The following is a 70,944-nucleotide window of genomic DNA, read 5'->3' as shown; positions in this document are numbered from 1 at the left end:
TGCAAGACCTACCTTCAACCACCAGTTCAGAGGCACTTACTTGTGTGTGTGTGTGTGTGTGTGTGTGTGTGTGTGTATACATGTGTGAACACACGTGCACATGTGACAATGTATTGGGAGCATAGCTCAAATATCCCTTGCACACACACAGATCTCCAGAGAAAGTAGGAATGCTGAGTACACAGAATTATTTTTCCAATGTGAAGACAAAAAAACCTCTTCTTCCATCCAGAAGGCTGAGTCTTGCAAGTGATTAACTGTCTGGTGATCTGTGTTATCTGTCTGGCCAGGCCATAGGCCATATCACACTCCTACAACTAGGACTGGAGGTGGCTAGTAATCTCAATGACCCTGATAGCCACAGGCTTCCCCAAGCACCCACAACAAGAACCAGAGGTGGCTAATAACCCAGATAATCTCTATGCTATCTGTATAACCGAGACCAGCCCAGACTTTTCCTTAGGCCCTTAAGGTAGTACAGGTATCTTTAGAACCCATTTTCTTGGAAGACATGACAGGTTACCCTGAGTTGAGTTTCAATGTAATTATGCTTCCTTGTGCATCAGAATTGTATTTCACCGGGAAACTTTTTTTCCAAATTGTATTGGGCTTAAATACATTGGTAATAAACCGCCTATTATTAAACTCCCCAAGTCTGATCCAAGTTGATGAATTCAGTTTGCACCAGGATTTCATTTTTATCTCTTTGAGCAGTTTGCTTCCCTGTCTGACACCTGCAGGGACCCCCTCACCTGTGGGGGTCCTCACATTGTTGGGGACCCATGTTGGGGTGATATTTGTCGGGGTCTAGCCTCAACAGGTTCATACGTTCCATGGTAGGGGTGGGTGGATTAGGAATGTTAGACAGAAAAAACAGACACAAAAGAAAGAACAGGGACACAGAATAGAGTCACAAGGGCAACCCAGTGAATACTAAATTCACCCCATTTATTTTCCATATGCTTTCTATGCCCCAATCCAAAAAGGGGGAGAGGGAAGAAGGCAAAAGACTCCTTTACCATGATACAAAGAACAGAGCAATTACCTCCTCAATACCTGAAACACTAAGTAACTATATCCTGAGTTAAGCATTCTGTTGTTTAGGCAGGACATGCAGTGACCACAACCTAGGCCAGTATCCTGTACGTAGCCACACCCTGGGTCAAATCTCCTGTTATAACCTCGAAGGATCAAGAATATATCTGAACTCTCTGACCTTCAGTCAAGGTGGAATGGATCCACATCTATGGGCTCTGACTGACAGCACACGTGTGGTTGTTCTGACAGCACACGCGTGGTTGTGCACATGCGTGTGTAGGCAGAGGCCAGAAAATAAGATCAATAACATTACTCGGGATCTGTTCACTCTGTTTTTGAAGACAGTCTCTGATTGGTCTCAAACATGCCAGGAGCAGGATGGATTGGCTGGCCAGTGAGCCGAGGGACGCTTCCATCTTTGCCTCTCCAGTATAGAAATACAGGCGCTCACCACCACACCCAGCGTTTTTCACGCCGGTCCTGAGGATCAAGCTCAGGTCCTTGTGCTGGCACGGCTGGCACTTTGCCATCTGAGCCATCTCCAACGCCCCAGGTGTTTTCTTCTAACACATGGGCTTGGGTCTTTATTGACTCCCTCCCAAACTCATCTTCTTTTGATTAACTTGAGCCAAGCTTGATGTTGTGACTTACACATCTTTCAGTGGAATATAAGCTCCAAGAGAAAAGGGGGTTTTATCACAGAGTCTCTCAAATATTTGTTGGAAAAGTTGGTCTCATGGTCTGTTGTCAGTTAAGTCACGGGAATCATCATTTTCTGGGCTTACCATTCTCCCACCATTATTTTTTAATGGTTATATAGTATTTTATCTTGTGGGCACACAAATACTTATTTTTCTAACCTACCATTGTTAGATACTGCACCTGTTTAAAGTTGCTAGGGCAACAGTAGGCAGAACACCCTTGAATGTTCACACGTAGCATTCATATTTCGGCACACCTTTCCCTGAAGATTAATTTATACAGTGGACTTGTTGAGTTGACTGTGTTCACTTAATTTTTTTTTTGAAATGGGGTCTCATGTAGCCCAGGCTGGTCTTGAATTGTATCTGAAGAGGACTTTGAACTCCTGATCCTCCTACTTCCTCTTCTCAGGTGCTAAGATTACTGGTGTCTGCTGCCAGGCCCAGCAAAGATGTAGCCCAGGCTGGCCTTGAACTAGAGACTCTCTTGCCTCATTCTCTTTACCATCTGCCTACTGGCATGTGTCCCACAGCCAGCTTAAAATGTATTTTGCCAAATTGCTATCCTCTTTGATTCAACCCATGTCTTTGATCCTTTTCTGTGGGAATCTACCAGCATGCCTATTTCTGATAACTGAGAAAAGATATGAACCCTAATGTTATTGTTTGCTTTAAGATAGGGTCTCCTGTAGCTCAGACTGGACTTGAACTTGTTTTGCAGCTGGATATGACCTTGGACTCCCTATTTTCTTGCCTCTACCTTCAAAGTGCTGGGATTATACATGTGAATTACCAAATCTAGTTTCCTTATTTTTGTTTTTATTGACATTTTCTTTCACTATTTGTGGGGCTAAATTTGCTAGCCATTTGCAATCTGTCTTTTTTGTTTTACTTAATTATTTTTTTTAATTTAAAAAAATTTTATTTTAGTGGTGGCGCACACCTTTAATTCCAGCACTTAGGAGGCAGAGGCAGGTGGATCTCTGTGAATTCGAGGCCAGCCTGGTTTACAAGAACTAGTTCCAGGACAGGCTCCAAAGCTACGGAGAAACCCTGTCTTGAAAAAGAAAAATTATTTTATTTTATTTTTGTTTAAGATAGAATCTCCTATAGTTTAGGCTGCCCTGGAATTTTCTGCGTAGCCAATGATGATCTTGAACTTCTGATTCTCCTGCCTATATCTCTCAAAAGCTGTAATTACAAGCCTGAGCCAGCCATCAGAACCTAGTTTCTTCAGAGCCTCATGCATGCTAGGTGAGCGCTTTACCAACTGAGCTGTGACTCCAGCCAGGTAGGTTTCTTTTACTGTATGTCTGTGCACTACCGTGTGTGTGCCTGATGCCTACTGAGGCCAGAAGAGGGCATCAGATCCCCTGGAACTGAAGTTAGAGACAGTTTGAGCTAGTGTGTGTGTGTGTGTGTGTGTGTGTGTGTGTGTGTGTGTGTGTGTGTGTTATGAATCAAACTCAGGTTCTCTGCAAGAGCAGCCAGTGCTCTTAACTACTGATTCATCTTTCCAGCCCCTGGCAAATAAGATCTAAAATCATTTTTGTTAGACTCGAAAAAGAGAACAAATTAAAGAAATGTGACACTTTGGGGAAAATGGCACCTTTGTAATGTCCTGTAAATACATGATGGCTTCCTGGGGTGTTTTTGAGACAGAGTCTTCCTATGTATAGCCCAGGATAGCTCAGACTCTCCGTCCTCTGCCTTGGCTTCCCACATGATAGGATGGAAGACATGAGCCACAATGACCAGCTTAGAATGATTAATGGCTTCATTAGTCTGTACCCCATTCACTCACATCACCTTCCTGGACTTTCCTGGGGATTTAAATCGATGCTTAGCCTCTTCCTATCCCAGCAAGCCTCTGCTGATTCTGATACCAGAAGACTCTATCGAGGGAATTGTTCCCAGGGCCTACAGAGGTTCACATCTGCCTTGTGATTTCTCCTTCCTGAAGCAATTCTACAGCACCGACATTGTCTTTGCAAATTCCAGATGGCTGGGTTACTTACGTGCGGGCCTGCACAGTGAGTGACAGGGGTCATGGCAGAGTGACGTGCAGGCCTTCACACTGAGTGACGGAGGTGACAGAGTGTCAAGGGAGGGTAGCCCTGTGGTTTTCAGTTTGACTCTCCACAGGTGTTGGTGGCCTAGTCATGTCTCTCACTCCTCACCCTGCTGCCTCTGGGAATTCACCTTGCATCCCTGTGCCACAGGGCTCTACTCGAGCTGTACCCAAGTGTTTAATGTTCCATCACCTCTTCCCTGTTCGGGAGTTTTCACTATGCAGATTTTGATTATTTTTTCCTTTTCTGGAAATTATTTTGTGTGGGACCGACATGTCGAATGCACTGGTCTTCGGACGGAGTCCCTCCTCTGTGTCAGGGCTGAGCACTTGTGGTCGGTTCCGGTGTTTCTACAAATATAAGGACATTCTCTTTCATCCTTTCTGGGGTTTACCCCCTCCCCAAACCTCAAAGACACTAAAATAGCTTCAGAGATGAGCTGGTTGAGGTTCTGTTTATGTTTGCTACTAAAACTCAGAGTGGTTCTTGAAGTTTGTGTGCCTCTTTGTAAAGAATTAGCCTTTGCTTTCTGCTTTTCTCCATAAAATTTTTTCTATCTCTAACTTTAGGAGGAGAGAGAGAGGGGGGGGGAGGGAGAGCACTGAGCACTGACTGTTCTGGGCTCCTTGCTCTTCCTCCCCTGGCCAGCAGCCAGGAAGCTGAGTGTGCCTATCCTCCCTCAGTTCCTCACGTGTTCTGAGAATGGGGTGCATCTTTCAAGTTCCAGGGGATGCACCACTTCTTAAGAATTCTTTGACCTCCCTCAACCTCTGTGAGTCCCTCCTCCATTCTAACAGGATCTCCCCCTTTTTCTCTCCCTCCCTTTCTTCTTCCTACGCAGACATGAGCTACTCTGAAGGCCCTGATTGCCATCTTCAGCCCTGTCCTCAACCCTAGCTCACCATGCTCCTTTAATGGCATACCAGAACAGGGGGTCTTGGGCAAATGTATAGAGACCAAAGGGTGCAGAGGTGGTGGTGGCAATAATATGCTATGCACATATAATCCTGATTTTTCTTGCTTTGCGTTAACTCCTAAGTAAAAATGCTGACGGTCATCAATGGGTAAGAACTTTGTGACTTGGTTTGCCAAAATATCTATAGGATGTCAGATTCTCAGACACCCACATTATCTTACAATCTCTAATTTATTGCTGGAAACCATGTGGCCTGAATTGAGGTAAGAGAGCTTGATGCCTCACTGGCTACTCAGGAAAATAATCTGCATCTTGAGTCGATGGAAAAAGTGATGGTGTTGCTGGAGTTTTATATAAAAGTCCCAGTTCTGGGAATCCCAACGGATTAAGTTCAGCTCCCCATCCCAATCCAGCAATTAAAGAGATGTGTGCAACCGGGGGTATGTAGTTCAACTGGTAGAGTGCTTGTCCATCAAACACGAAGCCCTGGGTCTCCTTCCAGCACTATAGACTCGGTGTAGTTGTGGATGACTGTAATCTCAGCACTTGGGAAATAGAGAATCGGGGGATCCAAAATTCAAGGTTATCCTCAGTTACATAGTTTGAAGCTAACCTAGAACATTCTGTGTCCCCCCCAAAATTTTTTTTAAAAGAGAGGGACAAAGATGAGTAGCAGTGAAGGACAGAGAAAGGAAGTCTAATCAAAGTGGCCCTGTTGGGAAGAGTAACAGAAAAGCAGGGACCCAAAGTTTATATCTGGAGAACTTGTGTGAGCCTCAGTTTAAATAGAGGATAGGTTGGGTTAAGGTGAAGATGTATACATAATTAGGCAGTCATAAAAGGCCATTGTCTCAGTTCTGGTTCTTTGAGGCGAGCTGAAGAAGTCTTTATCACTTTTATCCCTGAAGATTTCTGCTCCCGCGCCAGGGTAGGGCCTCGCCTAGGTAATTGCTGCCATGTGGTGGGTTATCTGTTCCAGTCTCACTGTTGTCAGAGGATGACTTCAGCCCCTTGTCCTAAAGACCATCAACTAGTCCTGTCCTCCCTGGAATCCAAAGCAGATAAAGGAAAGAGGGACTCAGAAGGGAGACATTAGGGAGGCAGAAATTGAACCGTAAAATGGCGAGTACTCTCCTTCAGTGGGGCTTCAGGGATCCTCTCTCAGGGATCAAAGGTGGCAGTGAGGGTTAGAGGGAAGAGAATCCTATGCTATACTTTCTGGAGGGAGGTGACAAGACCACCCTGGCAGCTGCCTCCTGTCTCCCCTCCGTAGACAGTCAGGGAGTGCCAAACATGGCATAAAGGGCACCGTTTCTTCTTCCTTGAATTATTCATCTACATCTGCAGCTCCCCCTACCAAGTGTGTGTCTGTCTGTCTCTGTCTCTGTGTCTTTCTGTGTCTCTGTCTCTGTGTCTGTATCCCTGTGTGTCTGTCTCGGTCTCTCTCTGTGTCTCTCTGTCTCTGTCTCTCTCTCATTGGTTTGAATGACATATTAAATCCTTTGTTGCTGAGTGGCATAAATTTTTTTTTTACAGTTTTTTCGTCTTTCAGACTTTTTAATGGTGGTTTTAACATACAGATGTTTTAAATTTGCATGTTTCAGAACTTCAAATCTACCAACCTTTTTCTTTGTTGTTTCTACTTGGAAAAACTTTTCCCATCCCCAGCCAATACAACATTCATCTATATTTTCTTTGACTTCCTTTGCCATGTCTTTACATTGTAGTTTGTCTTGCAACAAACTCTAACCTTGCATAGCCAAAGAGACGTGCATAGAAACATTCTTAGGACCCTCCCTGTGGGAACCAGCGGTTTGACCACTTTTCATGCCTGTAGTTGTAGACAAAGGAGAATCTACAAGGGCTTTGATTTGTCTTCCTGTAATTCTGCAAAAAAAAAAAAAAAAAAAATCATTAATTCCTCAGTCATTCAAATTTCTTTTTAAAGGAAAAAAAACAGTCTCTTCAGTTGTTTGTCTGGAAAGCTCATCCAAGAGTTTCCAACTAAAAGAAACCTTTCCAAGTAAATGGAATTACTTCTCAAGTAATTCTTGTGATGGGTTGGACAATGGCGGTTCCCTAAAGCAAAGAGCTTCTCAAGTTGTTCCACTATGACTCTTCTTTTTTTCCCCAAGGAAAATGGTTTTTAAACTAAAAAAAATTACTTTTACTTATTTATGTGTGTATGGGGGGGGGGTATCTCGTGCCATGGTGCGCATATGGAGGCCAGGGGGCAATTTGTGGGAGTCCATCCGCCCATGTGAGTCTAGGGGATTGAACGAAGGTCATCAGGTTTGGCAGCAAGCACTTTCTTTTTTATTATTATTATATAATTTTACAAATTTTCACCTCCTCCCACTTTCCTTCCCCTCCTCCATTTCCCCTCCCCCTCCCTTTCCAGTCCAAGGAGCAGTCAGGGTTCCCTGCCCTGTGGGAAGTTCAAGTTCCTCCCCTATCCTTCCAGGTCTAGGAAGTTGAGGATCCAAACAGCACTTTCAACTGCGGACCCATCTCATGGGTAACCTTAATGTGTACTTCTCTGCATTTCTCAACATTTCTACATTAGACAAGTTCTAAATTTTTTTAATTTACTTTTACTTTAAATTTTGTGTGTGTAGGGGGACATGGGGGTGGAAGATTGTATATGTGAATACAACGCCTGCAGAAGCCAGAAGAGGGTGTCAGAGCCTGGGGAGCAGGAGTTATAGGCAGCTGTGAGCTGTTTGGCATGGGTGCTGGGAACTGAACTCAGGTCTCCTCCAAGAGCAGTATGTGTTCCCAATCACTGACTCATCTCTCCAGTCTTCAGTGATCAACTTTATTGAGAGGATACCCACTGCTATTCCCTGGAGGATATGAGCTAGACATTACATTTTCCCAGTTGTTGCTTTTTGTCTTCAAAGTCCTTGCTGTCAACGGAGTGGCTCTTCTCAGTGGATTCTTCACTGAGTTTCAAGAGTTTAGCCGAGAGCCAAACATGGTAGTTCATGCTCTTGCACGCCCAGCACTGGGGAGGCAGAGGCAGGTGGGTCTCCATGAGTTTGAGAGTAGCCTGTTCTACAGAGTGAGTTTCAAGCCAGCCAAGGCTACACAGTGAGACCCCCCCACCCCGTCTCATCAAGCCTCGCCAGCCAGAACTTTCATTTCCACAGTGAGAATGCATGAGGGACCAGGCATGTATCATGCTGTGTGCTCAGCTCTGTAGCCACAAGCTTTCAAGGGCTGAAAAGACCTTGAGCAATGGAGCAATGAGGGAGACAAACCGAGTTTTTGGCTGTGCACAACACCAAATCCATAAGGACTCCTTTCTTTTCTTTCTTTTTTTTTTTTTTTTTTTTTTTTTTTTTTTTTTTTTTGTTTTTCAAGACAGGGTTTCCCTGTAGTTTCTAGAGCCTGTCCTGGAACTAGCTCTTGTAGACCAGGCTGGCCTCGAACTCAGAGATCCGCCTGCCTCTGCCGCCCGAGTGCTGGGATTAAAGGCGTGCGCCACCACCTCCCGGCAAGGACTCCTTTCTTTTAGCATAAAAAGAACTTACTGAAAATTGTTGTATAGCATTTATGGGAGGTTCAAAAAAGAGCCTTAAATTTCCAAGAACAGCTCCCACAGTCATACACCATCCATTACTTTGCTACTTTCCTGCCAGCAAGATGGATGCCATGGGCAGGATTTTCTCCCATTCATTCCTAATTTTTGGATCAGAGGCTCATGAAGACGTATCTCATTGGCACAATCTAATTCACTTACCCATTCCTGGATTCAAGGAAGGCTGGACAAGTGAGTTTTCTGGGTCCCACCAGAAAGAGGTACTTACAATGTGGGAAATTATCAAAATATGTTCAAAACTGATAGGAATGGCTATTGATGCTTCTGAGTAATAGAGCACTTGGCCTAGCATTTGTGAAGCCCTGGGCTCCATCCCTAGAACTGAAAACACATTTCAGACGTACAGATACCAAGGGGTCATGACTCAGATGTTCTACATGCAAGATCATCAGATCCCATCCATCTTAAGCTGTTTCTTATGGCCATCAGCAGAACACACAAGGAGATGAAGGCTGGTGTAGACACAGAGGCTTGTCACTCAACTGTGATGATGAAAAGGCAGCAAATTGTTGCTTGGTACCAGAAGTCTCTAGGCCAGTATCTACTTGCATCAATGGAGACAGAAAAGGGCAGAGGTCTCCCCAAGGCATCAATGCCATGATAGAATCCGAGCCATTGCTGCAGCTGGTATCCTTTGCTCAACTTGGATGACTGGTGTCAAGTTTCTGCCACTCTGACAAAATGCCTGAGAAATATCAACTTAAAGTTCTGTCTTGTTTCATAGTTTCAGAGGTCTCAGTCCATACTCGCTTGGCTGTTTCTGGGTCTGAAGAGAGGAAGAGCTTCGTGGTGGAGAGGAAGAAGATCTGCCCATCTGTGGCAACCAGAAAGCAGAGAGAAGGAGAGAGAAGGAACTAGAGATAGGACACACTCTTCAAAGCCATGCCTTCAGCGCCTACTTCCTGATCCCAACCTTTCCCCATAGCCCGCTCAGCTATGAACTCAACAAGGGCTTACTCTACTGATGAAGTTAGCACATGCACTCTCTAGTTACCTCTCAGTAGCAGCGCCACCTAGGGGTCAATTCTTCAGGGGACCCCCCCTTCTTTCTAAGCATTTGCACGAAGGTCCAATATGAATGTTCCTCCCTCTAGGAGATCTTCCCAGGGTTATGTTAGGACAGTCCTTCTGTTTCTAGGCTTGACACGCTACACAATTGTTACTGCCTTCCTACACCCTAACTCCTACCAGGAGATTGCACGGAACATACAGTAGCTTAAAGACTGAATGAACAAATGAATGGATGGAAAGCCACAGCCACTGTACAGTTGGGTGCAAAAGCCCCTTGCACTGACTTCTCTTTTGCCATGTTCCATGGTGGCTGGACCTGTGAAGTCTAGAGGTCTCCAAGTCACACCCACCTGGTTCATATGGAGATCTACAAGGAGGTAACTCAGTACAGAAAAGAACAAGTCATGCTCAGTGGAGGGGAGAGGTCTAGAGGGAAGAGAAACCTGGCCGTGATTCCACAGCCAGCTCAGAGCCTTCCCATCTAGATCCCTCTCGAGGGAAAACAGAACCCTACACGGTTAAGTTGTAATCATAGGCTTTTGAATTGTAATACTTACAAGAAGCAGGGGCATCTGTGGGAAGAGAAACTGGATGTGACATTCTGCAGGAGGCCAGGCTAAATGTGTCCCATGACATCACTCTGGAGAAGAGGCTGCCAGAAGCCACCCAAAGGCCTTGATGCTCCTGCATCTTGGTGCTGCAGAGTTCTGGGCCCAGAGACTGCTGCTAAGCTCCCGGGCCCCCTGCTCTGTTCTGGGCTATTCAGTTAGTCCCTTAGCCTATGGAGACACTGTCTGATTGACTCCCTAGGTCAGTCTGACTTGAAAAGATCCACTCCTTTTGCTCAGCCTAGAAGTTCCTCTTGCCTGGGTCTCCTCCTGAGCAGGCTTTCAATTAGTTTGCTGTGGGAGGAGCACAGGGACACTGCTGTGTCACCCATTAGGGAAAATCCTGCCACATCACCTCTGTGATTCTCTTGTGGAGGTGTCTGCCAAGTTTGGATTCCAGCAAAAACCCTTGCCAGCAAGAGCCTGACTTCAAGCAAGAGTAACCCTCCTGGGACCCAGTTCCTGTAATGGGGTAGAAGGGTCTGGTGTAGAGATTTACTGTAGATATATCTGCAGACTGTACACACATGCTAAGGTTCACATGCGTAGTCCTGGATATATATATGCCAATACTAAAGGTGCAGGACAACCTCCTCCCCACAACACACACACACACACACACACACACACACACAGTGTTGCAGCCCAGCTGTGAGTTCAAGTGCACAGAGAACAAGTGATCTTACCTATCCACCCTTGCTTCCTGATATCTGTTGTTTGGTTTCTCACACTCTTCCTCCTGGTCGGGGTCCTGATCTCAATTAGTGCCTGGCTGCCTGTAGAGAGGGCTGGACTGCCTGAGCGCTGTCCTCGGTGCTGGAGACCTAGTGGGTCCTGAATGCTTGAAGAACACAAGGAAGAATTTTGAGGGGGAACTACATGAAATCCACCTGAAGATGTCCATGGAGCCCCCATCAGAATACCTACCTTTATTCTTTTGGAAAATCGCAGAATCAGGCTTCCTCCTTTTGTTCCCAGACAGAGGAATTCCAACACCATCAGCAACTTGGTGGCTTTTTAGCCGTTTATCATAGCTAAGGAATCTGAGCTCTCATGTACCACACACATAACCATCCCTGCCTGTGTCCTCGGAAGGCACCTGTGATTCCATGTGGCTGCCTGTGGCTTCATGTGACATGCCTGAGGATTGGTAACTGACTACTTGGCAGCTGGTGAGTCTTACTGTGACCTTGTGTGGCCTCCAACCTGACCTTGCGCATTCTCATTAAGTCTGGGCATTATTCAATTTAGCCTCACCTAGAGAGGCCCCTATCACTTCCTCCTCTCTCGGGCTTGCAGATGTGACTCCCAGTGTCTACAAAATCACGTCCCAGGGGGCGTCCGAGTCAGCCGGGAACTGGTCCATCATCATGTGTATTTCCTGGGACAGAAGTCCTGGACCCCGCTGCCACTTGAGCCTGCCTCGCCATAAAGCCCTGGCGGCGGGTCGTGCGGAGGTAAGGGTCGTTCGTGGGTGGAAGGGTGAATGGCAGCGGCAGTGCACCCGTGAGCGCCCCCTCTCCAACCCGTTTCCCCCGGAACGTTGCGGGGCGGGCGGGCGGCCCCTCCCCCAGTCGGGCTCGGCGGTTCGGACGCAGCTGTCTCTTCTTCGCCCAAGAGTCCCGGCCACGCTGCGGGGCTGGGAGTCGGGTTCCGTGAGCAGCGCGCGCCGCGCCCTCCCCCTCCCGCCGGGTCTCCGCAGTGGCGCGGGGAGGTGGGGGCTAAAAATACCCGGCGGCGGCGGCGGCAGCGGCGGCGGCGGCGGCGGCTCTGGGGCTGCGGGGCTGTGGGCCCGGGAAGCAGTGCGGCCCGGACTGGGCCCGCTCGCCAACATGCTGACCTTCTTCCTATTGTCGGGGGGCTCTCTCTGGCTATTTGCCGGTAAGTTCCGGTCCAATCCCAACCTCCATCTCCGGGAAGCTGTAGTATCTTGGCCCAGGGTGCGGGTGTGACATCCCCACCTTGCGGAGCCCTCCGCTGTGCTGCGGCTGCTGAGCGGTCCCTTCAAGGTCCCCCTAGCCGCCTCCCAATTCTGGCGGTGGCCCCGGGTCTGCGTTGGGGAAGCAGCTTTGTCAGCCCAGAATAAGGGCCTTGCTCACTGAGACTCCCACAACCTCGCTTCATTCTTCAAGCCCCTCTCCCCCTGTGGTGAGGACCGGTGTTCAGATTAGGCCCCGAGCCAAGGGAAGGGCAGACTTTACGTGTCGTGTCCGTGTCCATCTCCAGAGACCAAAACCCAAGGGTGTTGCCCCCGAGGTCCCGCGGTGGGTGAACTGTCTAGCCCGAGCTGACCTGGGGGCTTCCTGATTCCAGCCAGAGCCTTCCCATTACCGGTCACTACTGCTCTTTAGCCAAAGGACAAGATTGGCTGGTTACTTGCCCCTTAGCTCTGCCCAGGGCTGTGTCCTGGCTTCCTCTGTTCCTCACAGGAGTTAGCTTTCATCCCTGCACCCTCTGAGGAAGCTAAGGGACCCCTGAGGAATCCCTGCTTAGCACTCTCCCCAAATCCCTACAACCACACCTGGACTCTCTCCATAGGCCCATCCCTTCAATACTTCTTCCCCGCGCTGGCCTCCTCCTCTCCAGGTCGCCAGCTAGTACCTTTCCAGGGTCTCCAACCCAACCCTGGCCCCAGACCTATGCAGAATAAGCCTGATAATTTATGTGAAAATGCTTGACGTTTAATGTGGTTATATCTGGCTTAGGCCCGGGAAAATGCTCTATGCATGCTAGTATTTCTTATTTGATATTCAGACAGTTCCACTGGAGTGGTAGCAAAGTTGTTTCTGAGCTAAAGGAAGGGCAGAGGTTAATCCTTTTGTGAGCCATGTGTTTTGCTTTTTAATATTCATAGCAAAACCTAGAGGGTTGATGGTACCTCTTTTATTGTTAAGGTTCAACGACTGACTTAGCCAATGCTGTATGGATAATACCCAGAAGATTGGCATTTGAACTCAAGTTTAAGTTGATCCACCCATACCAAGTGTCTGCTTAAATCAGGCCTGAAGGTGGTGGGGAGGATGATGGGCCTTGTAATTATTTCCCCACCCCCACAATTGTCCTGAGTTAGGCCACAGGGACATTTTCCCTGAGCTGGGGAGAGTAAGGCCTCTCTAATCCCCTCAGCTCCCTAAGCTCCTTCTGTTTGCCAGTGTCTGGTGGCAGGATGCTCAGGGCCGCTCTGGTCTTGCTGTGTGCCCAACAAGCAAGGACAGGCTAGAGCTGGGGTCATGTGTAACCACCAGTGGTGGTGGTGGTGGTGGTGGTGGTGGTGGTGGTGGTGGTGGTGGTGGTGGTGGTGGTGGTGGTTATCAGACTATTTATTGCCTCCATGATGAGAAGCCTATGCGCCCCTTCCCAGTTCTTGGCTGGTCCCCTTTGTCCTCCTCCAGGAAGAACCCCACCCAGCGTGTGTTCAAAGCTTTGGTCATCTGTGGTTTCAGGAAAGTGTCCAGAGGCTACAGAAACACACTTGTGATAGGGGTCATCAGTAGCCCGTGAGAGACACCCCATACAACTGTCACTGAGACAGGCTGGCCTTCTAGCATGCCTCCTTGAATGAGAAAAGGGGGATCTGCTTCACTGAGGGGCTCTACAAGGGCCTCGGAGAGTCAAGCAGAGCTTTTCCTGGGATGGGTGGCAGCTGCTTCCACTTAGGCCCAGCTGCTCTGTTTGCTAGAAGGCTGAGTATGACTTAGGGTTTTCCTTGTATGCTACGCTCCCGATGAATTGTGGGCTTTATAGAGCATGTGTCTGCCCTCTGTGGGACTGGATCCCAGGCTTTCTCTGGGTGGAAAGGCATGAGAAATGCATGTTAACACATACATGCATACACACACACACACACACACACACACATATCAAGGATGAGAATTCTACTTTGTAGTGCAGGATACCAGGTTCCTGCCACTCAAGCAAACAGAAGGGGACACCTGAGTCAATGTCACTCATTATGTGCTTTTTACTACTTATTGTATCCCAAAGGAAGCAAGGCTTGATCTGGCAAAAGTTGACCTCAAGAGTTCTCAGGGAAAGACGGAGGAAAGAGCACCCTGGAAGACAGCAGCCACGCCTCTGAGCTGCACAGTACTTGGCCATTTTAGATCTATCCTGAATGCTGAGTTGTAAACAAAGAGACAATGATATGGATCTAGCATGAGTCAGGTGCTCAGTCTGATAAGAAATGTGCCCTCCATACACCCAAGCACTCAGAGGACGTTGGAATCAATGGGTTGGGACTCCTGCCCCCATCTACGACACCTGCGTGCAGACTGTAAAGAGGGGCTATTCCTGATGGATATATTTCTAAAAGGCACCCCTCCCTTCAGATTGATGTAGTCCTATACTCTTATACAAGGTCCAACCTGTTTAACCTCAGACCTGACCCAACAGTGACATCTTTATGGGTTTCTGCAGGGATGCAGGGCGTTTGTCAGACAAAGGTAGGCCAAGTGTCAGTTGAAGGAAGTCAGAGCTGTCAGAGTTATGCAGAGAGAAATGTGTGATAGGGCTGAGTCTTCAGCGTCTTCTTCCTTGGGACCTGGGTTGTTGGAACATGGAGAAGAGGGTTTTGTCAGGGGGTACAGAAGAGCCCTCTGCTTAGACACAGTGGCCAGGCTGAGTCAAGAGGAAAAGACTGGAGGCCAGGAGTGTTGTGCAGGACTGTTATGTTAGCAGAGTAGATGCATCCTGGGTTGCCCTGTGTTGGGACTGGGCTCCATAAAGAGGCAGAAATGAGCCTCCAGCCCTGATCGCTGCTCTGGGGACATAGACCTGGCTCTATTGGAGTAAGGCATGGCTATAAGAAGCTGAAGTGACAGGTATCTGGCCAAACAGGTGCAAACATGTACAGGCTGGCTCAGCTCAGCTGCATCAGAGCCCACCCCAACCCCAGGCTCCACTAGGGGAATGACTGGCTTGAAGCCTGGGGATATCGAAGGAAGTCCCAAAAGGCCGTTAAGAATTGGGACTGATGGTGGAGCTCCTGGAAAATTAGGCATTTGAGGCCTACCTCCCAAAGGAAGAAAGTTTGAATTTGTACCCAATTATTTGCCTTGCGGGAAGATTCTGATCATTTAGCTGCCCACAGCCTGCAAGGGAATGGTAAGGCTGCACGTGAGCAAGAACTCGCTGACACCAGGGGGCAGCATGACCTGCCATCCTGTTCTTGGGTGATTTTCTGGGATTTGTGATTCTAAGAGCTCTTAGGTTGACCTTCCTGAAGCTGAACCTGGCTCAGTGATAGAACTCAGGGCTGTTCCATACACTGGGTAAAAAGAAGGAGGTTTGTCTTGTTTGCAAAAAAGAAACAAAACTTTTCTACGGTAGAAGGTGTGCTGTCTATCTACCCAGCACCAGGCACACAGTAGACGCTTAGAAATTCCTTGAATTAAGGGAGGAGGGGTGTAAACATATTGTCTGCATTTCTGTTTCGCCTTGCACACACTGTATGTCAATCACCACGTTTCTATGATTCTGCAAGCGTCCCTTCAACCTTCCCACAATGCTGTGCTGCTGTTATCACCACTTACCTCCCCCCCCCCCCCCCGTGAAGATCTGAGACTCCGAGATATTTAAGTAGGAAGGCAACTGGTACAAGCTGAGGGTCAGAAAAGTATTCTCAGACTTGCTGCCCAGAGGAGAGCCAGGATTCTAGCGAGCAGAAATGAAGTAGAAAAAGAAAAGGCATTCAAAGCAAGAGGAAAGATTGGCGATGGGAGTGTCTGAAGTAAAAGCTGAATGTGGTGGCTCATGCCTATAATCTCAGCACTTGGGATGCAGATTCAAGCAGGGCCAGTTCAAGGATAGCTTTGACTACATAGTGAGTTCCAAGTCAGCCCGGGGTACGTGAGATTATCTCTCAAAAAAAAAAAAAAAAAAAAAAAAAAAAAACCGGGAATGAATGCTAACTGCTCTGCCCAGCATAGCTGAGAGAACTCTCCAGTTGCAGGGACAAATTCTGCTTTGTCATTGATATTGTCAAGGTTGGGATGCTTAGGGGCTCCAGAAGGGAGAGAGGAATAATGGGTGGATGGATGGATGGATGTGTGAATGAATGAATAGATGGATGGATGGATGGATGGATGGATGGATGGATGGATGGATGGATGGGGGGATTAATGAGGAGGTTACCCACAACTGCAGGATGAATGGCTTTGTAGACGGAAGATTTCTCTGGGGGCTCTTGCTTTCTTGGACTCCAAGGTCTAGTCTCTTTGTAGACAGGCAACTCTGGGTACATAATCCAGCATAGCTGAGAAAGAGCCCCAGTCAAGGTCCTTGCCTTTGTTGATAGCCTGGTATGACAGTCTCAGCCCCTGACCTTGAAGACAGGGCAGAGTTCTCATTCACTATCCGCTGGACCTACCTCAGATTTTTAGGGGAAGGAGTACTATGGGAAGATGCTGCTTGGGCCTGGATGGTTACCTTAGACTGCCTGCCGATGGCTTCCTGTCACTCACTCACCTATCAGGTGTGGCCATAGCCAAATATTACCCATACTCATGGGAAACTTGGGGTCTAAGAGAGATACAAGTGAGAATAAGGCACACATGTCGGGACAGAAATTCTGAACCGAACTCCCCTATCTATTGGAAGGTCTAATCAATGATTTCAGATCCCAAATCATTTCATTTCAATTAGTCCCACCTGACCCTATCCACCTGCTCTTCCCAGAAATGTCATTCCTCTCCCTGCCCTAGACGAGGCATTCAGCTGGAGGACATCTGTGGAAGGTTGGGAGTGGCTGGCTCCTGGCTTGTGCCCTGTCCAGTCTGGTCTGCATTCCAAGCTGTCTGCCTCTTACAGTTTTAGAGCAATAACAATCAGAATCTCACTTTCCAGGCCCTGGGATAAGCAAATCCAGATTGGTACCCATCGGACCCAGGAATCAACCTAGTGATTGGTGACCACTGGGAGAGGCAGAGGGGAGAAAGAAAGCAACCCTTGGTTGAATGAACAGCTCTGAGACAGACCACATTAACTCACACCCAGAACTCTGTCCTACTATGCAGATGGATCTGGGAGGAACAAGTGGAATGGGCCCATTATCAGCACTATTTCTCCCTCTAATATTGGACTGTTGGGCCCCTGACGCCCTGCGAGATCTACCTGCCCACCTATTTCTGCCCTAGTTCTGCTCTCAGACCTATTATGAATACTGTCAGTAGGTTCTGAGGCATGAGCAGAAAGGCCAATCAGCATTGAGATCAAACCAGAAACTGAACACCAAGGTCAGCCAGAGGCTCTATAGCAGGATGGTCAGAGCCGAGACACAGAAAGAGCAGCAGGGTAGGGTGTGGACCAGTCAGTGAGATCAGATAGGGAAGTGGCTAGAAGCTGGACAGGATGTTCTCAGGCCAATGGAAGGGAGATGCTAACCAACATGGAGAGAGGCGGGTATCAGGTAGGATCCATTCAGGGTGGTAGAGACCACCTTGGCTTCAGAAGTAGCCTCCCCTCTACTCTGTTTCCAGAGCTGGGGCTACATGAAGCTCTGCTACTCTAGTTCCCTGCTTAGCAGGCAGAGTTTCAGTGGTGGCGGTGGTGGCTATACCTCTCAATGGATAGGATATGGTTTTCTGGGGCACACCTTCAACTCACTCCTACTCAGCTGCCACTCTGCCGTCTTCTAAGCCTGGCATGTCTGGGGACAGCAGTCCTTTCCTTGACCAGCAGACTAGCTGAGGATCTGGGTATATGTGTTCCTGGCATCCTTGCTGTAGTCCAGGCAGCAGGACTGATGTGACTTGTAAAATTCCCATTGCCTCCTTTCCCTCTGCCTCTTGATTCTCCTTCATGGAGGCACATCTTAGCTTCATAAATATGCTATGTGACCACAATCAAAAGTAGGACAACTAGCCGGGCAGCGGTGGCGCACGCCTTTAATCCCAGCACTCGGGAGGCAGAGGCAGGCGGATCTCTGAGTTCGAGGCCAGCCTGGTCTACAAGAGCTAGTTCCAGGACAGGCTCTAGAAACTACAGGGAAACCCTGTCTCGAAAAACCAAAAAAAAAAAAAAAAAAAAAAAGTAGGACAACTAGAGATAGCTGGCGGCAAGTGGTCCATTACCTACCAAGGATGGACCTTTTCTTCAGGCTGCAAAGCCAACGATGTCATATGCCTTGGACTGTGGAAGATCCATCTAACATGTTTCACCTCTTGTGTGACTCCAGAATGAGCTGTTAAGTGGCCCTACCCTGGATGTCCTCTCAGACTAAGTGATGCCTGCTGTGTCACTGATTCCTGAGAGGAACCTCACATGGGTGCTTGTGGGGTTCAGGATTTACTCTGTGGTTGATGGACAGGTCTTGGTGTGACCCTGGGGTATCAGAATGCCAGAGGTAAGGAGTCAGAGAGACAGTGTCCCATTGTCATCCTCATCAGCCTGAGGAGTTGCCCCTTTTAAAGACCCCACACACACTTGTATCAAACCAGGATGCCTGGCTTGTGTGCAGGAAAGAATTTCAGGACTAGCCAGTTTATAGTGCACGGTTGAGGCTTACTAAAGATACTTTAGCATAGGCATAAGCCAATGAGTTAAGAGAAAGGGATGTGCTCCAGCTTCTCAGAGGAGAGTCAGGGTGCGTTGTCTGCACCACCTAGACACGCCGTTGCTGTCAAGGTATAACTCAACAGGTTGCTAAGAAGACTTTCACCGCATTTGCTGTTCTCTCTTTCGATAAGTGAGACGGCTCTGACATGTCCTGGAGGAAGTTACACTCTGATCAGCTGAAACCAGGCACCGCTGGGGGTGCACAAGGGCTTTAATACATGTCCTTTCCACGTAAATGGAGTTTCTGGTGAAATTCCCAGAAAATGACAGGTTTACAGCTGGGAAAGAAAGAAGTCTTAAGCAGCTGCTGATTCTGTTGGAAATGGCGCTTATGTTGTTTCCAGCATGAGGCTCCGACTGTATCCAGAGTCAGGAGGTTCCTACCTCTCCTCATGTCCCCCCCAAATTTCCCTGCCTTTCTACCCTGCCTCAGGAGAAGCAGCATGGGCACCAGGTGGGGGATATGCGTGGCCTCTGTCCTTAAAGGACTTCTGCTCCTCCCTCGACGTTCACTGTGAACACCACAGGGGTTGTCCAGGTCTCCTTACATAAAAAACAGAAACAAAAACACCAACCCAACCCAACCAACCAACCAACCAACAGAAACCCTTGTTTTTACAAAAGGCATCGCTGCTTTTGTAAAGGAAAAGAATCAACAGAGCTTCAGAAGGGGTGATCCTCTATGCTGTCCTGACCCTCACCCTCATGCTTTCTTTCCTCAGTGGCCACAGAAGTTTCTATTGCCCTTTCCAAAGATGCTGAACTTTTATTTATTTATTTTTTTATGGGGAAGTCAGGATTCAGGGATGGGTACCCTCAGTAGGTCAGCATGGAACAGCCTCCAGCAACATTCCCTGGGCCGGCTGGGGCCTCACTTTGCCTGGGTCTGAAAGAGATTTTTGTTTTCTGGTGAGAACAGCCCCAGCCTGACCTGGCTGCAGGAGCCAGCCACAGGAGTGCAAGCCCTTTCATGTGATGGGCCCAGAGTGGAGTGAAGCTGGACAGCCAGCAGCCAGCCCTCCCCTGCAGCTTGGAAGGCAGGGCGGCCATTTGCATATTCCCCCATTCATCCTGCCCTTGAAAAGGAAGCCTGAGTTCCCAGTCCTGGGCTAAGCCAAGGACCCAGTGCTGAGCTCCAAGTTAACCCTGTGGGCCTTCACTGCCACTGAGCCAAGACTGCAAGTGTTAACCAGCCCTGAGCTCCAGCGTGCTGATGCAGAAGGGAGCCAACTTTCATTGATCAGCATTGCCTTCTGCTGCAATGGAGAAAATTTCCTTTTGTTTATTCCCATGAGAGCCAGAAAGTATGGCAATTTATCTTTGTCAGAAAAACCTTGAGCCTGAGAAAAGACTGAGTCATTGCTTAATGTGTAAGGTGTATACACACACACACACACACACACACACACGCATGCACTCTCTCTCTCTCTCTCTCTCTCTCTCTCTCTCTCTCTCTCTCTCTCTCTCTCTCTCTCGTACGTATGTGGAATTGTGGGTAAAGGAACAATATGGGTTCCAGGCTACAGGAGCAGCACTCATGGCGAAGACAGAGAGACACAGTTTGCCTGGGACACTTTTGTATCCCCAGGCCTCAGGGTCCTGGATGGTGGTCAGGTGACCTACAAGCTGTGCTTTGGAAGGCATGAGGCATACAGTACCAGCTGTGATCTCTTATGTTCTGCGGTAAATAGCCAGCCTCAGCTTCATGTTCTGGTCCTTGGTACAGCCAGTCTTTTGCCTCCTTCCCCGCACTGAGGGATCTTGTCAGGTGCCAACACCTTACAGGCTCTTCCTGTGACAAACCAACCGGCTGTGTCACTCCGCCTTAGCCCAGCTGTCCTCAATGTCCCACCCCGCAGCCCCATCCTTCTCTTAAGGACATGTGTCTGGCATTTCTTTCTGAGCAGGTGTCCCCTGCTCAGAACAGCAGTGTCCTTAAATGACAAGCAGGCAAGCAGGTCCCTTTTTAGTTTCTCCCTTCCGCCTTAGTAACCCCAAGTGTGTCTCACCTCAAGGAGCACGGTCCTAGCTAGAGAAGGCTGTCCCATCTGTGCCTTGGCCATCTGCAGTTGGACTCTTGACCATGTGTTTCTGCCAGGAGACCAGATGTGTCCTTCACTGAGCTTGAACTTGGAGCACTTATGGTGCGTCCCCAGTCTTGGCTAGCAGTGGAATGGATCCCTGGCCCCGAGACCCAGGCATTAGCAGTCCTACTGTGGACATATCTGAAAGGGAAAAGGATCGTGGTGTCATCAAGGACTTGCCTTCCTACACAATGAGACCTGGCCAGGAGTATCCCTCTGCCTGCATGGTGATCATGGCCCTCACCAGTATCCCTGAACTTCTGCCTACTGTCCCAGAGTGCAATGTGGAAGGAGGGCTATTGGAGCTTCAGTTTGTCCACAAACCCTTAGTCCATCACAGCCGTCAGTCCTGTTTATTCTGCCCTGTAGATATCTCCAAAGGGGCCACCGCTGTTGCTGCTTCTATCCCTCTGGCCTGGGATTTCGCTGAACCTGACTTACAGCGAGGGCAAGGCTTATCTAGGCGCCTGTAAAAAGACACTGTGTTTCTGTTTGCTACGCTGATCTCAAGGCTGCTTCTGTTTCTGAGTCTCTGGAAGGGCACTCTGAGCCTGGCTTCCCGGTCTGATCATCACAAGTCTGCCACCATGGTCTCTGGCAGGGGTTTGGGCTGAGTGAACATTTTGAGAGATGCTGTCTTGAGGATGGCCGTGAAGGCTGGCGAAGGCAGGCGATGGAGGCGTGGTCACGGTGAGTTGGGGTAGCCAGGGAAGTGGCTCGTCGCAGTAAACCTCAGTTGGACCTTTCATGTAAGGTGCTTTAATCACCCTTAGGAGAGAGCTATAATCAGGCTCCCCAGAGTGCTCGGGAGTGAGCTACTTGGTAACACAGCAACCCTATCTCACAAGGGACAAAGGAGCTGTCTCTCCTGGTAGTGCCAGAGTTGGGAAGGGTCTTGGCTCAGTCATCTATGGCTCCATGAATCTAATTAAAACCCAGGAGTAACATGGAGTGGAAGCCCCTCTGTCACACAGACTTGAGCTTGAATCCCTGTGCAGACAGGAGAGTTGCTAGGCCTCCCAGAGTCTGCTGCCTGGCACTGTAGGTTGGGGTTACTCAGATGTGCTGGTGAGACGGGAGCTTTTCTTGACCTGGCATCTGGGTCCTTCTTCCTGGATTAGAACTGCTCCCACGGCTCTATGCCCTGCAGCCCTGCACTTCCCACCCACCAGAACTCTGGTTACGGCCACTTGATTTCCCGCCCCTTAAGCTTCCCCAAGAATCACTATAGGAGGGCAAGTTGTTCTCTGGCCATGCATACTGTGGGACTCTTGTAAACATGTGCACACACACACACATGCACGCACACACACACACATGCACACATACACACGCATGCACACACACACGCATACACACACACACACACACACACACACACACACACTGAGAAAATGTAATTTAAAAAAAAAAAAAGTAAAGTAGAGGACCCACTAAAGAAGTGGAATCCAGGTGATTGATTGCTGAGACCAAGTTCCCTGACCCCCAGTAGATGTCCTAGGTGAGTGTGTGTATGCGCGTGTATGTAAAGAGGCTTTGTCCTCTGAGAGCTCACAACCAACTCCCCTCCCAGACTGAAGACAATGTGGGGTCAGGGAAGGCAGAAGGCTGAGGCCCTGGCAAACTGGCAGAGTGAGAGTTAAAGCAGAGTTGCTTAGCTTTGAGCTGGCCTGAGCTAGTACCGCCCCATGTGCAGACGAAGGGGGGCCAGTGGGGACCTTGAGGGGCCAACAGCTCCTCACAGAGCTGCTCTGCGCCCACAGCCGCCAGGGAGCCACTGTTCCCACAGTTAATGCCTCCACTACCACCCAGCTTCTCAGGGCAAGCGGCTGTTGCCATCAGCTGTCCCCAGGGGCAGGGCCTTCGCAACTTTTGTGCTTTGATCAAGATGTGGTAACCTCTTTCCCTGGGCTCCACAGGCCTTAGAAAGGGAGGCTGGTTCTAGCAGGACCAGCTCAACACCTGCTCAGTGCTCGGAGCCTGCTGGAAGGTAGGATGTGAATGCAGCGCCGTTTGCGAGTTGTGTTTGAGCCCCTTTGGCTGGCAAAGTAGTGAAGTAACGGATCCAGTTAGCTGCTCTCCACCGAATACTTCCTTTACCGTGTGCCTGGCACCTACTCCCTGCCCGTGGCCTTATGTGAGAAGAGACCCTGAGGGGTTTGGTGACTTGCTCATGGCCACATCAAGAATCTAAGTCAGGATTTGAGTCTGGTCAGTACAGCACTGGAATCCACCTTCTGACTCTGTCCCCAGCTTGTTGACTAGAGGGCTGCACCCTGGGGCCTGGTGAGGTCGCCATTTGAGCTCTACGACAGGAGGTGAGGTGGTTCTTTGGTGATTTCATGGCTTGGTTCAGGTTGCCGTCTATTACTAAAGGCCACTGAGGTTTGCAAAGGTCCAGGATCCCGCTGGATCAGGCTGTACTGATGCTGAGAATAAGTAAGGGTGATTCTAAGGAATTCAAGAGAAGATTCAGAGGAATGTGGACATCCTTAGGGCTAACTTGCTGAGTTTGGACTTTGGGTCCTGAGACAGTAGGGAACCAGATGAAGTTTTTGAACAGTGGCATGACAGAGTCACATCTGTGTGACAGGAAGTTAACTTCAGTGTAAGTGTAAGCACAGGTTAGAGAAAAGAGATGGTTAAAGAGGCTAGCCTGGGAATCTGGGCTGCTTTGGGTAGTGATTGGCCTGGGGCTCTGGGATGGGGGAATGGAGAGGTTTGGGTGCGTTACAGGGGTAGTGGTTCCACACTGAGGCATCAAGGTAGCCTAGGAAGTCATGGAGTGCCGGGATGGGAGGCTGCAACAGCAGAGAAGTCTCTCAGAGCTGACTCTCCCAGGGCCGTTTCTTCAGGGTCTGTGCTTGGTACTCGGAGCCTTCTTCTTTATCACCTTGGAGTCAATGTGTATCCCACCATGGCTCCCTTTGTTCCGACCTCTCCCATCCTTTTTCACAAGGAAAGTAGGCTTGTGCCACCCACCCTCCAGGGTGAGCTGGTTGGGGAAAGCCTCAGGGTCTCCAGCATGGGCCACCACTAGGTATTCCAAAACAATCTGTTTTGGAGGGAAAAGCTTGGGAGGAAGCGAGTTTCTGCTGAGGGTTGGGTCCTCAGTTATAAACACCCACAGCAGCTTGCTTGGCAACGGCAGCACCAATGGTCCCTGGGGTGTTGTCTGTAAACCCCCACCTGCCATAGCTGCTGCAACCAGAAAAGCCTCCTGGGGCATGGGAAAAGGCAGCTGGGTTTAGACCTCAGGGACCACCCCAGGTAAGAGGAGGTCAGAGAAGGCCAAGGCCATGTAAAATAACCAGAGACGACAAGCCTCCCAGAACTAGTCTCTGCTCTCCCCTCCCACATGCCAAGGGCTTGGTGGCACACACTGGCTCTGAAGTCAGTGTCCTCAGAGGACCTGGACTCACAACCCTGCCCTGCAGTGTCTCCCAGCTCTTACGGAAGCCTCAGAGTGAAAGTGAGAGCCTCTGACTGAGAAGGTAAAGCTGGAGAAATGAAACACTCTCGTTGCCACGGAAGGGTGCAGGCCAGACTTGGGCTCAAAGGAGCTGTGGCCGCTGTAGTTGGCTCCTTAGGTGGACAGCCACCTGAGGAGCTGTGGGCTGTCCTTCATCTAATGCCCTTCACTGCACCAGATGGGAGGAGACTCATGGTGTGTGTAAGATGAAGAGCATATGACTGGATCCACAGACTAATTCCATGTTCAGATTCTGGTGGCTCTTCACGTTCCCACCACCTCCCAGGACCTGAACCTTCTGACCAGGCAAGAGCTGGATTTTCTAGGTGAACAGTACTGCAAAGGAGAGGAGAATTGTGGGAATGAGTCTGCATTGGCAGGAGTGGGGTGGCCACATCAGACAAGGGGGTGCACACTGTGTCCTTGACTTGCGGAAATAGTCTGTGTTCCACTTCCTTACAATGAGTGTAGGGGCCACAGTGAGGACCAAACTGTGTGGTGTAGAGGACAGGTTTTCTAGGAATCAGAAGTTCAGGAGGTCTAGACAAGTCCCCTCCTGACGCTCAGAGAATGTCCTCATAGGCTTGTGATAGTGACCTTTGTACAGGGTTCAGGGGCTCAAAGGCTGGATTACCGAATAGAGTACTGGGTTCCCCACACATCCCAGGCACTCTCCAGCTTCTTTCTGCCTGGGACACCCTTTTCTCTCCATCCTTCAGCCTCCACAACTGTGCTACTTCCTGCCACCAGCAGCCTGCTCTGCCTTGTCATAGCTGAGTCAGGCACCTCCTCTGCCTTCTTGTGTCTGATCACAGCCTAGGCCATACTGTACAACACTGCCCACTCCCTCATGTCTACCCTGCAACTCTGAGAACAGACGCCATGTGGAGGCTGCGGGATACATGGGCGGGAGGTTGAATGGGTGACCTGGCCATTCATGTCCTCTGTCCCCTCTCCCAAATGCCTAGTTTATGCTACAGTCTGAGGTCTGTCTGTGAGCAACTGCCAAGAGCCAGGGATTGGTGGTCTCAAGATATTCTTTCAGCCTTTTTAATAGTGTTTTAAAACATACAGTGGAGTCCTTGAGGGCTGGCTAGGGGCCCAGAGAGTCAGTCCATTTCACTAAAGGAAACAGTCCTCGGCTCAGCGCCCACCCCAAGAGCTGGTGGAGGCGTCTAGTAGTGAGCCACTCATCTGGTAGGTCTGACAGCAACTTGGTCTTCCCATCTACACTTTCGGTAAGTGGATGTCCTGAGAAGAGAAGGCCAGCTGGCCATCTGCCCAGAGACCTCCCTCCATAGAGAGACTTTGCTTGGTGAAGGCACTGTGGTTCATAGCTGTGCCTCCATTCTGATGACAAGAACAGCGCAGTGTGTGTGTGTGTGTGTGTGTGTGTGTGTGTGTGTGTGTTTCCTCTGGGATGTCTTCATCATTGGTCTCACTTAAGACTGCTGGTGGGAGCTGGAGAGATGGCGCCACAATTAAGAACATTTACTGCTCTTCTGGAGGCCCAGACTCAATTTCTAGCACCTACATGGTGGCTCACAACTGCCTATTACTCTAGTGTCAGAGAGATCTGATGCTCTCTTCTGACCTGCATGGGCACTAGGCATGTACATGGTGCACAGATGTACATGTAGGCAAATCACTCACTTACATTTAAACACCAAAATGATTGCCGATGAAATTGGGCTTCAAGCTCCACAGATCCGGGATGATGCCCTTGCCCGACTAGGGGTCCATTTTCACAGCTCCCTAGGAACACCCATACCTGGAGATTGGTGAGTGTCCCTTTCACTCAGAGAGCCTGCACTATATCTGCAAAAGTACACTCCGTGGAAGCACAGGGCCTGGGCCAAACTGCCTCTGTCTAATGTTTCAGCCACCTGCGTCAGGCCTGTCTCTGCTTCTATTTCCAAGGCTGAGCAGCCTCCATCTGACAAGCACATATGTCTATAGGTCTGTGACTATGCCATGCCCAGTGGTGCTGTGCCCATTTCAAAGATGGGGAAGTAGAGGTTCAAAAAGGCTGGTTATGCTTAACCATGTGTAGTTTATAGATGAACTAGAAACTTGAACTGAAAAGCTTCCTTTCCTCTGTCTACAGAGTGACTTTTTGCCTATTGCTGACCTCATGCCATGTTATAGTTTAACACAAATACTATATACTGGAATTTAAGCTCCTTCCTCCTCCTCTCTCAAATGTCAAGTAATTGTTTGCCTATCCCTTGCCTCCGGAGTTACCACTGTTGACATTTTTTTTTTTTGTTGTTTCCCAAGAAGAGAAACCATACCCACTGCCTCCATGATGTCAAGGCCCCTGAGGAGACAGCCTGAGGACGGTGTAGGGCAATCCAGAGCCTGTCCTGTGGTCACTGGGATGGCAGGCCTATGAATATCCCAGGAATCTCTAGCTCCGGGTCTTACTGGGTAGTGATGCTAAGGGGTCCCAGTGTGGATAGCAGCCCCTGAAACCTGAACAATTCCTCTGTCCCCTGTCAGTCCTGAGCAAGGTGCAGAACCTGGAGCCCAGCAACCTGCACCTGCTCTGCCAATGTGCCATTACCCAACAGCTAGCAGGAGGACACATGAGATCTCTGGGAGATGATGCCCTTCTCGCCTTCAGGGCATCTTCTGTGTCTTCCTGAGAGGTTCGTTGTGTTCCCTTGAACTGCAGAGGGTGGAGGTGCACCCTGACCACCACCTGCAGCATCAGAGGAGGTGCTGGACCACTAGACCCATCTAGCACTCCAGCCTTTCCTTCTCAGCCTTGTTTATGTTCTTCTTCCCATCAGTTTCATACTTAAACATTTCTTCTCCTCCATTAACTGTATCCAGTAAAGGATGGGACCACTATGCTTCTTGGCTTCCTGTGTTTGGTGGTACAGAGTCCTATAGTCATATAGGTCATTGTCTTCCAGTCATGAAGCCTGGATGTATCTATCTGGGCTAGTGCATGGGTTCTGCCAACGTCCCCTTCTCTCTACCCTTCAGAAGCAAAGCCTAGGGCTGGAAGCTCAGAGGTGGATCAGGTAGAGCCTGCATCCCTCCACCCCACTTATCTTCTACATAGTGATGAGTGCTTCTGAGGTCTGCCCATCTTCTCCATCTCCTAGGAGCAAACATAAGCAAAGATCTGTGACCAGGGTAACAAAAGACCCTAAGGCCTTAGAGACTCCATGCCCAGAACTGCCAGTGCATACTGGCCCTTGGAAGATGTGGAAACAGCTGTTAGTCATGGCCCCAGGCCTAGGCATGTGGTTCTCAAGAAAACTGGCCAGATGCCAGGCCATTAGATATAAGTACTGAGGGCTCTAGTCTCTCAATGAAAAAGCATCTGCAGGTGTCCGGCTTCTGGGATGTTCTGGGCTGATCTGGGTTGCATTAGGAGACTGTATATCTGACGACTCCAGGGCCCGACCCATCTCCTAGGACCCCTCCATGGCCTGCCCTCCCTCACCTGTCTCTTATTTCCTACAGAGATTGTCCTCTCACTTCTGGAGAAGATGCAGACCCAGGAGATCCTGAGGATCCTGCGGCTGCCCGAGCTAGGGGACTTGGGCCAGTTTTTCCGCAGCCTCTCAGCCACCACCCTCGTGAGTATGGGTGCGCTGGCTGCCATCCTCGCCTACTGGCTCACTCACCGGCCAAAGGCCTTGCAACCGCCATGCAACCTCCTGATGCAGTCCGAAGAAGTGGAGGTGAGCAGAGCGGGAACTGGCCCGTCATTCAAAGTAGCTCCAGAGGGTAGAAGCCAAACCTGGAACTCATTTGACCCCTGGTGGCCCAAAGACTACTAGTGTCCCCTGGTAACCAGCCACATGCTCTGCAGCAGCCTTGGGCAAGGTCTCCAGCAAGGTGGTCCTCAAACCCCTGTAACATCAAAAGAGGTGCTGGTATGACTAGACTCATCTAGCACTTTGAGTCCTTCCTATCTTAGCCTTCTTTGTTTTCCTCTTCCCATCAGTTTAATGCATAAACATTTCCCTCTGCCCCATTAATTGTATGGACCATAGGCAGAGCCTGGCCAACCACTGGGCTAAGCGGGTCCTCAGAGACTGCGGGGTAAATTCACTTCAAGTTCCTGACTCCAGTCCTGGCTGACAGGAAACAGAGCTGAGCTCATCCCAGGACCCTGCTCCATCACAGAACCTAGGCTCACAAGGAGGCTAGCAGCAAGGAAGAAGAGTCACTGACTTGCCAACAAGGGGCTGAGATATGCTTCTCCAAACTTATGGATTTTGTTGTTTGTTTTTTTATTTTTTAAAGATTTATTTATTTTTACATGCATTGGTGTTTTGCCTGCATGAATGTCTGTGTGAGAGCACCAGATTCCCTGGAACTGGTGTTACAAACAGTTGTGAGCTGCCATGTGGGTACTGGGAATTGAATCCAGGTCCTTTGGAAGAGCAGTCACTGAGCCATCTCTCCAACCCTTTTTGTTTGTTTATTTGTTTGTTTTTGGTTTTGTTTGTTTGTTTGATTGATTTTTCTTTTAATTCTGCCTGTGTTCTAACCTTTAGTGTGCATTCCCATGAATAGTATGCTCATATAATTCATAAGACACAAAAGGCCACATGCTGAGAAACTTCTGCCTCCTGCTGCTGAACTTTCCGTTCTGTGAACAGTTCTGTCCCAGCCAGGAGCAAACAGAGAGAGAACCCCCACTCCTAGCTTTTGTTGTTGGTTGGTTGGTTGGTTGGTTGGTTGGTTGGTTGGTTGGTTTTCTCTAGACATGGTCTCATGTAACCTGGACTGACCTCAAACCCCTAATCCTCCTGCCTCTGCTTCCCCCAATGCTAGGATTACAGGTGTGCATCACCACATCCAGCTCCCCAGTTTTAAATGAGCTCATGCTACACATGCTTGTGAACCTCACTTGATCATACATGTCAGTGACCACCAGCCTGGCAATGTTTGACCAGCTGGGAAGGGCACGGATCCTTGTCTAACAGGGATCTGGATTCTCGGGCTGTGTTCCTAGTAGAAGGACTGATGTGTGCGGAAGCCCAGGTATACTTGAGAGAGTGTGACATTGGGAGGTGGTGGTTTGTGTTTGGTGCTGAGCAGCTGGAGAGGATCTGGAAAAGGCCAGCAAGATGGTGATGAGAAGGGAGAACAGAAATCCTAGGCAGGAGGCCTGGCAGTGCCTTCCTAAGCTATGTAGTTCTTGGTTGGGACCCAGCATGTCACTGAGTCCTCAAAAGAGCGCCAAAGGGCTGGTGGGGTGGTGCAGAGAAACTGTCAGGAATAGCTGAACGTCGTGGAATTATTGGGGACTTTCAGTAGAGAGATGCAGCTTGTTTGTGCTATAGAAGGGTGGTGGCTGCAGAGCAGGTAGGAGGAGGCAGCTTGGGGCTCCTGGGTTGGGTGATAGTGACCTGGTGGGGCTCAAGGTAGTGGGAGGGATGATTGCAGTTCAGTCTGCAAACCTATAGATTGGGTGACCATGCGGATCCCACTGAAAGGACAGGGCGCCACCCTTTTTCTCTGTCCCTGTCCATCAGGAACATATGAGTGGCTGTGTGAACTAGGCCAAGGTGACAGGGGCAAGAAATGAGGTGAGAGAGGCAAGCACTCTGGTACTTCTTGGAACACACAAAATTCAGATCATTTTACTTCCCTGCCTTAAAACCCATCTCTGGTTGGCTAATGCCCTCGCCCAAAGTCTATCCCCCACTCCTGGGTTTGCGGCCCTCTCTAGACTGCTCTCACCTTAATCCATCTAGAGTTCCACAGATTACCCACAGTTCCTCAGCACCCTGTGCTCCTGTGCCATGAGTGTGTGCTTGCTACCGCCTGCTGTACATTCTGCCTGGCCAACTCCTATGCATCCGTTAAACTCCAGCCAGATGTCCCTGCCCAACACACAAGCACCGCCCCCTCCCCTGGCACAGTCTCTTGCAGCGTCACATCTACTGTCCGGGTATAAAGTGGGTCTGATTGCATGTACCCCTAACTTCCCAGGTCAGTCTTTCCCAGGCAGTACCGCCAAGAAGAACTTTCCACTCCAAACAGCTGAGAGCTACCTGTGGTTTTGCTTTTGGCTGTTTGTTCTGTGACGCTAATTTTTTTCTCCAGATTCAATGTTCCAAGAATTGGCCGGCTCTGGGCCATCCCAGGATAGCCCAAATAGCACTGAGAGATTAGGCAGAGCTGTGGTACTGAAGAACTCGGGGCTTGGGGGCCCTGGGGAGGAGGAAGGCACCGACACCCAACTCTTGTCCCTGACCCCATTACAGAGGGCCTTTGCTTCGTCCCTCTCTGGATCAGCATTGCTGGGCCCAGGATCTTGCTGCCTGGTGTGTCCTTTCATGCACTCTTAGGCTTCAGTCCTGGGAAAGTACCTTAGAGCACTATCCTCAGAAATCCGTGCTAGCGTGCCAACAATGGATGCCAACCTTCTTAGCTCAAGGCTATACGCAGCTGACCTAGGGCATAGCAATGGCTGCTGGGTGCAGGGTACCTTGGGAGGTTGATCCTTTATCGAAATGATAACAGACTCCATTCTATTATGGAACCACATCTTAAGAGTTCTTGATAATTATGGACATTCTGTGTACACTAATCTGGTATACAAAGGCTGTGTGCTTCTTTGGGAGTGTATATATGTGAGACTCTGTTAAACTGGGCCTGTATGTAGTAACTAGTTATGTTGCATGTAGATGCATACAGACTGGGTGTGTATGCTCTCTGCTTGAACAGGCCACGAATATGAGCACTTTCAAGCCCCAACTATGTGAACCAGGAATGCATCCAATCTGTGTACACACCAGGGCCTATTCCTAATGTCCCTGCTCACCTCAACTTGTCTGGTGTGTCTGACTTCTAGGACAGTGGTGGAGCCCGGCGATCTGTGATTGGAGGGAGCACACAGCTGCTCACCCATTACTATGACGATGCCCGGACCATGTACCAGGTGTTCCGCCGGGGGCTTAGTATCTCAGGTGAGGAGTGTTTGGAGACTTGTATCAGGCATTGAACAGGCTTCTAGCATGGTACTAGGGACACAGTAATGCCCAGGTCAGCAGAGAGTCTTTCTACCAGTTAGAGAGGCAGTGACTGCCTGAAGTCGGGCCTACTCTATACACCCCTATGGGCAGCCCCTGGGGAGCCTACTGTAATACTGTCAGCCATGGCTGAAGCCTGCACCCCTGAGACGCCTCAATAGTCCCAGAGTATGAGTCAAAGGGAGACGGTCATAGAAGGCTATCCTGCTCCCTTCCCCTACTGGCCTCCCCAAGAGTAAGTGCCCTTTTAGTTCTCCCATTGGAACTATCACCATAAATCACAGTAGGAACTGGGTACCGTGCTATCCCACCCACAGCCTCCCAGATCCCTAGGGAGAAGCTGTTCTTGCATTCTTATGACCTTCTTGGGCCACAGCAGGTGAGACAAACTGCATGAGGGAAGTCTCCTGGACCCAGAGGCATCCACAGCATGGGATTTGGTGGACAGGGGCAAGTGAGTCCACCCACTCTCCCCCCTAACGCAAGGCCCACTTGTCTCTCTGCAGGGAATGGGCCCTGTCTTGGCTTCCGGAAACCAAAGCAGCCTTACCAGTGGCTTTCCTACCAGGAGGTGAGTGAGAGCACAGGCCCCACCTGTCCAGCCCTGCAGGCATGGTACCCTTGTTGGGTTAGGGGAGGCCTAGGTGTAGCCAGCTAGGTCCCAGGAGCCTCATTTCTTAAAATTAGTCTTTACATGGAAAAGTTTTACATATACATATATATATATATATATATATGAACATAATATGAAAATAGAACAGTGTGAATTCAATGTCTGGTTTATCTGAACAGGTATGAGAAAACTGTTTAGAAAACATACATAGTGACAGTCAATTCAGGTGTTATCTGTGGTAAAAGGAAATCTTTTGAACGTGGTAAAAAAATTAAATGAAGCCATAAAGGTAAAATAAACAAAATAAAATATACAAATATGTGTGTGATATTAAAGTCTTCTTATTCAAAATCTTTGGAGAAATCTATTACACTAAAAATTGTGCCCATTTGAAGCCTGATACATATTGTCTGCAAGAGCCTTGCTTTTTTTATCCTCACAGTTATTTTAAATTATTTGATGGTGTCATGATGTATATAATGTATCTGAGTTGCTTTTGCCTCTCATCACCCCCTCCTTGAACTCCTTCCTGACAAGCCCTGCTCCTACCCTCCTGTCTGTCTGGTTTTTGTGACCCAGAGTTTCAGTAGGCTTGCTTACATGGGAACGAGTAGAGGGTTAGTTATAGGAACAGGAGCAACTTATCAGTGTCTACACCACTGAAGAATATGACCCCACCCCTATCACCAGCCATTGACATTGGTCGTCCCCCAGGGGATAGGTGGGCTTCGTGAACCCCTCCCACATCTGCAATGGAATATTGACAAGCCAGAGGGATCACTTTTTACTGTTTCCCCCCAGCGTTCACACCTAATTCCTCTCCTTAGCCTCTAGAGGCTTTCTGCATGCCTGGGTGGGGAGCTCAGAAGCTCAGACAGACATGGGAAAGCTGTGTGGACAAGCCCCATTGAAACCTCCTCATTTCTCCGTCCCGACCTCACCCACACCCATCTGTGTGCAGGTGGCCAACAGAGCTGAATTTCTGGGGTCAGGACTTCTCCAGCATGACTGTAAAGTGGGCACCGAGCAGTTCATTGGTGTTTTCGCACAGAATCGTCCAGAGGTGAGCGTCGGTCCAACTGCTTTCAGAGGCATCAGTAGACTAGGGAACGGAAATCCTGTTTCCACTCTTGGTAGGGCCTGGGGTCTGACAAAGAATAGAGACCTAGGGCCATGGCACTACCACCTGCATCCCCATCTCCCAGGCCCCATCCACATTGTACTTGGAGCCACGGGGGAGGAAAATCATGATAAAGAGGCCCAGGCAAGGTCAGGCAGTGGACATGAAATCTAGAGGTTGCACACTAGCATAGCAAGCATGGTCTAGAGGTCTTTAGGCTAGCCTCAGCACACACTGGCTTACTGGACCTATCTTATCTCCTTCCCCCAACCCGAACTTTGCATTTCTATAGTGGATCATTGCAGAGCTGGCCTGCTACACATATTCCATGGTGGTGGTCCCCCTCTATGACACGCTGGGTCCAGGGTCTATTCGCTACATCATCAATACAGGTGAGCCCCCACTCCCATTCCCTCCTGAATAAGTAACTAGCCCTCATCCTCCAACCTCTTAAGTCGTAATGATTGTCAGGCGTTCATAAAAGGCACTTTACCTCAGTTCTCAGGAAACACTTAGCCAGACACCATGGAAAATATCTGAAATCCCAGCACTTGGAAAGCTGGAGGAGGAGGGTCAGAAGTTCAAAGCCATCCTCCATTGCATAGCCAGTTGGAGACCAGCCTGGGCTATGTGAGACTCTGTCTCACAATTCAAAAGCAAAACAAAATAAAACACTAGGGGGCTTACATGATGGCCCCTGATTTGTTCTCCTGAGTCTAAACTGTCCTGAAGCCTCCGTCCATAGGTCTGCAGGGCCGTGACAGAACTTCTAAGAGACTGTGGCCATGTAATGTTACTACAGCTTGGCATCATCCTTGCCATGGTGGTAAATATCCCAGACGGACCTGGACTCATGGGGGACTGTCTGGAGGAAAACTGACCTATCTGCTGCAGAATGCTTTTGCCTAAAAGCCTTTGCCCTTGACTCCTCCTAGCACTAATGGTACACGTGATGCACGACCCTCACGGCCTATGGTAGACATTCATTTACACACAGGCTGGTATAGTGGCCTGTCGCGACCTCCTCAGTCCCAGCCTGCACCTGCTCAGCCTGACTCTCCCCTTTGGCCTCTGCAGCGGATATCTGCACGGTGATTGTGGATAAACCTCAGAAGGCTATACTTCTGCTGGAGCATGTGGAGAAGAAGGAGACCCCGGGGCTCAAGCTGATCATCCTCATGGAGCCATTTGAGGATGCCCTCAAAGAGAGAGGGCAGAAGTGTGGAGTGGACGTCAAATCGATGCAGGCCATAGAGGTGAGAATCTGCATCTAGGATGTTTGCTGGGTTAGAGCTGGCTGGCTGCCACATCACAGCATTGGCCACCCACCCTTCTCATGCCTTAGGCTGTCTGTTTTGGGCCCTTCAGATGCATCAGTGGCAAGACAAGGCAGATTTTGCAAGGACTAGGGGGAGGGAGACCCGGAATTAGTGTTTACAGGCACCCTCTAGGTTTACTCTGAGACGGGCCCAACCAGTGGCCCCAGCACCAAGAGCTGGATGATGGCTCCAGCTGGAGAGGCACTCACATGGCCTCTAGAGCTTCCTCACTTGCAGAGGGTGTAAACTTGTGGTCCAGGAACCTGGGAAGGTTCTCGTCAGTAGGAACCAGACCCACTCAGCAGTCCACGGAATTAATTTTCTGTACATGGCCACCCCAGGGGCATCAGCTTGGTGGCAATGAATGGGTTAACAGACTGATGCAAGGTCTCCTGGCCTCCTGGACCTCAGATGTGCTCAGTAACTATTGACCTCTACCATGCTATAAGAGGGGCACACCCTCAAAACCCCCCAGATGTCCTCATGCCTCTGTCTGTCCTTTGCTGCACCCATGACCCTGTGCACTTGTAAGCCTTTGTGACATTAGCCACACCTGCACTGGCAGCCCCTCTCCTTACCTCCTCACTGCCCCACCCCCAGCACTGACTGATCATCTAGAAACCTAGGTCATTCAGCCATTCTCTTGTGTACATTCCCCAATATTTCCAAAACCAAGTGATATATGTATGGTGCCTGGTTTCTCCTGAGTAACAGACTCTTTGTCTGTAGCATATGGGGCAGGCCTGCGACCCCTCAGCATCCTCCCTTTTTCCCAGGAGCTTCAGGCTAGAATATGTCTGAGGAGGGACCGCTAAAGTGGTCTTTATCACTGCAGTCCATGTCCAGGCAGGGATCCTAAGCTCTGGGCTTGGCATAAGAGCAAGGCCTACTGCGGTGAGTGATCTTGACTTTTTGAATTTTATAATCACTTTTGAACATTTTAAAAATAGTATTTTCCTTTTTCAGGACTGTGGCCAAGAGAATCTCCACGCCCCCGTGGTAAGCTAATCTCCCAGCAGGCATTGGGGAGCAAGATAATGAGTAAGACCCGTTCTCTTGGAGCCCTCACTGAACAGGGCTGGGGAGAGAGGTCAAGGAGTACCAACCTCCGTGTCAATAAGCAGCTCCGTGAGCAGCCTAGCAGTGCTTACCCCACTGCCCAACACTGCTGCGGGTTGAGAGCCCAGGAGAGGACTGAGGGCAGGAGTCAGATGTCGGGAGAAAGACAAAAAGACATCCAGTCCTTGCCACCCTTGGCACTCTTGTAACGTTTTCATAGGGAGGTCTTGTTTTCCTTTATCTCCCTTGAATGTTATGAACCCCACAGAGCATAAGATGGATAGAAGCATTCAAGATCTAGAAGTGAACCTCATGGCCTGGAGCTGCTGCTGGTGTCATCTGTGTGTGTGCCTGCGTGTGTGAGTGTGCACGTGCATGTGTGCGTGTGCATGTGCATGCATGTGTGTGTGTGCATGTGTGTGTGCATATTCATGTTTATATGTATACAGGTGTTTCTGCAGGTGTATGTGAGGGTATGTGGAGGCCCAACATCAGCCTCAGTTAGTTTTCTTCAGGCACTATTCTTTAAGACAGGGCCTCTCAACTGGCCTGGTCCTTGCCAAGTGGGCAAGGCTGGCCAGCCAGAAAACCCCATCAGTTTCATGGTCTCTGCCTCCAAGTGCTGAGATAACAAGCATGAGCCACCACTCTGGATTTTTCTTTGTTCATTTTTATTCTTTGAACTTTTCTGAGTTCCATCCTATGTGGTCCTGCCAAAGGTCAGGTAATAATGACCATCTCTGCCTTCTGAACTGGGCACTGAAGGGAGAAGCTCAGGTTTCTCACAAGGCCTCTGGTTTCTAGGCCTCCCTCTGCTCAGTCTTTCCAACTCCCTTGCCACCCCTGGTGAGCTTTCCCACATCCAGGCCAGAGCAGGTCATAGCTCTACTTCCTAGAGCCCTCCATGTGTAATCCTGGGTCCTTCCATATCTTTGCTACACCAGACTCTGCCTCAGAGAAGTGCTCCATGAGTCTTCAGCATGTCCTGTGTCCAGCACCACAGCTTCTGTGTCCAGACAGGTCCCCTCCCCAAAGCTCCCTCGCTTTTACACATCACTTTACATGCTACCTCTTTAGGAAGCTGTTCCCTGTGTGCACATGGACTAGGTGGACTCCTCCTAGTGACCCAGGACCATGGGCCCCTGCAGCCAGGGCCTGATGCAGAGCTTGGGGTGCTTTAAACAGCTCAACAGCAAGCCACTCCTACTAGAGAGGAAGGGTCTTTGGCTTCAGCAGCCCAACCCCATGCAGAACTCTGCTCAGGCTGGGGTAGGGAAAATGGGGACCAGGTATGAGGTTGGTAAGACACGCGGGTGTCCACATACTACATTTCTTTCCTTGTTCTTGGGAGCTTGCCTGCCCATCTTTCCCACGGTAGCATACAGAAGTGTTTAACATGCCCAGCACGTCACTCACTATAGTGGACACACGGGCCTGGGTGGAAAGGGGTACCACTGGTTCTCCCCATACACGTCTCTTCTCATTCCTGCAGCCTCCACGTCCTGATGACCTCTCCATCGTGTGCTTCACCAGCGGCACAACAGGTAAGCAAGGCCCAGACCCTCAGTCGTGAGTGCTTGTCTCAGCTCCCGGCTGCCTGGAAGGAGACTTTGGGGGTCTCTCGTGCTCTCTGTGGTATGGACTGAGTCCCATCCTGGTCCTGGTTCTGCTCAGTTACTGTTGTTGGCTGCCTTCTGCTTCTGCCATTAGCCATGCTGGGCAAGGCAGGGCTGGCCAGATGTAGACAGGCAATGAGGGGACTCAGCACCTTCTACATCTGAGACAATGGAGTCTAGGCAGCTGGATCAAAAGCTGGAGAATGCCCTCTGCTTGTGGAGTCATTTCTTTATGAGAAATGGTTCTCCCCTCTGTTTTCTGCTCCTGTCTGGCCTTTGTGTCAGAGACCAGGGAAGGCGTATGGGCTTAAAACCCCATCTCTACCACTGGATAGAGAACAATAAGTCAACCACTTAAGCCCCCTGCTGTCACTGTCCCCAAGTCCTCACCTGAGAGGAGGTGGTTAAAGGTGTCAAGTAAGAAGGGGGTGGGATGTACAAGGACAGCCATGGGCAAGATTGTCAGGAAGAAGGCATGGGCAGAAATGACTGTCTGTGTCTGGTGCTGAGCAAGGGGTATGCCAGCAAGAATAATCTGGAAAGGCTTCCTGGAGAAGGTACAGATCCGGCACTTTGCAGTCTACAGAGCCCTGTCCCAGCTTTCACTGTGCCTCTCAGCACAGGCTGTGAGGCTAGCAGGCTTGAGAGCAAATCCGCCCCGGAGAGACTCTTAACACCACATGGAGGCACCGGGACCAGCATCCTGCGCTTCCATCCGTCCTCCCAGCGCCCTTCTCATTGCTGCCTCCTCATCTGATGACTGAGGAAATGTCCTGGTTACTTCTTGCTGCACTGATAAAACACCGTGACCAAGGCAACTTACAGAAGGAAGGGCTCACTGATGCTTGTGGCTCCAAACGGTTAGAGTCCATGATGGTGGAGTTGGAGAACATGGCAACAGGTGCAGACATGGTGGACTGGAGCTGGATGCTGAGGTCTGGAAACTCACACCTCAAACTGCAAGCAAGAAGCAGGGAAAACAAACTAGAGATGGCACGAGTCTCTAAACTCTCAAAGCCTACTCCCAGGGGCATACTTCCTCCAACGAGGCCATGCCTCCCAGCTGCCCAAACAGTGCCACAGGTGGGCAACAAGTATTAAAATGCCCGAGACTATAGGAGGCATTCATTCACACTATCACAGGAAGATACTTGCTTCACCTTGAATGGACAAGAAGTTTCCAGCATTCACTTCAAGACCAAGGTTGACCAGCCTGATGGTAGTTCTCAGTGGCCAGTGACCTGGCATTCCTGAACTTTTCAAAGGAACAGCTTACACAGCATTTGAGAGACCCGGGACCAGCCACATAAATGGATTATGCATGCCAGTAGATCTTGACGGGTATGACTCTATCAGCTATGGGATGGGAGTGGATTCTTGGCCTTTAACTCAAACAGGTTTAAAGATTGTTTTTTAAAACTGTATTTTACAGCTGGGTGGTGGTGGCGCATGCCTTTAATCCCAGCACACAATAGGCAGAGGCAGGCGGATCTCTGTGAGTTTGAGGCCAGCCTGGTCTACAAGAGCTAGTTCCAGAACAAGCTCCAAAGCTACAGAGAAACCCTGTCTCGAAAAAAACAAACAAAAAACCCTTTATTTTACTAAATCATTTAGAAAAGTAACACAGCCCCCACTCTCCAGAGCCAGCCCAGAATTTTAAAAGTGCCCTTCAGGCTTATGTTGCTTTTAAAATAGCACCTCCTGAAATCTTTCGGGTGTTGAGTTTCATAGCATAATTTATTTTGATGACATGGTTTGGGGGAATAAGTCGCTGCTGTGGCTTTTAGCTTTGGACCTCCTTGGCCTCCCAGAGCAACTTCAGATTTTTAGTAGCTCACTTGGTCAATGCTGCAGCTCCTTTATCTGGAGAAGTATCCTGTGCTGTTGAAACGTGCTGCCGGCCAGCTGGAAGGCACAGCGGTCCCACCCAGTGCCTTCCGTGCTGTGGACTCACGCGGAGACCAAGCTGGCCTTACCTATCTGTGCTGAGGGGCAGCATGCATGGGGCTGGAAAACTGCTCGGCCATCTTCTTTAAAGCCATGGCAGGTGCCAGGCAGGTCTGAGAGAGCAAGTAGGCCTTTGGCCCGGAATCATCCTGCTGGACCACATACTTGGACTTCCTCGGATTTAGGCTAAGCCTGTGTTGTGCCTCTTACATCCATTCTCTTGTCAGCATGTCAGTCACACTTGTCCTCGATGTCACAGCATGTGGAATGTCTGGTCGTCAGCCTCGATGGTGGGGATACGTGAAAACTATGACCTGACACTGACTTTTGACAGGATCTCCTAGGGAGAGGTCCTTCTGGCCTGTGTGGTGGGACTGACCTGGAATCAATCAGGCCAGAGGAGAACAGAATCCGTCTGCACTGTCTGGAGCCAGGTTGTACACGGTCACTGTGAAAACACCGGCTGGTGCTCTGGGAGACACCTCAGCATTCTTGCTATTGCCTTGGAATCACATGACCTCTCTTCAGACTCGGTTTCCAAAGATAGTAAATGAATAATACAATTATTAGTTTCTGAGTGGGAACCAAGAAATTGACAGTGGCTATCACTGAGATGTTGACCTGGGTGGCAGAGCCTCTCACTGTCTGTACCAGCAACCAAGACAGCTACAGGAAAACCTGCAGCTTGGTTCTGCAAACTGATTGCTCGTAGCTCTGTCTAGGATGATTTTTGTTCTCCATATGAACAACCAGAAAACTTTCTACATCCAGTTTACAGGACATGCTGCTGGAGGTGTAGATTTGTCCTGAATCTGCACAGCAGATGGAGCCTTCTCGAAGGCTCTCCTCACACTTCCCAAGGGAACTTTTGTCCTCAGCTTCTAGACTCTGACCAACATTCGCTTCTCCTTCAGCCTTTGAGCAATGTGTAGAGATGACTTGTGGAAATAATCTGAACATTTCTGGGGATATTTTAAGAGTCCTGTAGGTCATTTATAAAGTGACATTTGAATCTGCAAGAATATTTATGCTTCTGAAAGGTCTGAACTTTGGCATTACGCTGGAGAAGAAAAGGGCGCAGAATGGAAGAACCGCCAATGCCGTCAGTGTCAGGCCTGAGCTGAGAGGGCTGTGGGGATTTCTGCCCTGAGCTTATGCTGGTCATGCGCGTGCCAGCCCCCTCTGACAACTTCGGCACCAGGACCCATTTTGTGACAGTTCTGTCTGTGACTGGTATCTGGAGAAAGATCCTTAGAAACTTCAGAATCTGAAAGTGAAAATTGCCAGGTGACTCTTGGAGTACTTTAAGCACCCTGGGATTCTGTAGGATGTGAATCTTGAGGGTCAGAGAGGAGAAATAACATAGGCTCAGGCCTGACAGAACACTGGAATAGAGAGCCAGGCACAGGTAAGGCAGATCCTGTGCATATTTCTCTTTTCAGAAGGAAGACATTTTGACAACTACCTATTAGGAAAAAAAAATAATAATCACTTTTCAAATAACACAAGCTTCTATGTCCCCCAGAACCAAATCTGATGTTGGTATCATGGGTGAAAGCACCAGCGTACAGGCTGAGGCCTCACTCTTCACACGTCCTAAGCAGAGGAACGGCTCCATCACTTGAATTAAAAGATGAGCCTTTGACTGATGCCAAGTGGGTCACCTGCAAGATGAGCAAGCAGGCCTCAGGGGATATAATTATGAAAAAGAGTTTATTTTTATCTCTGTTACTAAATTCCACGTGATTGAAGAGGGAAGTTCTCTCTCTCTCTCTCTCTCTCTTTCTCTCTCTCTCTCTCTCTCTCTCTTTCTCCCTCTTTCTCTCTCTCTTTCTCTCTATCTCTCTCTCTGACCCTGGATAAATGTCTTCCTAGTCACTATTGGTTAATAAAGTATCCCATGGTCTCTGCAAGTCACAGGGGCTTAATTCAGAAACACAGTGGCAGTTTGAGCTATGGCTTTGGCATGGGAACCCAATCCCCCCATCCTTTTCTCCTCTCTGCTTCTTCTCCTGCTTCCCAACTTTGCTAGTGGGGGTTCCACCTTCTCCCACCAGGTTTGACCCGGGGGATCAAGAATGAGGAAGTGGGTTGTGGAAGTTGGGAGACAGTTGAGGGAAAACATTGAAACCCACGCTTTCATTGATGGATACTGTTCTGAGTTCTGATGCAGGCAGTACCCATCCCGGGCTACCTGAGCCCTCCTTCACCACAGCTCCTAACTCAGTATGAACCAATTCTCTCCTTGGTGTCATGGGGAGGGAGCATTTCTCATTAATTGACAAGATACCTGGTAGAACAACCTGATGAACAGGTTCCTTCTAAGACAGCACCCTCTCAGGCTGACTCCTGACTGTAGACTGCCTCCTGCCCCTGGGGTTCTTTACTTGTTTGTAGTTACTGGGGCCTCTTCTGGCTTCTCATTGGGTTCCCTAAGTCCTATTAGCATCTGTATGAGCTCAGGTTTCAGATTAGAATTGTAACCCTCTCCAAAGAAATCCTCCTCACAAATTCTGTTTCTTTCTCTCCATTTTTTCCCCTTTTGAGGCAAAATTCACATAGCATGTAAAATTAGAAGCCTCTTTTCAAGACAGAGTTTCAGTCTATAGTCCAGGCCTTAACTCACAGAAATTCTTCTGCCTCAGCCTTTGGAGAACTGAGATTACAGATGTGAGCCCCCATGTCTAGCTTAAATTAACCATTTAAAAATTGTTGTTAGATCTTTTAACACATGTTTATTTATTTTGTGTAGGGGTTGGGTACACCCCATGTCACGATGTGCCATGCTATAGTACGTATGTGGAGGTCAAAGGGTAACTTTCCAGCTCCTAACAAGTGCTCCATCTTGCCTTCTGTTTTCAGGGAACCCCAAAGGTGCCATGCTCACCCATGGGAACGTGGTGGCTGACTTCTCAGGCTTCCTGAAAGTGACCGAGGTGAATAAAGTAAACTTCCCGTGCAGCCGTTTCTGGAGGGGACACATCAAATTGGCATGGCAGGGTGTCCAGGCTTTTGGCATTACCATAGGACACCCTCGTCTTCAAATGCATTGGCCACATTCTCAGTTAGCCTGCGGTAACTGTAGTGAGAGGATGTGCGCAGAGTTGTGTTTTGTTGCTGTCATTCTTTTAGGGTTTGGGCAGCGCTGGCAGGCAGGAGTTTCTGTCCACATTGGACATCTTTTACAACCGCGTTTTAATCCCTAACACTATTTTTTTCAGGAGGGGGGACTGGGGTCTTACTATGTATTCCAGGCTGGCCTCAAACATCTGATCCTCCTGCCTCAGTTTCCCAGATGCTGGGATTACAGGCAGGAGCCATCAGACCAGCTTTCAACCCCAATGCCAAAATGACCCTCCCCCTCAACATTCATTTAATATCTAAAAGCTCCAGGAGCCCAGGGTGGGGGTGGGGAGCATGCAAACATGCTTTTTGGTTTTTTTTTTTTTTTTTTTTTTATGTTTTTTTTTTTCTTCACTTTAAAAATGAGCTCTTGAGCTACTGTGTGTGCCTTTGTTTGGAGAGTAAGCCTCACTGACTTGCTTCTCACGCAGGCCAGGGTTTAATTTGGTGATTTTGTGTTTAAGAACTACTAGAGTCTGAGAAACAGCCACAGCTGCTAATCGTAAGGCTGTGCTCAAAGGTAGCTGTAAAGCCCACACGGCTTGCTCTCTTGGTCTGACCAAAGCACCTTAGTGTTTATAAGCAGCTCAGACACGAGGAGCTGCCGCAGGTGCATTGTGGTGAGTATGTGTCACAGCTTCCTTCAGGAGAAAGGATGGCAGGCCCTTTCTCCACCGTAGAAACAAGCTCTCTCTCCAAGTGTGTGCCACAGGGTACTGGGAGCCTAGACTCCAAACCCTGAGATGCTTTGGTGGGAAACCAAGGCATGGTTGCTGGTTGAGATCAGGTTCTAAGCCATGATTCAGGATCCCAAAGTTTGTCCACATTGGTTCAGAAGGCAAAAGGGAGTAAAGACTTCCATGACAAGACAAAGAGCAGTTAGGACCCACTAAGGAAACTTCCACTTTGCTGACAGAACAGTCTGTGTCTCTGGAATCAGTCCCATCTGGAGACAGCTGCGGACTAGTGCCCAGCTGGTGCATTCTCCTTTAAGGAAGGCCCTGCTTCCTAGCTGTGACTCCCGAGTCTGTGTCTGGCCACCTGTTTGTGGCTTGGCCTGTTCTCCTCAGTCACCGCCCAAAACTCAGCCCAGCTGGCACAGATGAGATGAAGGACTCTCTGAGCCATTTTCTCTACAAGAAAGGCCTAGAAAATGCCGTGGAGTCAAAACTGGTGTCTGCTCGGTGGCCCAGGGAGACCATGGCAGATGTTTCAGGAAGGATGGGGATGAGAGAGTCAGGCTGGCGCCACCACCGACAGACAGACTGCAAGCGAGGTGCAGGCCGTCCTGAGAGGAGACTTCCCTGCGGAGCCTGGCTCTGCTGGTTTATGTGTGCTTCATGTGGCTCTTTGCTTCTGCAGATAACCTACACCCACTGGCGCTGCGACCTAACACTTCGCTTCCTATGCTGCCTCTCTCTCTCCCTGTTTCTCTCTCTACCCCCTTCCTCTCTCCCCTTTCTCCCTCCCTCTCTCTCCCTTCTCCCTCCACCTTTCCTCCCCACCCCCTCTCTCTCATCATTTCCCCCTCTCATCTCACCTCTCTCTGTCCTCCCCTTCCCCCCCCACTCCCTGTCCACCCCTCCCCCCAGGACCATTTTTCTCTTTATTGTTTTATGACTCTCTCGTTGTCTTCCTGTCAGTGTTTCTTTCCTTTCTGTCTCCCATGCCCGTCACCTGCAGAAAGTGATCTTTCCGAGACAGGACGATGTGCTCATCTCCTTCCTGCCTCTGGCTCACATGTTTGAGAGAGTGATGCAGGTAAGACTTCCGCCTGCCTGACCGGGACTTGCCTGGGCTCCTTGTGTTTTCTTGCAGAGTCAGTGGGCTCCCACTTGTGCGGATGTGCACTTTTCCTATTTGCCTTTAGCACACATGTTTGAGCGAATGGTGCAGGTAAGGCCCTGGTGTCAGGGAGGCACCCTCTGTGCCTAGAACCTTCACTTAGAGCAGGGCATCACTCGCCACTGCCGTTGTGAAGTAGGACTCAATACGCCATCCTTAGAAGGTAGCGCAAGGTGCCAGAGGGATCTGAGGACCTTGGCCTCTCCACCTGTCCTTCCTAGGAGCGGTTCCTCTGGAAACACCCAGACACGCCTCAGCTGGCCGAGGGCCTGGCTGGTGGTGTCCGCTGCAAGAGCATTTACAGATTTACCAAAGTGCTCTGTGATAGGCAACACGCTTCTGTTCCATGACGCGAAAGCCCCTAAAAGGCAGAATAAAGCAGTAAAATTGTGGCATCGTCATGGCTCCAGGGGCTGTAGACCGGGACTGTGTAAGAATGGCCCTGAGACAGACCTGGTGAGAGCAGAGCGAGCAAAGGCAGGAATCCATCTAGAAAGGTGGGGTCAGAGACTTTCCCATGCACGTTACTCGAAGGAGCAGCCTATGAATAAAACACATCTTTCAAGTATATTTCTACTTCATCTAGAGGGGAGATCTGCTATCGTGGGGCTTGCTTTACCCCCTCTCTGGGCCTGGGATAAAACTGTCAACTCGTTTTATCCAGCTGAGCCAGTCTCTTTACCTCTCTAAGCTTTGCATTCCTCTCCCACAAATGATCGCACAGGGCATGCTGCCTTCCTTAAAAGGCTGTCCTAAGTGTTACAGAACAGAACATGTGTAAGGGCCCCGTGTGTGCTTCTGGCCCCATAGGAACCAGCCAGGAGCCCCTGATAACGCCAACGCTAGTGCCCGAGGAGAGAGATGTCCCTGGGAAAGCTATGACCCCTCTAGGGACCTGGAGCAGCCCCATTTATAGAGTATGGATAGCAGAACATTTCACAGATCTGAGTCTCCAGGGTGGGAGCAGGGTGGCTGCAATAGGGCAGGCGCCACCAAGAGTGGCTCCTTCAGCAACTGTCACTGGGCCTTCTCTCCAGGCCTGGCTGGGACAGTGCGTAGGTTGTAGGTGAGTGCGGGTGCCTCACTCCCTTGCACTCTTCATTGTCTTATGGCAGCAGCCAGGGTTGGGTGGGGTCTTAGGTGTTCTTCACGGAGAGCCAAACTTTTGATAGCTCTGGACTGCAGCCAGGAGTACCCACCCTAAATAATTCCCACATTCCTGTCCTCTCCCTTCAGTCTGTTGTCTATTGCCATGGAGGCCGCGTGGGCTTCTTCCAGGGAGACATCCGCCTCCTCTCAGATGACATGAAGGCTCTCCGCCCCACCATCTTCCCTGTGGTCCCACGGCTGCTGAACCGGATGTATGACAAGGTGAGTCCCACAGACTAGAAGGCTTTGTATTAGCTGATGTGGACAGAATCTGGGGTCCCAGAGAGGCTTTCTTTCCCTCTGACCCAGGTCTGAAAGGAGGCCTTCTTTCCTGTGTCCCCTATCTCTTCCCTGTGCTTCCTTCTCTGGTTTTCTTCAGCCTCCAAAACTCTGGTTAAAGAGACCTGGCTTCCCTCCCCTTCTCCTTCCCTCCCTTTCCCATCTCCAAAATGTTCCTGGCCCTTGATAGTGCTAACCTTCAGCTTCATGCCACAAATCCAGCAACCTCTCACGAGGGTACACTGGAGTATGGCTCCTCTGCTGGCTAGTCTGGGTCCACTTCCTGGAAGATGTGTTTAAAAGCAAGAGCGTCAGGCCCTGAGAGCTGTCTCCTGCTTGTGCTCCTCAGATCTTCCACCAGGCAGACACTTCATTAAAGCGCTGGCTCCTGGAGTTTGCAGCAAAGCGAAAGCAGGCTGAGGTCCAGAGTGGAATCATCAGAAACAATAGCATCTGGGATGACCTCTTCTTTAATAAGATTCAGGTAAAGGAACAAGCCTGTGAGTCTAGTGTGACACGGTGCCCGGCGGGTGACCTCATAGGAGAAGTGGAGAAGATTGTGTCAGTGACCTGTGATACCGTGAAGAAGTAACTCTTGTGCTCATGAAATCAAAGCTTGAGCTGCCACCGGAATTTTAAAAGCCATGATTTTTTTTTTAAGTTTTGGAGATGTGTTGTATTTGCGGAAGGACCCCGGGCCGCCTATGCTCCACTGGATGACCTCATACCCTTGCATATATGGACAGCACAAGCTGGACTCCATAGGATGTTAAACAAATCAAAAGAGAGGACAGGGAGTTGGGAGAGGTGAGGGAGTTAGGGATGGACCCGGTGGAGTTAACAGGAGGAATGAGGAATGAATGTAGTATGAGAATCTCAAATGATTAATTTAAAATATTGTATGCATATGCATACATACCACATATATACATATTTAAAGGCCTCCACCTTGCCTGGGTGGTCAGGCCAGTACTCCACTATGACACTCCTGGGACCCAAAGGCCTGGGCTTCCTCTTGCCATTCCCAGTAAACAGTCTGCGGTGGGTTTTCAATAGCACTCCTCACCAGATGGCTAGGGGTCCCCTTTCCCTCTTCTGGTATCCTGTCCCTTCAGCTTCTTCCAAATCAGGCCAGTCCAGACGTGCCCCTTACTGTATGGCCACCACAGTCTCCGTGCTCTGCATCACACAAGGAATCTAGTTCATTAGTAGCGCCAGCTCACTCTTCTCTTTGCTATTCTATTTTTAACCATACAAATTAATATTTAAGCTCTCTTGGATCAACTTACAGAAACAAAGTGTTTCAAGTATTCTTTGTCCTCTGCAGAACATAGTAAATAAAGCATAATATTGATTTATGCATGAGAAAAAGGCGATGCCATTAAAATGGAAGTTGGAGAAAATTGTCCTAAGTAATTGTTTTGGAGACCTGCAAATAATGAGAGCATGTGGAAGCTGCTGAATCCTTTAAGGAGGGAGAAGCGTGGTGTTTAAAAAATGCCACATAGAATAATGGCACTTAATCTCAAACTGGTGACAGGATAGGACATATTGCGGGTTAAGTTGTAGACTGATCAGATTTACTATGTGGAAGGGAGGGGCTTCCTCGGCAGGTAGCTTTATTTCCTCAGTATGTAGCTTTCTTCCCAATCTGAGCCCCAGCATCCAGGGTTCAGCTGTTGAAAGTTGGCCTTGAATGAGGACCATCTCAGGTGTCACAAGCATTGGCAGCTTCTCTTTTCTCATAGGCCAGTCTCGGTGGGCACGTGAGGATGATTGTTACGGGAGCAGCCCCCGCATCACCAACAGTCCTCGGATTCCTACGAGCAGCTCTGGGGTGCCAGGTATTACCTACCAGGGCCTCCCTCGGGAGTGGTGGGATGTGTGCCAGGCAACACACCTATTATACTCTGTAGTGTATGGAGGAAGATCCTGGGGAGCCAAGCCTTCCATTGTGTGGGTAAGAAAAGCTCACAGCCACAGAGCAGAATGGCCTTGCCACCTTTTGGGAACCCCCAGGTATATCCCTGTTAGGAGTCCTTCACCTGGGACCTTAGAAGTTTTAGCAAAAGGAAAAGGAATCAGATGAACTATAAATGCATCCTTAGGCCTTCCTAAGGGGCTGGAGAGATGTCTCAATGGCTAAGAACACTTATGCTCTTCCAGAGGACCTGAGTTTGGTTTCCAATAACCATATGGTGGTCCACAACTGTCTGTTACTCCAGTTTCAGGGAATCCAATGTCCTCTTCTGTCCTCCACTGTCACTCCACACACATGGTACATATACTCACACACACATACACATAAAATAAATTTTAAAAAAAATAAAATTATAAACACATGCTTGGTGTGCTGGAAACTCTACCACACTGTCCTGCCTTTTTGTACTCTACAGCCTTCAAAACATCTCCTATCTCAAAGCAAGAGAATCAGGGAGGGAGAGCCCATAGCTGTGTTGTTGTTTGATCATCTCTAAGAAAAAACAAAAAAACAAACAAGCAAAAACCATCCCTTCATTTATCCATTCAGTTAAAATCTGTTGCATTCCTGCAAAGACAAGGCATTGTGTCATGTCTGCAGCAAGGCTTCGAGGGAAGTTAAACATGTCTGTTTCTTAAGTACAGTGCCTAAATTTTTATGCTTTATATGCCTTGAACTCTGGAGAGGGAGGTCAAAGATAAAATCAGACCTTCAGGAAGTCTAGAATATTTACCTTGAGTATGCATTATCCAAGTGGAAACAGAGACTATGGTTGAAATTTTGCCAGAAACCTTTATTCCAAACCACACATGGCAAAAAGCAGCAGCACAGCCCCACCGTCTTCAGTTCCACCAGAGTTAGCTGCCCAGGGCACTGTGCCTCCCACCATCCTCAGCTGGGAGCAGCAGACAGTCACTGGGAGGCAAGCTGGCCGAGAAGGGCCACCAGGCAGCTCTGGAACAGTTTGGCCCACATCATGGTTTCTGTGTTTTGCTTGAAGGTCTATGAAGGTTATGGGCAAACTGAATGTACAGCTGGGTGTACCTTCACAACACCAGGAGACTGGACCTCAGGTAGGACAGCTTGCACGAGCCGGGCAGGGGGGAAATGAAACAACAGTCCATGGTCCACTCAAATAAAAACTCCCAGTGCATCAAATCTTCACAGAAACTTAGGGGATAAAAGCAAAAGAAACAAAGAAAATAACAATGCTATAGGTCTGACATTTTCTTCATTGCAAATTTTTCACCTTCCTTTTTATATTTCCCCTATTTTAAAATTTTTATTTGTAATTTAAAATTGCATTGATTTGCTTACTTCATCTATGTGTGTGCGTGTGCTCGTGCATGCCCTGGCACGCATGTGGAAGTCAGAGGACGACTTTCATGAGTTTGTTTTATCCTTCCACCATGTGGATTTCTGAATCAAACTCAGCTTTGTCGGGCTCAGCAGCAAGCATCTTTTCCCACTGATATAGCTCAAGAACCAGTCCTGGTTTTTGTCTAAATAAATAGAAGTTGTGCAAATTTAGATCACAAGATATAACTCTATGTGATTAATACCTATAATACCAGCCCATTGAGTTTTATAGATTCTAGATAACCACACTGCCTTGCTTACAGGTATTTTAGAACTGTTTTTTAATAGAATGAAAGAAGCAGGCTATAAGATGAATGTGACTTAGACAACTATCTCTTTCAAAAAATGTATGTGTGTGAGTGTTTTGTCTGCATGTACATATGTGCAAAATGAGTGTGTCTGGACCTGTAGGGGCCAGTAGAGAATGTTGAATCCCCTGGAACTAGGTTTGTGAGCCACTATGTGGGGTCTAGGAATCAAATCCCAGTCCTTTTGGGAGAACAGCAAGTAGTTAACTGCTGAGCCATCTCTCCAGTTCCTCCGAGGACTATATCTTAAAGAATGGGCTCCTGCAATGTATCTAGAGGGTGGTGGCAATACCAAAAGGAGGTCCATGCACACTCTCACTGTGAGGAGAGTCCTCCTCCTAAGCAGACACAAGTTGGTCTGCAGTAGTCAGCTCGTGGGTCATCCATCACCAGGTTCAGACCTAGGCACTGAGCAAACTTGGAAAGCACTCAGCAAGAGAATTCTTGAGGACTGTTCCCCTTGGGGCCACTGTTCATGCTTACATTCACTTAAATAAAAACTGAGAGACTTAAAATGATGTGCATGCAAAAAAATTCCTAGTTAATGCAGTAGTATTTCATAGCATCTTGAAACACGATAGGTAGACTCAAAATGGAAACTGCATTTGACTGAGCCAGATAAGGAGTGGTGTTTTTTTTTTTTTTTTTTTTTTTTGAACCCTGTCTCGTTACACTCAAGCTGGGTAAAGACTGCTTCCTATATAAACTCCTTGGTCACATTGTTACTTCCAGGCATTTTTCAGGAGTCATCTTTGGAATTATTTAAAAGTATTCAGATTTATTGTTAATTAGGTGTCTGTGGGAGGCAGAGTATTGCTTGTGAGTGCACTTGCCCATGGGGGCCAGAAGGGGGGGGGGGTCAGATCCCCTGGAGCAAAAGTTTCAGGTGGTCATGAGCTGCCCAACATAGAATCTGGAAACCAAATTCTTCTTCTCTGTAGGCGCAGCAAACCCTCTCACCTGCCAAGCTAGCTCTCCAGCACAAAGCTTTTTTCCCCCATTGTTTCCATCATTCCACAAATTCCATTCCTTTTGGGCACGTTCATTCTTACCTTTTAAAAAAGTACATTTGTTTATTTTTATTTACTTGTGTGGGAGAACATATACATCTCACGGTGCATCTATGGATGCCAGAAGAAAGCTTACGAAAGTCCATTTTCTCTGCTTCTGGGGATCGAACTTGGGTCATCAGGCTTAGTGGCAAGCCCCTATCCCCACTGAGCCCACTTTGATCCCACTTAGGTTGGATGCCATCCTTAGCATTTTCCCATGTAAAACTGTTGATTATTATTATTATTATTATTATTAGTTTTTCAAAAGGGTTTCTCTGTAGCTTTGGAGCCTGTCCTGGAGCTAGCTCTTGTAGACCAGCTGACCTCAAACTCACAGAGATCCTCCTGCCTCTGCCTCCCGAGTGCTGGGATTAAAGGTGTGCACCACCACCACCCGGCTCAAACTGTTGACTTTTTATTCATTCTTACTAGAAAACCTAGCATACGGAGTGTGGAAAGACTGTCTCTCTGTATAGTAATATCATTCCAGGCTTGGTAATGTGTCTTCTAAGAGAGAAATCCATGTGCCACAGCCTTCTTTTCCATAACCAGGGCACACTGGGTTTCAGGACCTTGGCCAGCACCTGTTTAACCATCTTTTGGCTGGCCAAAGTGTGAAGACCACAAAGGCTAGTGACTGACTAGATAGGATATTGTGAATGGAGTTTGTGAGACCAACAAAATTTAATTTTTCCCCCCTGGGATGAGTAACTTCATCCTTGGGTTTTTTGTTTGTTTGTTTTTTGTTTTGATCCTTGCTTACCTAAGTGTAGAGTTTAGTCCGACAGCAGCATCAATATGGCCTATCCTGTGAGAAACATAGACTCTCATGCCTCATCCCAGGCCTGGGTCCAAATCTGCAGTGTAACAGGCATTCTAGGTGGTTGTCTATGCACCAATCAACAGCCTTACTAGTGGAAAAGAAATGATGGCTGTATTGATGACCCACGAGCAAGATGTATGATCTGATAATGGGGAAACATTAAAGTCTCGTGGAGCACCTGTTGGCCTCAGTCTCCTGATCCTCCAACATCCATCTCTTAGATAATGCTATTATAAGTGTGTATCACTATGCCTAGCTTGGAAAAAAATGTTTTAATATAGGTTTCATTGTAAAACCTCCTAATCATGTAGATAGTGAACATGAGACTCCCACCTTCCTCAGGCTCCCCATGTAGGTTTGTGGTAGGTAAATTATGCCTGGCTCACTCTCTAAGGACCAAATATAAGAGCCAGTAAGATGGTTCAGCCAGTGAAGGCATGTGCTGCCCTGCCTGATAATCCCCAGGATCCACTTACTGGAAAGAGAGAACTGACTCCTCCAAGCTATCCTCTGACCTCCACACATACTGCATACACACACACACTATACTAATAGTATAGTATAATCCTGTAATAGTATAGTGGGAAAATTAAGAACCAAATGTAAACCTGGCATGGTGGTACCCTCCCATAATTGTAAGTCTGGTAAGGTTGCCATGGGATGACAAGTGTGGGACCAGCCTGGGTGCTATAGTGAATTCCAAAACAACCTGGGATATAGAGAACTCTGACTCAAAAATAATCCTGTGTAATAAAAAGAAGTCAAATGTAAAGGGAAAGTCGACCTTTGCTTTCTCTGGGATTTTCCTTTGTCCTCAGTTCCTCCCTTTACACCTGAGCAGCACCTGGTAAAGGTGTAAAGTTGTGTTACTCGGATCCTACAGCTCCCCCACTTTAACCTGCTTGGTGTTTTGTTTCCATTTTTGTTTTGTCTCTGTTTTGTTTGGGTAGAGGCGAGGTCTCATGTAGCTTAGGCTAGCCTCAAAATTTTCACCATGCAGCCAAGGATGGTGATACTTTCCCTGCCCCACCACGCCAGGATGCTTGGAGATCTCATGGGGTGACGAGCACCATCAGCGCTGAAATACTGACAACTGTCATTTTGTCCTGGTGTCCTAGGGCACGTGGGGGCTCCTCTGCCCTGCAATCATATCAAGCTGGTCGATGCAGAGGAACTCAACTACTGGACCAGTAAAGGAGAGGGAGAGGTGAGCTTAAGATGTCATGTCTTGCTTCTGCAGGTGTCACATGTGGCCAGTTGACAGCAAAAACAGTGTGGATGGAGCCATTTTCTCCTTACCTGCATGTAAAGTTATTTAAAGTTATTCTTGATTCAACCAAAGGCCAACACTGGGACTGAGTGAACTAAATCAAGATTTTTTAAAAAAAAAAACATTCTGACTTTTAAAAGAAGTTTCCCTCCCCCACATACACACCAGGCTATGGCATGAGTTACTTGTCTCCTCAGAAACATAGCCATACTCAGGCCAAGTGAAGTGGGCTGAGCTGGGCTGTTCTCACTCAGACCTAGGGAGTGGGTGGAGAAACAGTTTGTTTGCCAATGAATCATGGAACCTGAGCAGCTCTGGTAGGATTGCCCAGTCATTGGTATCTGTGGTGAGTGTCACAAAACACCATGAGCCTACGGTTGTTGACTGAGATTTCTGTCCCGCCTGTCCCGCGGCCATTCAGTCCCAAAGAAACTCACAGAGGCCTACATTAATTATAAACTGGTTGGCCTAGTAGCTAAGGCTTTCTTATTAACTAATTCTTACATCTTACATTAACCCATTATTCTTGTCTATGTTAGCCACGTGGTTTGGTACCTTTAGTCAGCGAGGCATTCTCATATTGCTTCCTCTCTGGTGACGACTGCAGACTGAGCTTTTCTCTTCCCAGAATTCTCCTGTTCTGGTTGCCCCACCTATAGCTCCTTCCTTGCTACTGGCCAATCAGCATTTTATTAAAATACAAGTGACAAATCTTTACAAAGTGCAAGGCCATTGTCCCACAGCATAGAGTCATGGACTCCTGAGGGAGAAGAAGTAGCAAATGAAGAAAGAATAGCCCTGGCAGGGGTGGGAATTGCTTCGGAGAAGGCAAGGGGTGGGTCAAAGGACAGAGATAGCAGAAGCATACTCCACACCCTCTGGTCTGTCACAGTCTCCACAGTGGCCTTCCAATAGATGGAGAACCACCATTGATCCTGTGCCTGGTGACAGGCATGCTGGACCCCTTACGTCATGAGTGAGCTAAGCCATGGTATTCGCCCCCACAGATATGTGTGAAGGGACCAAATGTGTTCAAAGGCTACTTAAAAGATGAGGACAGGACAAAGGAGGCCCTGGACAGTGATGGCTGGCTTCACACTGGAGACATTGGGAAATGGCTGCCGGTATGTACGTTTGGAGGCTGGTGTCCCGCATGTCAACGATGAGTGAGTATGAGATCCAGGTCACCGAGGGGGCACCTCTCCATATGCACCCTAGACATATCCCGAGCTTCCTGCTCCTGTTGCCCCAATAAAAGTGGCAATGGCCTGTGTGGAGGACAGAACTTAGGCCTTAAAATCAACTTCCTGGATTTCAGGGAAGGGTTTGCGAGTGTGTGGAGCCTGGTGGGTAAGTAGAAGGAGGTGCATTTCTTGAGCAGATCTGAGAAAGACAGTGTCTTAGTTAGAGTTTCATTGCTGTGAAGAGACGCCATGATCACGACAACCCTTATAAAGGAAAATGTTTCACTGGAGCTGGCTTACAGGTCAGAGGGTTAGTCCGTTACTGTCCTGGCAGGAAACACGACAGCATGTAGGTAGACGTGGTGCTGGAGAGGTTGCTGAGAATTCTATACCCAGACTGGCAGGCAGCAGGGAAAGAGCGTGCCACTGGGCCTGGCATGGGCTTCCACAACTCCAGAACTCACCCCCAGTGACACACTTTCTCCAACAAGGCCCAGCTCCTAGTAGTGCCTCTCCCTCTTAGCCTGTGGGGGCCATTTTCATTCAGTCTGCCATAGTCGGGGGCACTGTCCCCAGCCGAGAGGTCGGTGTCTGGAAAAAGGAAAACCACGGAACTGGGAAACTGGTGGATACTGGCTGCTTCAGTTCTTTGATCTCTGCTGGAAGTTGATGTGTCACCTTGAGAAAAGTCACACTCCTTTTGGGCCACACCCTGGCCCATTTGTAGAAACTGGATCTTCAGAGCAGTCTTTGGCCACAGCTCCCAGCTTTTTCAGATCAAACCAATTGCCTCATTCTCTAATTTAAATTTAAATACATTATTTATGTGTTCTGTGTACCTGCGTGCTTGCGTGTGAGTGTGTACCCTGTGGGGACTGTGCGGCCAGAGAACAGCTTGCATGTTTTAATTCTCCTCTTAACATGAGAATCTTGGGAATCAGACTCGGGTCCTAAGCCTTGACAGAAAGTGCCTTTATCCACTGAGCCATCCTTCTGGCCCACATTCCCTTACTTTTAAAATAAGGATAATATCATCGTTTGCCTCTGCAATCGTTGCCACTAGGAGCAAATGAGATCATGGCTATGAGCACTTAACAGGGCCTGGCATGTATCAGACAACTATACAAAGGAAAAAAATCCTGCTGCCAACACCCAGAGCCCTTGCCTAGTGTCACTCAGCCAGGGGGCCTCCTTGGTGTGTCTGGAAAGTTGCTGCTGTTTGATCAGAATCGAAGTGTTGAGTTTTCAGGCACATGAGTGATGCTGAGCCCTTCCACAGGCTCTGGGGCCAGGTGAGCCAATTCGCCTCTGCTTGGGCCCTGTGCACTGGCCCTTGAGAAACTCTCATGCTGGAGGCAGACAAGGACAAATCCCCATTGTGTTCCCTGGAAAGCATATATTTTTATTTTCAATGTGAAATTGTTCTTACATTTGAAATAAGTGTTTATTCTTTCTGTCTCTCATGTCAGGCCAGTTGCCTTTCATGGTTTAACTTCATCTTAGCTGTGAACACTATTTTTCTATACGTTGTGTTTGGCCTTTTTGTTTCTACTCATAAACAAGATCGATCTGTAATTTTTCTTTTAACGACCCTGGTTTTGGTGTCAGCTTATTTGAATGAATAGACGAGTGGTGTTTTGTCATCCCCCACCCCATTTTCGTGAAGACCATGTGAAAGGCTTCAATGCTTATATTTAAGAGGTATTTGTGTTCTAAAAAAATATTATTTTATAGTAATAGATGAAGAAGAAAGCATAGTCCTCTAATCCAGTAAATCCAACCTCTCAACCCTGAGACCTCTGTTCCCTAGCCACTTGGCTGTTGGAAGAGTTAACTAACGTGTCTGACCCCCATTTTCCTAATTAGAGGAACAGAGGTGACAGCAGCCAGCTGTTGCAATGGAAACCAAAGAAGCTTAGTATAAGGGCAGTGTGGGAGATCCAGCCCCAGTGTTGAGAAACACAGGCCTGCTTTCTTCTTCTTTCCTGGAGAGACTGCTCTGGCCCTGGAGGATAAGCAGATAGAGTGGGGGTGAGGGACTACAGGGGTCTGTCTGTTTGTTCAAGGTACAGTGTCCATGGGAGAAGGAAGAGGTTGGTGAGAGAGGGGTCTGTGAGTGAGGATTGATGGGTCTGAGCCAAGAGAGAGAGGTGAAGCAAACAGGGACGACCCCCAGGCTGGGTTAGACTTGAGAAGAATGATCTCCAGGAGCCTCATTCTGGGTGAGCTGTATTCTGGGTAGACAGATCTTCACACCCTGATGGGAGTCACTGACCAGCAGTGAGATCTAGGAGCTTGTCAATGAAGTGATCTAGCAACTTTGGCATATGGAAATGGTTATCCCTGGTGTGCTGTTCTCAGAGATAATGAAAGTACAGCATCCACTTAAGCAACCCAGGAACTCAAAAAGGTCCCGGGTCAGTGAGGTGAACAGGGTCTGGGAGGCCACTGGCACCAGCCCTCCATGCCAGTGGGTACTGAGTAGACTAGGGCTTCCAACACCATCTGGTGGCAGAAGAGGAATCTGCCATCCACCAGGAGATGGCAAGGGCACTCCGGGGTTGAGGCAGTGGCTGGGGCAATAGACCTAGGGAGGTCAAAGAGAATGAACCTGGAGATGCTGGTGAGGGAAAGTGGAGCTGGATCATGGACCTTGGCAAGAGGAGCCCTGATGGGGCAGAGATGGAGCTGAGCAGAGGCAGATGAATGCCTGCTTCTGGGGTGAGAGTGGCTGGGGAAACGGAAGGGTCTGGTGAGGCTGATCCAGAAGAAAGGATGGCCAATGCTCAGAACTGGCATGTCACTCACTCACCTGTGGTGGGTGACGGCTCCCTCAAGCTCCATGCAACATCTCTGTAACACAGAGCGGAGCAGCTTGTGCTGGGGTACACAGGGTAAGTCTACACAGAGGAGGCGGGGTTCCAGCTTGGAAATGGAGTGCAGTCTTAGGATGCTGTCTGTTCAACTCCACAGGAGGGAACGCTTAAAATCATCGATCGGAAAAAGCACATATTTAAACTTGCTCAAGGGGAATACGTTGCACCAGAGAAGATTGAGAACATCTACATCCGGAGTGAGCCTGTGGCACAAATCTATGTCCATGGGGACAGCTTAAAGGTGAGCGATGGTGCTCCAGCCCTCCTGCACATACTGGCCTGCTGAGAACTCCAGACGAGGTTGTGATTTCTAGCAAACCGCCAGGATTTATCCATGCATTTCAGGTCAAGGGGGAAAAATCCTTTAGAAAAGAGAAATTGTGGAGTTTGGGGATCTAGTTCACTGGGTAAAGTGTTTACCGGGCATGCAGGAGGAAGTCCTGGGTTCTGTGCCCAGCACCACATAGAACCAGGTGTGGTGGTACATGCAGGAGCAGAGGCAAAAGGATCATGAGTTTGAGGCCAGCCTCTGCCTCAAAGCAAAAATACAAAAGAAATCTTGATTACTTAGAGTTTGGTTAATTGCAGTTAAGGCAAATGAGTTGTTTGAAGGCATAGAAAAAAAACATTTCTACTAATTTTAGCATATGTTCACTAACTTCTAAGGGGGTGAATTTCTTGAGGCAAGATATTAAATAAAAATTCAGTATTTTTTGTTTTTTTCTGATTGTGTGTGTGTGCATGCGCGTGCGTGTGTGCACACACGTGTGCATGTGTGTTGCTGTGGGTTGAATTCAGGGTCTTCCTGCATATTAACCAGACAGTATGCCTCTGAAATACACCACCCTCTAAGCCCTGCTATGCAAATAAATTGTAAAGGTAAATGGGTATAGTGTTGCAAGGAATGTACCAATGATAATATCACTTATCAGTACTGAAATGTTTCTGGTCAGCATCATTTATATCAGTCAGAAAGACCAAAAACATATTCTGTGATATCAGAGTTATTGACTATTCTATCCTATGCATTTGCTTATATAATTAAACCTTAAATCACTTTTAAAGAATAGCCAGAAAAATTAAAACAGTTCTTTATAAATAATTTTGAAGTAGTTCTGAAGTTCTGGGAAATGTGTTTGACTCGCAGACTTTGGATCAATAAAGTTGTTTGATTAGTATCCTCCAAGATGTGCAGATCTGAGACTGACATGAGAATCAGGGGATATATCAGAAATTGTGTGTGTGTGTGTGTGTGTGTGTCTGTGTGTGTGTGCATGTGTGTGTGTATGTCTGTATGTGTATGTGTGTATGTTTGTGTGTATGTATATATGTGTCTGTATGTGTATATGTGTGTGTATGTATGTCTGGTGTATATGAGTGTGTGTGTTTAATTTTTGACTTTTGGTATTAGAGCTTGAGCCCATGCCTCAAGCATACTGATCAAATGCTTAGCCATTGAGCAGCTCCATGTCAGAAGCGATCAGCCAGGACTGTGTGGCACCCTGGTAGATGTGTTTTATAACCTCTGAACAAATGTTTCATAACAGAAGACTTATTTTTAGGAAAGGGTGGAGTCTGAGAATACCAAGAGATTAGTTTTAATGCCAGACCACAAATAAGAACTCTAAAAGCTTGTGTCCTGACTGTGTTTTCTGGTGGGCTTTGTAGGCCTTTTTGGTCGGCATTGTTGTGCCCGACCCTGAAGTCATGCCTGTATGGGCCCAGAAGAAAGGAATCGAAGGGACCTTCCAGGAACTTTGCACAAATAAGGTCTGTACCCCCAGGTGTTTCCTGACAGGCTGCTGAGCGTTTTATGAGTCACATAATGAGGGGACAGAAAGGCTGGTGACAGTGAAATCTAAATGCATAGAGTGTCTGGTATTACTTTACATATGGTAGGACCCTAAACCAGACATGGGTCTTTTTGTAGTTGCTGAAGTTATTCCTGTTTTCTTCTTAGAAATCGAGAAAACCATTGAATCCTTAGGTCCAGGAGACACCACACAGTTTATCAAGCCTTCTCATTCCCTGGCCTGAAAGGGAGCAGTCTAAGAGGAGGTGACTTGTCCCAGGACACAGATGGGTCACAGAAGAGTCAGATGTGAGCACAGGCTTTCTGGGCCTTGACAAGAGAAGGTGGATCTCATGTGCACCGAGTTAAGAGACAGTGGTAGAATGGAAACAGTGACACCGTTCTTCCTGCTTAGAGCACCCATTGCTCCTAGTGTCACGGAACTGCCTTATGGCATATGTCTAGGGGGATTGTCGTTCGATGTTTCAGCAGCAGACATAGGCTGGCGTCTCTGGTTCCACTTTCCCTCCCTGAGCCCTGAGCTTCCATGGGGTGGCAGCACTGCCAGGCTGACCAACAGAACACTTAGAATAAAGCATGCCCTAACACAGTGACCTCTTTGGTCATTTGCACCCCTTCCTCTCCTGGTGAGAGATAGGAATTGGCATGGCACCAGGTTACCCTCAACTGAGAAGGGACTGAGAGAACATGTGTCTGCTCCATCACTGGTTAACCTTAACTCAAAACCTTACTCCTGTGGCTGGAGAGATGGCTCAGAGGTTAAGAGCATTGTCTGCTCTTCCAAAGGTCCTGAGTTCAATTCCACATGGTGGCTCACAACCATCTGTAATGGGGTCTGGTGCCCTCTTCTGGCCTGCAGACATACACATAGACAGAATATTGTATACATAATAAATAAATAAATAAATAATTTTTTTTAAAAAAAACTTATTCCTTCTATCCCCATTTTTGAAATGTATTCTTATTGTTTTGCTTTCATGGTTCAATTCAGGAATTGAAGAAAGCCATTCTGAATGACTTGGTGATGTTGGGAAAAGAAAGCGGACTCCATTCTTTTGAACAGGTAACTGTGATCTTCCCCACACCCATTATATCCCTTTGCATAGTAACATGGTGACCCTGACCTAGACTCTGTCCTCTATGATGTGGCCCGCTAGGAGGCTATATACCAACAGACTCCCGAAGGCCTGTTTCGAGCCAGCTGCAGCTGCCTGCTCCTGAACTAAAATAGGTCACTGGACAAGTAAGACTGTGCTTGTTGTCCTTACAACCGCAGGCGATCATAGGGCTGAAATAGAAGCCTTGCCGTCACTGGTAGACATGTGGGCCTGCCTGGGCTCCCAAGTGCCCTACCTTATTTTTACTTTTGTGGATACTGCCTTCTTGGCAGCTTACTTTCTTACTTACTTACTACCAGCCCAGTGGCCTCCTACAAAGGAGGAGGAAACAAGGCACCCACAAAGAAAGGACGCTCAGTTCCCCTGAGACTCACTGTAGCTAGACTCAGCACTGAGCATGCTCAGTCCTACCTCTTGTATCATCTATGCACTTGAGTAAAAGCCACAGAGAAAAAGGTTCCAAGCAGAAAATAGTAATATGCTGATAGACACTTTCATTCCTTGGATTCTGAAATAATTGTCTTTTATAAAATCAGCATTTCATAATTTTGTGGTGTAGGCAGAGGATGACCCTGAGATGGCCCAGCAAGTAAAGATGCTTCTTACCACACTGGATGACCTGAGTTCAGTGCCTGAGTCCCATATAATGGACGGAGAGACCAGCTCCTGAAAGTTGACCTCTGAACTCCACTCATGCATGTTCATATTCATTCATACAGAGAGACAGAGATACACAGAGAGAAATGTAACAATTTTTTTTCAAGAATTGCTTTTCACCAGGCATAGTGGGCACATCTTTAATCCTAGCACGTGGGAGGCAGAGGCAAGCAGATATCTGTGAGTTCAAGGCCAGTCTTGTCTACATAGCAAGTTCCAGGACAGCCAGAGTTCTGTAGAGACACTCAAAAATGAACAAACAAATGTTTTCCATAAAAAATGTCCCAAAAATATAGTATGAGGAATCTACAAGGCTTAGAAGAATTTTTAAATTTTGTATGCTGGTTTGATGATAGTGTAGAACTATTTTTAAATTTGTTTTAAATGTACAATTCTTATGCTTAATCTGAAATTAAAATGTCTATGTACAAAGATTTTTATAATTTTTCTTTTTTTATTCTTGCTTTTCTTGGTTTTGGACAGGGTCTCATGCTATAGTAGTTTTAAAACAGGACAGGCTGGCCTGCTGCATATCACATAAACCAGGATGGTCTTGAACTCATTGTAATCCTCCTGTCTCAGTCTCCCAAGTATTAGTATTACAAGCGTGAGCAACCTACCACACCCAGCTATGGTTTTAATTTCTTAATTTCAAGACGAAGAAATCTAAAATAGTTTCCGTGTTTGACATTGTTTTCCTCTTGAAACTTGCATGTCAGGTAAGCCAGTTTGAGAAACAAGCGTTCATTTGTCAGCAGCTGTTTCAGGACAGCCAGAGCTGAATATGAAGTGTTTGCTGCTGACTCTAAGTAGAAGGTCCATTTTTGCCACTATGATTATTTCAGTCTCCAAATTTGGTAGGATTTTTTTCGTTGTTCTTCCTTAATGGGGATCTGTGTGGCTAGATCACATGTCCACGTGGTCCAGGAGCTACCCCCGAGTGATTCCAGACCCTGTAGTCTGGGGTGATTTGAAGGACAGATTCTGAGCCACCTGGGGACAGTCTTGTGAATTCCTAAGCCACACACGCCCTCTGTTGGTGCTAGGATGCATGACTGGCACCAGAATGCTAAAACCCTGCACATTGGCATTAGGGATGGGCGTGGGAGGGGTTGAGAGGATGGTGTGTGTGTGTGTGTGTGTGTGTGTGTGTGTGTGTGTGTGTGCGTGCGTGCGATATTCTTAAGGTTATTTTAGAAGAAACCTTCAATTAAAATTCCACTGTTCTCCATTGCCTTTGGTTAAAGCGTTAATGAGAGGAGAGCGATCTTGACTTTCTGTGTGCCTTGTGCAGTTTCTGCTCTAATAATCTGCCCTCACCATGGTAACCTCAGATGCAGGAAAGTCATGTGACATCCCAGAGGTCTTTAGTTTTATTGCCAAAGTTGTTACGTCTTGGTTTTCTCTGTCTCATTCTCTTCATTCCCTGCTCTGTGGCATCCTCCCCAGCACAGAATTAGCATGTAGCCTTAGCTGACCATAGCAAAACAAGCAGCAGGGCTCCTGCCCAGGGGAAGGTGTGCTCCAAACATGGGCCCTCCTTCCCCTCCTTCACAGCAGCTGTCCCAGTTGATCCACAGTCCATTTTTGTCTTGGCCTTTTCCCTCTTTCAAAAACAAATGGGCAGAGGCTTGGGGTGTGGCTTAGCTGTCAAAGTGCTTGTCTAGTATGTAGCCCTGGGTTTGATCCCCGGCACCACACATGCTAGGTATGGAGGCGGTGTGTTCTTATAATTCTAGCGCACGGGAGGTAGATGCAGAAAGATCAGAAGTTCAAAGCCATTCCGACCACAAAGCAAGTTCCAGGTCAACCGAGGCTGCAGGAGACCTTGTTTCAAACAAACAAACAAACAAAAAACAAACAAACAAAACCCAAACCAAAACAGTTCATCAAGGGATGGTAGTCCACACTTGCAGCCCCAGAGCTGGGGAGGTTGAAGCAGGAGGATCAGAAATTCAAGGCCAGCCTGAGCTGTGTAGCGAGACTCTATCTCAATTAAGGATTAGCTCAAAACACAAAGAACGGCATAACTAAGTCCAGAATATAAATCATCCTATGTAAACTTTAGGAGTTCAGATTTATTGAGTTGGGCTTTTTTGAGAGCTTATATATTTTTGTTTTATGTGTATAGGTGTTTTGCCTGTATGTATGCCCATGCACTATGTATGTGCAATGCCTCAAGAGGCCAGAAGAGGGCATCAGATACTATGGAACTGGAGTTTCAGACAACTAGTTGTGAACTGCCATGTGGGTGCTAGTAATGGAACCCGGGAAGAGCAGCCAGTGCTTGTGACCAAGAAATTATTTCTCCAACCCCTGGTTCATGTTCTCATGAGATGACATAAATAGAGACTTTGGAGGTATTACACTCCAATGCAATGTTTAAATTTTATAATTTCTTTTAATGAAAGTTCTAGATATCTCAATTTGGTGACAAGTTTCAAGAAAAAAAAGCCAATGTCAGGCATTTTCTTTCTTTCTTTTTTTTTTTTTTTTTTTTTTTTTTTTTTTTTTTTTTTTTTTTTTTTTTGGTTTTTCGAGACAGGGTTTCCCTGTAGTTTCTAGAGCCTGTCCTGGAACTAGCTCTTGTAGACCAGGCTGGCCTCGAACTCACAGAGATCCGCCTGCCTCTGCCTCCCGAGTGGCATTTTCTTTCTTATTTCTTCTATAAAATGCATTAAAAGTTAGAAAGAGCCAGGCATGGTAGTACACTCAGGAAACAGAGGCAAGTGGATCCCTGTGAGCCTACATAGTAAGTTACAGACCAACCGGAGCTGCAGTGAAAGACACTGTCTCAAAAGAAAAATAAACGTACGTACATGCGTGCATACATACATATATACATACTCACATACACGTGGGGCTAGAGACATGACTCGGTGACTAAGAGTTGCTCTTCCAGAGAACCTAGGCTCAATTCCCAGCATCCACATGGAGGCTCACAACTGTCTGTAACTCCAGCTCCAGGGTACTGATGCCCTCTTCTGGCCTCCACAGGCACTGCATTGCATGTGATGCACAGACATACATGTGGGCAAAGTATACACACACACACACACACACACACACACATTAAATAAGTAAATAAAATTGGAAAGTCAGCTTCATGGACATAAATGAAAATTAAGAATCCTTTTTTGTTGTTGATTTTTCAAGACAGGGTTTCTCTGTGTAGCAGCTCTAGCTGTTCTGGAACTCACTTTGTAGACCAGGCTGACCTTGAACTCACTGAGATCTGTCTTCCTCTGCCTTCCAAGAGCTGGGATTAAAGGCGTGTGCCACCACACCTGACAAGAATTCTCTTTTTTAATACACTCATGATTAGACAACTTTCTAGAAAGTATATAATTACTTCACGAAATGAATTCATGCCTTATTGTTGACTCTCTCCTGAAAACAGCCCAAAGCCTGGTGCCCACAGTGTTATCATTAACAATGGACCTGATTTCTTTCTTTCTTTCTTTTTATCCACTGCCCAGACTTTGGGTCACTCGAGTTGGTTGTATGGATGTTTGTGGAAGAATGTAAATGGACCCAGGGCAGCTCCTGGCAGCTCTGATCTGCTCACTGAGGGACAAAATTGCCAGCTGGATTCAGGCCTCTGCCCTGTTTGGCCCTCTTTGTGGGGCTGAACCTGGTGGTATGAGTTCAGGCAGGGCAGCCCCGCAGGCAGCTGTGTGGAAGGGCTGCTCACTCCATCATGCTTCGGGAGCTGATTGTTCTCAGCCCTTCCCCTTGAGCCCTTGTCCCCTCACAGCCTCCACATCACCTAAGTGGCATCGTGTAGTTCCCTCTGCACTTTCTGTGGCTGAGTCCTGCCCCAGTTTCCCAAGTGCCCCCCCAACCCCATGTACCACTGGGAAATCAGGAGATGGCAGCCAGGCTGCAGACATTGTAGCCCAGTCTTTGCATCTCCTTGGAAAAATTATAATAACTTCATAAACAAAAGAAGGTGGGAGAGCCGTGCCGTGGCGTTTCCCTGCTATCCCAAGATGGGGAAGTAGGGAGATCAAGAGTTCAAGGCCATCCTCAGTTATATAGGGAGTTGGAGACCATCCCAAACTACCCAAGACTATGTTTCAAAAGAACACAAATGAATAAATCTAAAAAGTTTCACCACAAAATGGTGGTTCCTAAACTTAAAAAGGGTTTTAAAAGTTATTATTCATGTTTATTTTATGTGTTTGTTTTCCCTGTGTATATATGTCTGTGTACTATGTGCATGCAAAGTCCACAGAGGCCAGAAGAGAGTGTCAGAAACCCTATAACTGGCATTATAGATGGTTATGAGCCACCATGTAGGTGCTGGGAACCAAGTCCTAGCCCTGGGCAAGAGCAGCGAGTGTCTTTGACCCTTGATCCATCTCTCCAGCCCTGTAATTTCCAACTTTAAAAAAGTAGAGCTTCTATGACATTTTACATAAAATGTGCTCTCTTGTTGGTTTGGGGCCAGAACTCAAATCTCTCTAACTTCCCCATCCTTAACCACCTGACATTCCTGCCTACCCCTCTTTCACCCCCACCTCCACAAACCTCTTTGTCTCTATCCCACCCCAACCTTCCTGTCCTTGACTCTCATACCCCATGTCATACCACCTGGGAAGTGGCCCATGTATATTTCCTGCTTCTGAGTATTCCAAGCTTCTCCCTTAGGACCTGTTACAACTTCAAGTGTTTTGGGATGGTTTATGTGTGATAACACACAGAGGGGGGCAGGCTGCATTTTTTAAGGAACAAAGACTTGCAGTCCTTGTCCTGAGAAATCCTTTCTGTTTTGAGTAGCAAGCCAAACTGAGAGAGTTTTCAATTACAGGAACTTAGCCTTTTAATGACATTCATATGAATGTTTTTGTACGTGAGGGTGTACTGTGTCCACATATGTATAGCACTTAGAGGACAACCTCAGGTGTTATTTGCAAGAATGTCATCTACCTTCCTTGACATGGGGTCTCTTATTAGCCTGGAACTAGACTAGATGGCCAGCAAGCCCCAGGGATCTTCCTGTCCCCAGTGCTGGGATTGCAAGCATGTAACACCACATTCCCCTCCCTCCTCCTCCTCCTCCTCCTCCTCCTCCTCCTCCTCCTCCTCCTCCTCCTCCTCCTCCTCCTCCTCCTCCTCCTCCTTCTCCCATGGGTTCTGGGGCTTTAACCCAAGTCCTCATGCCTGTAAAGTGATGACTTTACTGGCTGAACCACGTCCCTAGTTCTGGGAACTTGATTTTGGAACACTCTATGAAGCCATCTCAGGCAAGAGCCTCTGATTTTCAGCCATTTAAATTGAGTATCCAGATAGAAGTCCTGGCAACATGTAACTGCCAGCCAGGGCATCTGCACCAGCAGCTTCAACACACTGCTTCCTCCCTCTTGGCAAACACTGGGCTTGATATAAAAAGAAACCTAAGTCAGGGTCATCCTTCATTTGCACAAGTTTTCTAGAGATAAGGATGAGCCTATTAGTGCTTAGCTTTGAAAAATTTGACATTTATTTAATGAAAATATAGGTTAAAATTTCAGAGTTTCTTTTAAAAGCCTTTTTAAAAGTCAGAAGTATAGTATTGTGGGGGCCTTTGTTTTATTTTGTCTTTATTTTTTGTTTTTTTTGAGACAGCGTTTCTCTGTAACAGCCCTAGCTCTCCTGGAACTCACTCTGTAGACCAGGCTGGCCTCAAACTCACAGAGCTCTGCCTGCCTCTGCATCCCGAGTGCTGCAATTAAGGTGCGCTCCACCACCGCCTGACTGCAGGGTGTCGGGGGGTCTTCTTTGTGTAATTGAGGATTTTTGTTTTGTTTAGCTTTAGTTTGGTTTTTTCTTTGTTTGTTTTGTTTTTGGATTAAAAATTCAATGAATAGAATGAAGGTTTTTTTTTTTTTTTTTTTTTTTTCCAAAGAATTCTTTGTCACCTCTAAATAGCAACCTGGCTAGGACACTGCACTGTTAATATCAGAGACATCTCTCCAACCCCTTGATCCATCTTAATTTGGCTCAGCTTTCCAACATTTAAAAATTATGTCAAGAATTACCTTCAAATTTTCTGGGAAGATGTACTGCTCTTTACAGTTCTGCCTCTTCTAGACCATATGTACCACATGCTCCAGCCCACACTTGTAGTAGCTGGGGAGATATAGGCCCCATTCCCACTGCCTGAACACATTCTAGGGCCACAGAGCAGCCTGCTCCAACCTCTCTCTCTCTCACTGTGCACATCTGGTCAAAGTTCACCTCAAGCACCCCTTTTTAAAGAGCCTCGTCTGTTAAGATTAGTTGTGAAATATCTCTCACAGGGTCATGTTCTGAACATTCAATTCCCAACCTATTTTGAAGGCCAGGGAGCTTTTAAGAAGCAAGACCTGACTGGCAGAAGTAGGTCCCTGTGGTCTTAGAAGGTCACAAACACCTCTGCTCTGGTTTAAGTCTCTGTTTCTGTTTGCTACCACGTGAACAAGCTGCCACCTCTTTCCCTCTGTCACCGGTGAGACAACTGTGTTTCCTCCATGAGGGACGCAGTCCCTCCAGCCCTGTGAGCCAGGAGATACTGGCCTTCCTTTACATAGTTTCTGTCCAGTATTTTGGTAATAACAATGAAAAGAAACGTAAAAATGAAACACAGTTCAAATAATGTGGTGTATAGGAAGGAAATGTAGTCAACTCATACAGAAAAAGCTGGCTGACATTCTGCTGGCCTTTCCTCCTTTGCATCAGTGGAAAGATGGATGGTCCCAGGTAGGTACAGGTCCTCAAAGACATAGACTCCTGTCTTTCCGCTCCTCTCTATTCTCTTATCATGCTGACTTGTCACCCCGTGGTGACAAGGTGGCTGTAACAGCTCTCAGCACCACTCACATTCAGTTAAGGAAGAGGAGAGGAGGTGGAGGCAGCCATGTCTGAGCTTTTTATTAGGGAAGCAAAAGTTTTCTTTCTTAGACCAAATATGGATCTCATGGCTATTCTCTAGCTGCAAAGCAGAGCTGAGAAATCCGAGAGCAGGACTGTCCTGGTGTGCATTCTGGACGCAAACTAGATCAGGGTTCTATTGGCACGGGGGATATGGGGAATGGAAAACAGAGAGGCTCCCTGCGCTCAGCCCTATAGTAGTTATGTCCGACTCCGGCATCTCTCATTGAATTGGAGGATCCCTGTGAGTGAGAGCTATTTGTTTTTCTTCCTATCCCTGATACATAACATAGCACCTGGCACTCGGTATATGCTCAATGAATATTGGTTATAAGGCTATTCCTGATCGGTGTCTGTATTTCACCATGCACATTTTGATATAATTTAAGTATGTATTACAATGATGTTTATTTAGCCCAGCTCACTTTTTAATAATATGAGTTATTAAACTCATTAAACAACAAAAGTCAATTTGGTCCCAGTTAGGAGGACACAGTATCTTAGAGGTTGTACCACTCCAGTGTTCAGACACAGTATTCTCAGAGAACTGCCTGGGAGTCTTCCTGCTGGAACCCAACGTGACAAAAGCTCTATGAGATACTCATGGACCAACCCTCCATCCTTTCATGTACTCACTTCACCTTGCAAAGAGCTTTTGTCTGAGGAGCCTGGCTCAGCCTCATAGAAGGCAGCAGTGAGAACACTCGGTAGATCCCTCTGTGCCCCACTCTAGAAGACCTGATGCAAGTTCATGGCATGGGCTGAGGATGTAGCTCAATTGGTAGAGTGCTTGCCCAGCACACGCAGAACCCTGGATTCGACCCACAGCACTGCAGAAATGGGTGTAGTGATGTCTACCTGTCGCCTCAGCACCAGGGAGGTAGAGAAAGGAAGAGGATCAGATGTTCTAGATCATGCTCAGCCACACAGTGAATAAGGCCAGCCTGGGCTACATGAGATCCTGTCTCAAAAAACAAAAATGTCCTCAGCAGAACATTGTTTAGCTCATCGTGTTCCCCCTGCTTTTTGCACTCTTAGTGCGGACTACAGTGTCTCCAGGAAGCCATCTAAAGCAGACACCCAGAGTCCTCACGGCAGCCTCCCTCCGTGTTGCCTCTTGTCACCATGTCTCCGATTCATTCTGAACTGTTCAGCTATCTCTGTGTCTGCCTCCACCCTATATGTAGAACAGCAGTTTTCAACTTATGGGTGCAATGCCTTCAGGGATCAAACAACCCTTTCACAGGGTCTGTAGATCAGATAGTCTGCATATCAGTATTTATAATTATGTATGAATATTATAATTCATAACGTTAGCAAAATTACAGTTCTAAGTAACAATAAAAATTGTATGGTTGGGGGGTCACCACAACATGAGGAACTGTATTAGAAGGTGGCAGCGTTAGGAGAGCTAAGAACTACTGATGTAGACTATTGTCTTTTTTAAAAAATTGATTTCTAAAAGGCTTTACATTTCTCTCTGCTTCCCTCGCCGTCTCTCCCCTCCCCCCATAACCCTCCCCCCAAGGTCCCCATGCTCTCAATTTACTCGGGAGATCTTGTCTTTTTCTACTTCCCGTGTAGATTAGATCTATACAAGTCTCTCTTAGTGTCCTCATTGTTGTCTAAGTTCTCTGGGATTGTGGTTTGTAGGCTGGTTTTCTTTGTTTTATGTTTAAAAACCACCTATGAGTGAGTATATGTGATAATTGTGTTTCTGGGGCTGGGTTACTTTACTCAAAATAATGTTTCCTAGCTCCGTCCATTTTCCTGCAAAATTCAAGATGTTGTTATTTTTTCTGCTATGTAGTACTCCATTGTGTAGATGTACCACATTTTCCTTATCCATTCTTCAGTTGAGGGGCATTTAGGCTGTTTCCAGGTTCTGGCTACGACAAACAAAGCTGCTATGAACATAGTTGAGCACATGTCCTTGTGGCACGATTGAGCAGCCTTTGGATATATACCCAAAAGTGGTATTGCTGGGTCTGGAGGAAGGTTGTTTCCTGATTTTCTGAGAAATGGCCACACTGACGTCCATCTTCCAGTTTTCCTGGAGACCTCTTTCTACAGTGCATGTGAGCAGCCTGTGCCACTGCACTCTTTAGACTTCTCCATTCCTTTCCTCTTGTGTTTGGGATAAAGGTTTGACCGTCTCCACCACTGGGCTGTCTATGCCTTCAGCCTCATTCCTCCCACACTTGACTTTCTTACGTAACAGTAAGAAGCCATTTAGTCATCCCTTTGGAAACCCTGCATCTTCTCAACTGCTGGTTTTGTTCTTTAGGACTGACTGTGCCTGTGGTACCCTCTTGTACCCACATTTTCCCATTTGCTGTTTGACTATTTTTTTACAATAGGGTCTCATGTATCTTAAGTTGTACTTGATGTATAGTAAAGGGTGAACTGCTGGTCCTCCTGCCTCTACCTCATGAGTGCTGGCTATGTGACACCACACTCTGGTTTTATAAGATATTAGAGACCAAACCCATGCATCATACATGGTAGGCAAAGCACTCCACCAGCTAAGAACCATCCCCAGCCTCAACTGTTGCTATTTTTTTTAATACTCACCCGATTATGAAACCTTCCCTGACTATACCTCGCTCTTCCCTAACTCAGATCTGTGCTCTTCATTCTCCACATATCATGGTAAGAATTTCCCAGTGTCCTTCTATCTGCTCTGTAAACACTAACTTACACCACTGCAGGTGTTGGTATTTAAGATCCCTCCTTGTATTCTCAGTGCCTAGCAGAACAAGCAACCTGTTTGTGACTATTGAGTTGCTGAGTGATCGAATGAATTGGATGAGTGGGTGACAAGAGGAAAGGGTGGCTTTCAGACATATCAAATGGGTTGAAATGTCTTTGAATCTCATTTTGACTTAGCATGGTGTGCTAAAGTCAGGATGCCTATTCCTTTACACCTGTTTATTTTTATATTTTACCATGAATGCGATAAATTCTGTGTTTTATTCTTATTAAAGATATATTCTGCATTAATTTTTAGGTTAAAGCCATTTACATCCATTGTGACATGTTCACAGTTCAAAATGGTTTGTTGACACCAACCCTAAAGGCTAAGAGACCTGAGCTGAGAGAGTACTTCAAAAAACAAATCGAAGAGCTTTACTCAACCTCCATGTGAAGCTCACGGAGGGTTCTACTCGGTCCAATGAACTTCGCAGCAATATTACAGTTATTCCCGGAAGAAAGGAAGCTGAGTGACACAGTGACGCAGCTGAAAATGAACGAGCACCCTTGCGACTGAGCCTTTCCTGACCCAAGACGTCTCTAACAATATTTTCTCTACCATCACCAAGTACACTTTATTTTTATTAAATGATATTGTAGCAAGCTGCTAAAAAATATCACAAATGGCAATGTAAAAACAAATCAAGACATTTTCTCAAGAACTGTGTACCACTAAAAGTAATATATTCGCAATGTTCACAGAATTCCATTAAACATAAAGGAAAAAATATAACTGATATATTGTACTTAATTATTTGTGGAATATTAACTAGATACTGCGAATGTCTAGGCAATGTGGACTACCTCATTAAATAACTGACAAAGATCACAGTTAGATCAGACTCAAAACTTAGAGCAGGAAGTAGGAAGTCATGCCCAAACAAAACATGATAGTTCACATGTGACCTGACTCCCATCCTCTATCATGGCCATCCCTGTTGATGCAAGAGCCTTCCCTCTGATTTTTACTTTTATTTATAAAAAAATGAAAATGTAGATGTTCTTTTTTAAAGTATTATATTTATTTATCAACTCCCAAAGGTCTTTCAGCACATTTTCTCATTTCTCAAGCTCACTGAAATATCCAGAATCTATGTACAGATTCTATATGTGTATTTATGGACTTCTTACCATAATGAAGCTTAAAAGATGTCTGTCGACTGCAGCAAATGGATTCTTAGCAGACACTTAGGGGAAGGAACTCAGTGATTTCTCAGGGTGGGTGACAGTTTGTGTACCTGTGTTCCTGCTAGAGTCTTCCCTGTTTTCATCTTAATATGTCTATACCAGGGCTGGGAAACTCAATATGGCTGAACTTCTGAACACTTTTGCTTTTTTTTATATGACTATAAAGGCAGACATGAGGAGGAATAGATGCTATTTCCAAATGAAATAACTCTTCAATGACACGATGTGGAAGCACTTCTTCAGAATTTTCCTAGAAAACTATTTAAGGCCAACATAGAAAAAGACCTGCTCATGGTATAATTCCATTCTTAGAATATCTATATGCTACTAAGTTTGACCATTAAACCTTAATTGTACCACATATTTAGATGCATCCTGAATCTGGATGCCAAGATTCTGATGTCACTAAAAGCCTCGATACCATGGACAGCTCAAATTGTATGCTTGAGGAGGGCAAGGCCCCTAGGGAAGTCTCTCTCCTCTGATGGAACAGGACTCTGAAAGTATATGAAAGAATTCATGCAGTTC

The 70,944-nt window shown here is 47.6% G+C and overlaps 1 protein-coding gene across 4 annotated transcripts; it reads left to right on the top strand.

The window, feature by feature from the left end:
• Nucleotides 1–27,541: 27,541 nt before the first annotated feature.
• Acsl6 (acyl-CoA synthetase long chain family member 6) lies at nt 27,542–69,622 on the top strand. 4 transcript variants are annotated; one of them, XM_038326437.1, is made up of 20 exons: nt 27,542–27,760; nt 30,892–31,006; nt 31,576–31,640; nt 32,644–32,745; nt 33,095–33,194; nt 33,880–34,058; nt 35,088–35,120; nt 36,673–36,724; nt 41,606–41,679; nt 43,550–43,627; nt 44,948–45,082; nt 45,489–45,623; nt 46,888–46,983; nt 48,121–48,193; nt 51,781–51,869; nt 52,940–53,056; nt 56,090–56,233; nt 57,661–57,762; nt 58,797–58,868; nt 69,485–69,622. In XM_038326437.1, exons 1-20 carry the CDS (start codon nt 27,566–27,568, stop codon nt 69,620–69,622), a joined length of 2,094 nt encoding a protein of 697 aa, XP_038182365.1. In that variant the 5' UTR covers nt 27,542–27,565. The 4 variants fall into 4 exon arrangements, with proteins under 4 accessions (XP_038182365.1, XP_038182367.1, XP_038182368.1 ...); XM_038326439.1 differs by lacking the exon at nt 43,550–43,627 and adding an exon at nt 43,685–43,762 and having other exon boundaries at nt 27,548–27,760; XM_038326440.1 differs by lacking the exon at nt 43,550–43,627 and adding an exon at nt 43,685–43,762 and having other exon boundaries at nt 27,551–27,655.
• The last annotated feature ends 1,322 nt before the right edge of the window (nt 69,623–70,944 follow it).

This window comes from Arvicola amphibius, chromosome 4 (genome assembly GCF_903992535.2).
Source record: "Arvicola amphibius chromosome 4, mArvAmp1.2, whole genome shotgun sequence".
Lineage (NCBI taxonomy): Eukaryota > Metazoa > Chordata > Mammalia > Rodentia > Cricetidae > Arvicola > Arvicola amphibius.
The sequence above is the reverse complement of the archived record's forward strand: the minus strand, read 5'-3'. Positions and strand labels throughout refer to the sequence as shown.

Coding starts and splice junctions, on each gene's coding strand:
- Acsl6 (XM_038326437.1), top strand. CDS start 27,566: ATGCAGACCCAGGAGATCCTGAGGATCCTGCGGCTGCCCGAGCTAGGG. Junction 35,121..36,672: donor AGAATCTCCACGCCCCCGTG/GTAAGCTAATCT, acceptor TCATTCCTGCAG/CCTCCACGTCCTGATGACCT. Junction 48,194..51,780: donor ACCAGGAGACTGGACCTCAG/GTAGGACAGCTT, acceptor CTGGTGTCCTAG/GGCACGTGGGGGCTCCTCTG.